Source organism: Hypanus sabinus, chromosome 15, assembly GCF_030144855.1.
Source record: "Hypanus sabinus isolate sHypSab1 chromosome 15, sHypSab1.hap1, whole genome shotgun sequence".
Lineage (NCBI taxonomy): Eukaryota > Metazoa > Chordata > Chondrichthyes > Myliobatiformes > Dasyatidae > Hypanus > Hypanus sabinus.
This window is the reverse complement of record NC_082720.1, coordinates 65,860,111-65,932,199: the sequence shown is the minus strand read 5'-3', so window position 1 is coordinate 65,932,199 and position 72,089 is coordinate 65,860,111. Positions and strand designations below refer to the sequence as shown.

General features: G+C 41.8%; 1 protein-coding gene across 1 annotated transcript; it reads left to right on the top strand.

The window, feature by feature from the left end:
* The first annotated feature begins 27,818 nt into the window (after window positions 1-27,818).
* Window positions 27,819-71,279, top strand: LOC132405565 (uncharacterized). The gene is made up of 17 exons (XM_059990472.1): window positions 27,819-27,884; window positions 29,840-29,939; window positions 35,451-35,792; window positions 39,438-39,707; window positions 40,704-41,045; window positions 41,124-41,384; window positions 45,659-46,003; window positions 48,101-48,367; window positions 50,010-50,351; window positions 52,106-52,375; window positions 58,603-58,710; window positions 59,018-59,116; window positions 61,046-61,123; window positions 63,274-63,327; window positions 65,563-65,606; window positions 67,040-67,156; window positions 68,970-71,279. The coding sequence occupies exons 2-16, from the start codon at window positions 29,852-29,854 to the stop codon at window positions 67,109-67,111; spliced, it is 2,982 nt and encodes a 993-aa protein (XP_059846455.1). The 5' UTR covers window positions 27,819-27,884; window positions 29,840-29,851; the 3' UTR covers window positions 67,112-67,156; window positions 68,970-71,279.
* The last annotated feature ends 810 nt before the right edge of the window (window positions 71,280-72,089 follow it).

The window sequence follows — 72,089 nt, the reverse complement described above, 5'->3', positions numbered from 1 at the left end:
AAGTTCATTCCCTGGTGTCAAATTTGCTTTCCTCTTCAAGTCCCTCAACATGATGCTGTCTCAAAATCCATCCCATTATTCGTAGAGCTCCATCTCTGAGCTTCTCCCAACAGGACTCTTCCCTTCTGCACCAACACTGTTCCTATCACAGTCAGAAATAACATTCTGTGAGTATGTCATAGAGGAAAATACACCCTCCTTACCCTGGCCAGTTGTGACGAGATCTGAAGGATTAAGCAAAGTGGACTGTTCCTTTAAAAAAGAGAGAGAGGTATCAAACAGCATGTGTGCTATTTCAGCAATGGAGAGAGAGGACGTCTGTGAGTTGCCTTGGAAACTAAAAGGCGGAATTATATGATGGACAGCTAGTGTTCAACACTTGTGGAATATATACAAGGTCAGTTGGCTTTGTAATCAGACACACCAGACACCAAGGAAGACACTGGTTGAGCTTTGTGTGCCCACGACAAAGGTGGGGTTTTTGCTCACAGTGTGGACAAAGGGGTTACCGGTGGAAAGCTATCGGTGTGTTTAACCCTTGCTTGGGTTAATAGCGGTACCATGTGAAAATGGCATTCTCTTTTTGTGGTCATAGTCGGTGACTTTAAGTTTTGGGAGCAGGAGAACAACATGGAAGATTCGACAACATCAGCACTAAGAAGACAAAAAAACTCTCTCTTTATCTCTCTCTCTCTCTCTCTCTCTCTCTCTCTCTCTCTCTCTCTCTCTCTCTCTCTCTCTCTCTCTCTCTCTCTCTCTCTCTCTCTCTCTCTCTCTCTCTTTCCAACTGTGCTAAATTCAAATTGCAGAACTGAACTGACAACTTAGCATACCACTGTAAGACGCTATCATCTAATCACCTGAGCTGGGAGAAGCTTGGGAACTTTATTTTCTCACTTATATATGCACATACTCTGCTAACCTGTTTTGGCTTATCTTGTTTTATATTACTTTATCACGTAGCTACTAATAAAATACTGTTTATAAGAGAAGACTCAGTCTCCAGGTGTGTCCATTTCTGTTGGTGCTTTTTAACACGTTATGGGGTACGTACCAAAATTGGGGGCTTGTCCGGGATATGAACGAATTGGTGGGAGCCATTCTAAAACTTGTTGGTGGTTGCATTGAATAGTTGATATGATTGGGGAAATTCACTTTCACATTGAGTGCATGGATTATCAGCAGAAATGGAGATTGAGGTTAATAAGTTTGTGACAGAATCAACCCCTGAGGCAATGAATGATGCAAAGAGGGATGTGCTGTTGGGAATTTCTCATAAGTTAAAAGTTAAGGTGACCACTCGAATGGAGAAGGCTCATATACAGCTGTTAATAGCACAGCATATATAGCCGAGGGGAAATTCGAAGTGGAGGTATTGGAAATGTTTGCTGAAGGTAAAGTATTTACCAAGGCTGAGGTACAGCTTCAGGCAGCAAAACTGAAGTATGAGCATGAGCTGCAGTTAAAACAGCTCGAGGTTGACGAAGCAGTAAAGCAGAGCATACAGGAGTCTAAGCAGACAGACAAGCAGAGGGACGAAGCAGAGCGGCAGAGGCAGTTTGAGCTGAATAGGATAGAGAGGATACAGCAAGGAGGTCCAGTGCCAGATCATAATAATGAGTTGGTGGTGCCATTTAATATCAACCAAGAAATTAAGCTTGTTCTGCCATTTGATGAAGCTGAGGTAGACCAGTATTTCCTACTCTTTGAAATGTAGCCCATACTCAGAAATGGCCAAAGGATGAATGGGCTGTCATGATACAAAGTGTGTTGAAGTGGAAGACACAGTAGGCATAATCTGCCCTGAGCCTTGAACAGTCCAATAATTATAATGCAGTGAATGATGCAATGCTTAAACTTCATGAGTTGGTTCTGGAGCATATAGACAAAAGTTCAGAGATTTGAGGAAGTCCTGGAACTAAACTTATGTGGAGTTTGCCTATGAAAAATCGGTGTACTTTGATCATTGATGTACCTCAAAAGGGGCGGATGTGGACAGTTTAAGACAGTTGATGCTGATTGAAGAATTTATAAACTGTGTCCCTGACATCATTAAGATGTACTTGAATGAAAAAGAGGCTGCGACCCTGTCAGTTAGCAGACGAGTATGCTTTAACCCGCAAGGTAAAGTTTGTCCCGAGTAAAACCTAACGAAGGAGTAGCAAGGTTTACGAAGATACGCCACAGGTTAAACCAGAGAGTAAGTTGGCAACTAGTGACAAGAGTAACGAGGAAGGAAATCTGTCAAAAGGGAAATTTTCCAGTTTTACCTGTCACTATTGTAAGAAGCCTGGTCTGTGATGGTGTATTGTTTTGCTATGAAAAGGGGAAGGAGAAAGTAAAAGGAGACAACCCCAACTGGTTGTGTTCAGTCAGTTGAGACGCTGTGGGGAAGGAAAAGGTCTCTCCGATTGCAAGAGGGATTTGTGCGGTTTATCTCAGAGGAGTTTGTGTCTGTAAAAGAGTGGTCAACCCAGTTCCAGTGAGAATCTGGAGAGACACTGGGGTTTTTCAGTCACTAAATTAGATAGTGTTTTGGACTTTGGTGATAAGACAAAAACAGATGAAGTCAATATTATTAAGGGTATTGGAAAGGAGACTGACTCTATGCCTTTGCATAAGGTAATTTTGAAATGCTAATTGGTATCAGGACCTATTAAGATCCGGGTATGATCTGAGTTGCCAATAGACAATGTTGATGTCTTCCTGGGTAATGACCTTGCAGGTCGGGATGTTTGTTCAGCAGCACAGCTAACAAGCAAGCCTGTAGCGGACGATCTCACGCACAGATACTGGTGTGTACCCTGTATGCACAGTGACCGAAAGCATGTTTAAAACGGCTGCTGACATGGATAGCAAAGACAGGGGTTCAACTTATGAGAATTTGTCAGAGACTATTCTTCCTACCATGTTACATCAGGTTTTGGGTAGTGAGGGGGATGAGAAAGGTTTGTCCTTGTGCAGTGATGAATTTTTAGCTGAACCAAGTTGAAATTCTGAAATTGCTGCATTAAAGGATAAAGCTCTCACAGAAGAGGAGGTTCAGAGAGAGTCAGTAGGATATTATCTTAATGATGGGATGTTAATGAGGAAGTGGAGACCTGCTGTGCCTGCAAGTGAGGATTGGGCCATTGAACATCAAGTTGTGGTCCCAAAAGTTAACAGGGCTGAGATTTTAAACATCGCTCATAATATGCCTTTTTTGATGGGCACTTTAGAGTGAGAAAGACAATGAGCAGGATTATGAGGGAATTCTGCTGGCCTAATATAAGAAAGGATGTTGTGAATTTTTGCAAGACTTGCCATACTTCTCAGGTTGTGGGAAAAACTTAACTAGCTGATTCAAGTAGCATCACTTAGAGCAATACCTATTTTGGTGCACCTTTTTCCAGGGTCACAGTGGATTGTGTTGGATAATTGCTAAAGACTACAGCTGGCTATGAGTATCTGTTAAGAATCATGTGTGCTGTGTCTAGGTTCCCTGAAGTGGTGCCTCTCAGAAACATCAGGGTCAAGACTGTGGTAAAAGCACTTATTAAATTTTTCACACTGGTAGGTCTACATAAAGAAATCCAATCTGACCAAGGTGCTAACTTTACTTCGAGAACATTCCATGGGATATTTAAAGAGTTGGGAGCTAAGCACATTGTATAATCTGCATATCACCCAGAGTACCAGGGGGCTTTGGAGTGGTTTCACTCCACTCTTAAGACATTGATTAAAATGTACTGTGTGGAAAATAGAAGAAACTGGGATGAAGGGGTTCCCCTACTCCTATTTATTGTTAGAGATTCGATTCAAGAATCTCTGGGGTTCAGCCCATTTGAACTTCTTTTTGGTCACAAAGCTAAGGGACCTTTGACCCTACTCAGAGAACAGTGTTCAGATCAGAAAGTGTGTATGATTGTGCTTAGTTACATTTTGGAATTCAGAGACAGACTTAAGAGGGCTTGTGACCTTGTGATGCAGTATTTCCAGAACTCTCAGATAAACATGAAGCAATGATATGACAGAAAAGTGAGGGAGAAGAGATATGGTGTTGGAGATAAAGTTTTGGTGCTGTTCCCCCTCCTTACCAACCCCCTTCGAGTGAGATTTAGTGGACCATGTGAAATAATTAAGAAAATTGATTCTTTGAATTATGTTATAAGAGCTCCTGACTGAAGGAAGGCTACACGGGTCGTACACGTAAATATGATCAAGCATTATCATGACCCCGAACCAGCACCTGTAAGTACTGTTATGACAACTGAGGAAATTTTGGCACCTGGTGCTGGGATACCAGATAAATTCAACAAGCTCAGTGTAGTTTCCATAGGACTCGGAAATGCTGGTGTTTTGACAAATATTGACAGAAAGATCCTTCATTTGGAGCTAAGGCAGCAAAAACAACTGAAGAGCTTAATTAACAAGTATACAGATTTATTCCCTGATATTACAAGACCGTGCACATTAGCGGTGCATGACGTAATTGTAGATAGAGTCGATCCCATTAAGTAGCACCATTACAGACTGAATCAAGACAAAAATAAAATTGTCGAACAAAAAATTGAATACATGCTAACAGCCAGCATAATTAGGCCATCTACCTCAAACCAGGCGTCACCTTGCATGATTGGACCTAAACTGGATGGGAGCATGAGATTCTGTACTGACTACAGGAAAGTTAATGCAATAGTGAAGACAGATGCTTATCCTATCCTAAGAGTGGATGACTGTATTGATAACGTGGGGAAGGGGAAGGCTAAATACCTTACAAAGATTGACCTGTTGAAAGGTTACTGGTGTGTTCCTTTAACAGAAAGGGCTAAAGAAATATCTGCATTTGTGACACCATCTGGACTGTATGAGTACAATATTTTACCTTTTGGGATGCAAAATGCTCCAGGGACATTCCAAAGGATGATGAATTCAGTGATTCAAGGTATAGAAAATACAGGGGCTTATATTGATGATTCGCTTGTATGGAATGAAACCTGTGAAGAACATATGTCAGCAGTAGAGAAACTGTTTGAAAGGCTGTCCAAGGCAAATCTCATTGTAAACCTTGCTAAAAGTGAATTTGGCAATGCCACTGTCACATATTTTGGCTATATAGTAGGCCAGGGCCATCTGGCTCCTCTGCAAACCATGGTTCAGGCTATTGCTGAGGTTCCTGTTCCGAGAGGCAAGAAAACGTTAAGAAGTTTTTTAGGAATGGTTGGGTATTACTTTAAGTTTTGTAAGATCTTCGCTGTCCCCCTGATGAACTGCTAGGGAAGAGTGAAAGATTTGTGTGGACTGACCTTCGCCAGCCTGAAAACCATCTTGTGTTATCATCCTGTGCTCAAAGCACCAGATTTCAATAAACCATTTTCAATTGGGATAGATGTTAGTGATGAAGCTGCTGGGGCAGTATTGTTGCATAAGGATGATGATGAAATTGAACATCCAGTAGCTTATTTCTCAAAGAAATTTAATGTGCAAAGAGAAAAATTACTCAACTGTTGAAAAAGTTGCTAGCACTCACTTTAACATTGCAACATTTTGATGTATACATATGTCCTGAGCAGAAACCACTTGTGGTTTACATGGACAATAATCCATTAGTGTTTCTGAGTAAACTGAAGGACAAGAATAGAAGGTTACTTAACTAGAGTCTGATCTTGCAAGAGCATGACTTGGAAATAAAGCATCATAACATCTAGACAAACAGTCTGCTATAATATTGTCAGTAACTTTCACATGTTTTATTTCCAGTCAGAGTGTGTATTGCTTTGTTATTTTACCTGATAATTACACATGTATTGCTTTAAATTGTATAACTGATAGTTAAGACAAGAATTTTGCTGCTTCATCAAAATTTTTCTTAAAAGGAGGGAGGTGTGCTGAGATCTGAAGGATTAACCAAAGTGGACTCTTCCTTTAAAAACAAAAGTGAGGGAGCAAACAGTGTGTGTGCTATTTCAGCAACAGAGAGAGAGAAAGTTTGTGAGTTGCTTTGGAATCTGAAAGGCGGAACTATATGATGGACAGCTAGTGTTCAGCACTTGTGGAATATATACAAGGTCAGTTGGCTTTGTAATCAGACACGCCAGACACCAAGGAAGACACTGGTTGTGCTTTGTGTGCCCACGACAAAGGTGGGGTTTTTGCTGGCAGTGCGGACAAAGGGTTGACTGGTGGAAAGCTATCGGTGTGTTTAACCCTTGCCTGGGTTAATAGCGGTGCCATGGGAAAATGGCATCCACTTTTTGTCGTCACAGTCGGTGACTTTACGTTTCGGGAGCAGGAGGACGACATGGAAGATTCGACGACATCAACACTAGGAAGACAAAACAACTCTCTCTCTCTCTCTCTCTCTCTCTCTCTCTCTCTCTCTCTCTCTCCCTCCCTCCCTCCCTCCCTCCCTCCCTCCAACTCTACTCAATTCAAATTGCAGAACTGAACTGCCTACTTACCATTACTAGAGTAAGACTCTAATCACCTGAGCTGGGAGAAGCTTGGGAACGTTATTTACTCACTTGTATATGTACACATACTCTGCTGGTGTGTCCATTTCTGCTGGCCCTTTTTAACCCATTACGGGGTACGTAACACAGTCTATCTGCAGCCTGTTATATGATTGTCCACAACACCTCTGACAGCAGCTCCCCACTACAGTGCAACTGGGTTGAACTACTCTCACCTTGGTGATCTATTTGCAGCTTGTGACTCAACCATAAATTCATCACTCTGCCTCCCAGTTTCCCCTGGTTCGCTCTGACAACATATCCTGGGACGCTTCTATTTCTCATCCTCATGCCACCTTTTGATGACACCAACTAAAAACTGATTCTTACTTCCACTAGTCAACTATTCACACCACCTTGAGGTCATCGACCCCTGTCACAAACCCTTCATGTCTCCATATTTTCAGATTGCGTTGAATACTGAATAGATAATGAGCAAATATTAAACACACACACACACACACACAGGATGAATGGTCTCTTGCTGTGCTCTATGACACATTTGTGCAAAATTTCTTTTAATTTTGTTCAGCTCAAGGTTGAAAATAAGTCATTTTGAGTGAATTCCACATGAAAATAGATTAGACCTTTGTAAAAGTAAACTCTTCTTCATTTAAAAGTAGCTTTTTTTTTACTTTATTTTATACCACACCATTGGAATTGTCACCTGGGCGGCCTTGGGATCTCCCAGAATGAAACAAACTCCTGAAAGAGGGCTATAAGGTGAATCTCTTTGTTCACCTGAAGTTGGTGTGGCAGATTCAGGCTGCAGACAGAACAACCCAGAGTTCACCTGTGCATTGACTAAACTAGACTGGTTGATAAATCGAATTGGTCGGACCAGCCCGATGCAGCAGTACTGTTGGGGGTCTTAGGGCTGATAATTTCCCACTGCCTGCCTGGCCCAGTGGTAGGAAGGAGAGGGAGATGGTTGCGGGCTCTTCCTCAGATGAGAGGCTTTGTCCAGTGGTGTGCTGTCAGGATGTGTGCTGGCAATATCAGGAAAAAAATAATCCAACGTACAATAACTGAACCCAAGTGCAGAAGAAAGATAGACTCCAATGCAGAGATAGTGACAAAACTTTATTCATAGTAATTCCAAAAGGACATTGGTGATTCAGCCGGGCAACACCGCGAGAAGTAACATTCTCAAAACTAGAATATTATGATTTGCACTAATTGAGAATCCACTTAAATAATACAGGTAACACAGAATCATAGAAACATAGAAAAACTAAAGCACAATACAGGCCATTTGGCCCACAATACTGTACCGAACATGTACTTACTTTAGAAATTACCTAGAGTTACCCATAGCCCTCTATTTTTCTAAGTTCCATGTACCTATCCAGGAGTCTCTTAAAGAAACTATCATATCTGTCTCCAGCACTATCGCACTACAGCATTCCATGCACTCACCTACTCTCTGCATAAAAAACTTACCTCTGACATCTGCTCTGTACCTGCTTCCAAACTCCTTAAACCTGTGTTCTCTTGTGATAGTCGTTTCAGCCCTGGGAACAAAAGCCTCTGACAATCCACACGATCAATGCCTGTCATCACTTTGTACACCTCTATCAGGTCACCTCTCATCCTCTGTCGCTCCAGGGAGGAAAGACTTGAGTTCACTCAACCTATTCTCATAAGGCATGCTCCCCATCCAGAGAACATCCTTGTAAATCACCTCTGCACCATTTCTATGGTTTCCACATCCTTCCTGCAGTGAGATGATCAGAATTGAGCACAGTACTCCAAGTGGGGTCTGACCAGGGCCTTATATAGCTGCAACATTACCTCTCAGATCTTAAACTCAATCCCACAATTGATGAAGGTCAATGCACCATATGCCTTCTTAACCACAGAGTCAACCTGTGCAGCAGCTTTGAGTGTCCTATGGACTCGGACCCCAAGATCCCTCTGATCCTCCACACTGCCAAGAGAGAGAGAGAGTTTATTGAACAGAAGACAGGTCCTGACTGAGGTCTTCACATCACAGTCTGAGGTGAAATAAACCACATATCCTGGTACAAACTGTCAAACATATAAAAGTTGTTTCTCTACCAGATCAGTTTCACCAAATTGTTCCTCACATAATCATTAGTAAAAGGACTGAAAAATTCAGGACATATATCAGGAACACTTCATACACAGTGTCTCCAGCATTGTCAAAAACCCTTCACATCCTTCGCACAATCTGTTTGACCATCAGGTAGAAAATAATGCAGAATAAGAGGTGCAGATAAGCAGGCAGCTTTTAGAATGGTCTAGGAAATACAGGGTAGTAGTTATGGGTGAGTTCAACTTCCCTCATATTGACTGGCATATCCTGAGCTCAAGGAGGATAGATGGGGCTAAATTTGTCAGGTGTGTTCAAGAAGGATTCCTGACACAGTATGTGGACTGGCTGACGAGAGGAGAGGCTATACTGGATCTAGTTCTGGGTAATGAACCTGGTCAGGTGACAGAGCTCTTGGTGGAGGAGCATTTTGGTCAGAGTGACCACAACTCCCTTAGCTTCAGCATAGCTATGGAAAGGGATAAAATCAGACAAAATGGTAAAGTGCTTAACTGGAGAAGGGCTAACTTTGAAGGGATGAGGCAGGAACTAGTGAGAGTAAATTGGAAACAGATGTTCAAAATGGAAAGCACAGAAGTAATGTGGGAGAAGGTTGGGGACCACTTGAGCTGGGTTCAGGATAGGTTTGTCCCACTGAGGCAAGGGAAAAATGGTAGGAAAAGGGAACTGTGGCTGACGAAACATGTGAGGCAACTTGTCAAAAGGAAAAAGGAAGCATATGTTAGATATAAGAAGCAGGAAGAAGGAAGGGCTTATGAGAAACATAGGGTAGTCAGGAAGGAGCTAAAGAAAGGACTTAGGAGAGCTCGAAGGGGGCATGAGAAGGCCTTGGCATGTAGGATTAAGGAGAACCCCAAGGCGTTCTATGTGTATGTGAAGAATAGAAGGATGATGAGAATGAAGGTGGGACCACTAAAGGATAAAGAGGGCAACATGTGCCTGGAAGCGGAGGAGGTTGGGGAGGTTCTAAGTGAATTCTTTGCTTCAGTATTCACAAGTGAAAAGGATCTTGATCAGGATAAGGTCAAAGTAGAGCAGGCCTGTGTGCTGGACAATGTGGAGATTAGGAAAGAAGAAGTGCTGGATCTTCTTAAAAACATTAAGATTAATAAATCCCCAGGGCCAGATATGATACAGCCCAGGTTGTTGTGGGAATTGAGAGAAGAGATAGCAGGAGCACTTGCTATGATCTTTAAATCCTCTTTGGCTGCAGGGGAAGTGCCGGAGGACTGGAGAATGGCAAGTGCAGTTCCTTTGTTTAAAAAAGTTAATAGGGAGAAAGCTGGGAACAATAGATTGGTGAGTTTTACGTAGGTGGTTTGCAAACTACTGGAAAGGATTCATAAGGATAGGTTCTACGAGCATTTGGAGAAGGACAGTCTACTTATAAATAGTCAACATGGCTTTGTGAAGGGAAGATCATGCCTCACGAGCCCGATTGAGTTTTTTGAAGAGGTAAAAAAATAAATTGATGAGGGTAGGACAGTGGATGTAGCCTACATGTATTTTAGCAAAGCATTTGACAAGGTCCCTCATGAGAGATTCATCCAGAAAGTCATGAGGCATGGGATAAGTGGAACTTTGGCTGTTTGGATAAGAAATTGGCTTAAAGGAAGAAAGCAGAGGGTAGTTGTGGAAGGAAACATTCTGCCTGGAGGTCGGTGAATAGTGGAGTGCAGCAGGGATCTGCCCTGGGACCTCTGCTATTTGTGATTTTTATAAATGACCTGGATGTAGAGGTGATAGGATGGGTGAGTAAGTTTGCAGATCACATGAACACTGGAGGAGTTGTGGATGGAGCTGTAGGTTGTAGAAGGTTACAAGAGGATATAGACAGGCTGCAAAGTTGGGCAGAAAAATGGCAGATGGAGTTCAATCCAGACAAGTGTGAGGTGATGCATTTTGGAAGGACAAAGCAGAAGACTGAGTACAGGATTAATGGTCAGTTACTTAAGAGTGTGTATGAACAAAGGGAGCTTGGGATTCAAATCCATACATCCCTCAAGATCACTGCACAGATTGATAGGGTAGTTAAGAAGGCCTATGGGATGCTAGGCCTCATTAATGGGGGATTGAGTTCAAGAATAGAGAGGTCATGGTGCAACTCTACAAATCTCTGGTGAGACTGCACTTAGAGTATTGTGTTCAATTCTGGTCACCTCATTATAGGAAGGATGTGGAAGCTATGGAGAGGGTGCAGAGGAGATTTACCAGGATGTTGCCTGGTTTGGAGAACAAGTCATATGAAGCAAGGTTAGCAGAGCTGGGACTTTTCTCTTTGGAACATAGAAGAATGAGAGGGGACTTAATAGATGTCTACAAGATTATGATAGAGTGGATAGTCAGTACCTGTTTCCCAGGACACCAATAGCAAACACCAGAGGGCATACGTACAAAATTAAGGGAGGGAAGTTTAGGGGAGACATCAGGGGTAAGTTTTTTACATAGAGGGTTGTGAGTGCCTGGAATGACTTGCCAGGGATGGTGGTGGAGGCTAAAACATTAAGGGTATTTAAGAGCCTCTTGGACAGGCAAATGGATGAAAGAAAAATGGAGGGTTATGGGGTAGTGTGGGTTTAGTACATTTTTTAAGGATTATATGGGTCGGCACATCATGGAGGGCTGAAGGGCCTGCACTGTGCTGTAGTGTTCTATGGTACTACGGTTCTAAGAACCAGAAGTGACAGGCTGGGTAACAGCTTCTTCCCCCAGGCTCTTAAACATCATACCGCACTGCTGCCATCCAGCACACATGTACACCCTGTCTGAATGCCCTTCTGCCCCACCCATCACAACACCCCCCACTCCCCCCTCTCCCCAACACACAGACACACTCTCATCCTTCTTTGCTCACTTTTAACCTTTTATCACTGCTGGTTCACATATTTATACTACTGCTTGTTTGATTAGAATAGTGCTGATAACATTATACTGTCTCACATGGACATGCACCTCACATTTTATGTAGACCTGTCAATCTTCAGGCCAATCGCAAACAAGAGAAAATCTGCAAATACTGCAAATACAAGCAACACACACAAAATGCTGAAGGAACTCAGCAGGTCAGGCAGCATCTATGGAAAAGAGTACAGTTGACATTTTGGGCCAAGACCCTTCATCAAGGTCTCAGCTTGAAACGTCAATGTACTTTTTTCTATGTAAGAAAGGAGGAAGGTAACAGAAAGGTAATTATAGACCATTTAGCCTAACCTCAATGGTTGGGAGGCTGTTGATGTCAATTTTTAAAGATGAGGTAATGGAGTACTTGCTGACACAGGACAAGATAGGACATAGACAGCATAGTTCCCTACAGGGAACATATTGCCTGACAAATGTGTTCACTGGTAAACCTTGGAACTGGGGTAGAACTTAGAAAACTTATCTTGTCATGATGAGACTGTGTTTCACAGGAAAATCTTGGTACTGAAGCTAAACTTTGAACACACAGTCCTAAGTGGCAAGGAAACGTTAATTACCACACAGGCAAAACCAACGATCTGGCAACTAGTGGGTGCAAAGCCAGGTTTCTCATGCTGCCGGTCTTGATGAAAACCAGGCGTGCCGTCATCAAAGGAAAATAGGCAAAAATTAGGAATTAACGGTCAGAACTATGGGGAAATCAAAGGGAATTAGGAGAAAATGGGGAATTAACAGTCATTACTGTAACAGAAGACATTTGACAAGGTACCACCCATGAGGCTACTTAAAAAGCCCATGGTATTACAGGAAAAGTACTGTCATGTTTAGAGCATTGGCTGATTTGTAGGAGTGAGTGGGAATTAATGAATCCTTTTCTGGTTGGCTGTCAATGTTTGCAAGTGTCGGGGTTGGGACCACTTCTTTTTATGCTGTATATCAATGATTTAGCTGATGGAATAGATGGCATTGTTGCCAAGTTTGCAGATGATAGGAAGATGGGTGAAGGGACAGGTAATGTTGATGAGAAACAGGAAGGCTGCATAAGGACTGAGACAGATTAGGAGAATGGTCAGGAAAGTGGCAAATGAAATTCAATTTTGGAAAATGCATGGTCATGCACTTTAAAAGTAGAAATAAATGTATAGACTACTTTCTGAATGGGTAGAAAATCCAAAAATCTAAGATGCAAAGGGACTTGCAACTCCATGTGCAGAACAACCTAAAGGTTAACCTGCAGGTAGGTGGTGAGGAAGGTAAATGTCATGTTAGCATTCATTTCAAGAGGTTTAGAACACAAAAACAGGGCTATGATGCTGAGGCTTTATAAGGCACTGGTGAGGCATCACCTTGAGTATTGTGAACAGCTCCTCATCTAAGAAATGATGAGCTGGTATTGGAAAGGGTTCAGAGAAGGTTCACAAGTATGATTCCGGGAATGAAAGGATTTTCATATAAGAAACGTTTGATAGCTCTGGGTCTGTACTTGCTGGAATTTAGAATAATAAGGGGGGATCTCATTAAAACCTTTTGAATTTTGAAAGGGCCAGACAGAGGAGATTAGGAATGGATGTTTCCCATGGTGGGAGAGTCTAGAAAAAGAGGGCACACACTCAGGATAAAGGGGCATCCTTTTAAAATAGAAAAGCAGAAAAAATTCCTTAGCCAAAGCATGGTAATTTTGTGGAATTTATTACCCCAGGCAGTTGTGGAGGCCAGGTCATTGGATGTATATGGCAGAACTTGTTACGTTTTTGATTCGACATGGCATCAAAAGTTACGGGGAAAGGACAGGGGAGTGGAGTGAAGGACGGGAAAAAAAAATCAGCCATGATTGAATGGCAAAGCAGACTCAATGGACCAAATGGCCTAATTCTGCTGCTATGTCTTATGGCCTTTTGGTCCCAAAGGAAAGGTTTGAACCTTGGTCCCAAAGCAAAGATATTTCCATTTAGCTGTATACATGTGTGTTGCTGAATGAAAGTAAACCTGAAATTGAACTTGATATAAACTGCAGAATTGTGAAGGACAATGTAAGTTCAACCAGGACGAGCAATTCACTCGGGAAAGCATAGAACCAAATCCAGAGAAAAAGCAAAAGAAACACTTCTTCTCGCATCTTAGAACCCATGAGAAAAAGGCCACCAAACACCCAATGTGCAGCAAAAAAAATTTGTGCAAACAATAAAAGTAAGCAAACCACATTCGGAACTGAAGGTCACAATAGTGAGTTCACAGCCACAAAGCCAGTCACAGTCGATCCAAGAGCCCATTAGATTCAGGTGACAGTCTCAGTTCAGCACAGCTATGAGTAAATACCACGAGCAGCGAGCTGAACTCTGGTCCATCCTTCACCCCTGGTCCCAAGACCCTGAACTTTTCAATCTAGCATGATGTTTAAATTGGCCAAAAGGTGTGTTGTTCGTCCCTCTCAGACCTGGGCCCTGCCACTTTGATATGCTCGCAGGCCCGGGACTTACTGCCCCTATTCAGCCAGTAGCCAATCTTTCCAATCAGGCCCAGCACTTAAATCAGACAATTATCAGCTTGTTCTATGATCTCAGGCCTAAGCCCTGCTGCTTCAAATCACCTCTAAATCTGCTCCACCAATGGCCAGACATTGGCTTGTTCGCACTCTCAGGCTCAGCCCTGCCACCTCAACTTACACGTCATGCTACAACCGTCCTACATCGTTGAGACCTCCATTCACCTGGCAAAAATGCCGCATCGTACAGATGGGTAAAAAGCTCAAGTCTGGAAAAAAATGAAAGGCTATTGACTGCAGCGATTTTTTACAAGAAAAAGTGTCATTATTAAAGTAGTTAGTAGCTAGTAAAGTAGTTACTTGCTGCCAGCAAGTCGTCGCTGCGTTTCACCAGCATCAACCATCTTCCGTTCCAGGTCAGGGATCAGGGTTTCAGGCATGACAGGTGTTAGGCACGTTGAGCAAAGGGTAAAAAACATTCAATCTTGCCCAAATGCTGACCGCAGTAAAGTGATTTTGTTGCAAAGGAAATTATAATCAGTCTGATATACTGTTTCAGCAATCAATCACCACAATATGTCCTTTGAGTTGGATTTGTCTGACTGAGAAGGAAATGGTGTGGAGATTTCCTGACTTGCAGACTCTAGTCAGACCCTGGTCAGACCCCACTTGGAGTACTGTGCTCAGTTCTGGTCGTCTCACTACAGGAAGGAAGTGGAAACCATAGAAAGGGTGCAGAAGAGATTTACAAGGATGTTGCCTGGATTAGGGAGCACACCTTATGAGCATAGGTTGAGTGAACTCAGCCTTTTCTCCTTGGAGCAACGGAGGATAATAGGTGACCTGATGGTGCAGTGTAAGATGATGAGAGGCATCGATTGCTTTTTCCCAGGACTGAAATGGCTAGCACAAGAGGGCACAATTTTAAGGTGCTTGGAAGTAGGTACAGAGGAGATGTCAGGGGTAAATTTTTTATGCAGAGAGTGGTGAGGGCATGGAATGGGCTGCCGATGACGGTGTTGAAGGCGGGTACAATAAGATCTTTTAAGAGACTCCTGGATAGGTACATGGAGTTTAGAAAAAGAGAGGACTATGTGTAACCCAAGGTAATTTCTGAAGTAAGGACATGTTCAGCACAGCTTTGTGGGCCAAAGTGCCTATATTGTGCAGTAGGCTTTCTATGTTTCTATGTTTTTAACATATGCTCATAAACTCTATGATCAATCTCTGACAATCAGTTGACAGTAGTGGTGACTGAAGTTGTCCACTCCAGTATAGAAGCCTGTTGTTTGCAAAGTAATGATTGATCCTGGACCTGGTGGTATGGGACCTAAGGCGGTGTGATCCGGAGGTGACATGTGATCTAAGGTAGGTTGCACTAATCACTCCTGGCTCAGTCAGGAGTAGAGTATGCGAATGTTCTTCAGGTGAATGAATGAGAAAATACGGATGCTCAAACTGTTTTGAGTCTTATTTGTACTAAAGTATGGGAGAGGTGTAAAAGGTACAGTGGCCACTTATCACTGCTGACAATTTGTCTATTTGCAGAAGTTTCCTGTCCAACATGGAGAAAATTCTTCCGAGATTGTTCCAAAGTTGATTTTCCCAGTTACCTTGAATTTGTTCAGACTGGCATTTGATTTCCTCAGGTGCTCACTTCCAACAGCAGATTTTTACTGAGCCCATGCCTTCCTTGCACTGAGCTGTGAATTCTATCCCTGTACTTCTATTAAAAGAATATTGTATGTAATATATCTAGCATTGTCATTAACACAAAACTCACAACCAGTTGTCCAGAGCCACATTTATTAGCTGTCATTCTTTACCAAAGGAAGGCTGTGAACAGTGTCCTTGAGGGAACTACACATTCAGAGAGCAGTCATACATAACCATATTGTGTGGACCAGATACCCATTTAATCCTCTTTGCCTGGACACTTGATTTCACCCATGTTTGGTTCACCGAACATGTGTTGTATTGTGCACTGATTACAAAATGGATTTTCTGCTAAAACTTGTCAAATGAAGTGAATTTCCATTAAAAGCAGCATTCTGAGATTTTAGACATAAAGTCACACAGTAAACAGAACCCTGTGTTGTTCCCATCAGGAGCTGCACCAGAACTGTGCAACTGTCATGTTATTGCCACAGTGATCAATGGATGCCTCTCTGACCGGAAGCCAAAGTCTAGTGATATGACACAGTGATCAGTATGGGATCCATTATTCTTTGTCATCTGCAGTATAATAATGATTTAGAGGTTAATGAAAAAATTGATCTGCAAATTTGTGGATAATGCCACGTTTGGGCATACTTGCAAGTGAGGAAGCCTATCAAAGCCTGCAATACGATATGGAACAACTGGAAACATGGGCGGAACACTGGCAGATTGACATTAATGCAGCTGAATGTCAGTTGTTGCATTTTGCAGACCATGGTGCTGTCTGCTAGTCAGAAGCATCGGAGTTGATGCAGTATAATGGTGGGAGATTATCTCAGATATTTATTTCACTTACGATTACAAGATTCTGTTGGGCAACAGTAATATGAAATGTGCCATCCTACTACACAGCAGTTATGTAGAAACATTATTTCATAAAGGTGCTCCTTCTGCATTTTCAACTGCAGAAAGAAATTTACACTTCTTTGTCTTTGTGCATAGATGACAATTGAATCATTTTCCTTTGAAGGAGCTGGGGACTGAAAGAAGAAAGAAAATAACTGTCGTATTTAAACAATTTCTTATTTGTATCTTCTGACATCAGAAAAGAGATGAAAGTTTGCAGAAGCTTCCAGAAACTTTTGTTGTAGGACAAGAAATGAATGTACTCACTGTATCTGACACTTGATTTGTCAATAGTAAGCTATCACTCTGCCCTGAGATAATTATAAACATCTCAATTAAAGGATAATATGGTTAATCACACTGACAAAGAAAGCAACAAATGGAACAGAAATGTCAGAAATTTACTGCATTTCACATTTCCTGTCAAACGATCAGCGGAACAATGATTCCCAGACAACTCGATTGTAATCTGTATGACTAAGGTGCACACAGACCACTGCATTTACACAGTGAGCTACTGGGATGCTTGTAAATGAACCTTTAAGATAGTTGATAGTTCAAAGTAAATTTATTATCAGGTACGATTTCACATATTACCTTGAGATTCATTTTCTTGCAGGATTTACAGGGACAAGGAAATGCAATAGAATTTATGCAAAACCTGTACAGAAACAGACAGAGGTTAACAAACAACCAATGTCTAAAAGAAGACAGGCTACAAATGAAACCAAATGATCTGTAAAGAGTCCTTTAAAGTAGGCTTTCAGTTTATAGAATCAGGGGACAATAGTGCTGATTGAAGTTATCCACTCCGGTCCAGAGTACTGATACTTTTAGAGTAATGATTGTTCCTGAACCTGTTGGAGTGGGACCTAAGTGGTGTGGGCCGAAGGTGACATATGATCCAGGTAGGTTGCACTAATAACTCCTGGCTCTGTCAGGAGTAGAGTATGTGAGTGCTCTTCAGATAAATAAATAGGGAAATAAGAAAACCACAAACTGTTCCCAATCTTATTTGTACTGACATGTGGGAGAGGTGTGAATAGATCAGTAGCCACCTATCACTGCTCACTATTCATCTGTTATTTGTCAAAGATTCCTAACTACTACTGTGAAAATTCTTTGCAGCCTGTTCCAAAGCTGACTTTTCTAGATGACTTCATTACGTTTAGACTGACAGTTGTTTTCCACGCGTGCTCACTTTCGACAGCAGATTTCACTTGAGCCCATGCCTTCCTTTTCCAGAACTGAGAGTTCTACCCCTGTACTTCTATTAAATGGAAATTGTCAGTAACATATCCAGTGTTACAATTAACACAAAGCTCATAGCCAATTGCCTCGAGCCACTTTTATCAGCTGTCATTCTTTACCTAAAGAAGCAGTGAATATTGTCCTTGAGGGAACTGTGCATTCAGAGAGCAGTCAGACATTGTGTGGATCAGAGCCATGTTTAATATTGTTGAGCATATACTAGATTTCACCCTCTGTTGTTCAATGAATACGTGTTCAATGCGCACAGATTCCAAAATTGATTTTCTGCTAAGAACTGTAAAATTAAATTACAATAAAAGATAGTTCCGTAAGGTTGGTTTAACCAGGGGTTGTAATGGGACAGGCTCGCATTACATGTTAAATGCACCCAATGGAGCACCTTAAATTGCTTCTGACAACCAAATCCAGTTCCTGGTCTTCACATGTGGCTTATTTGCCAAGCTCGGCAGAACCATTTCTATTGATAGGGGAAGGAGTAAAGGTGGGTTACTGGCACCCTAAAACCCAGTTGCTTCATGCCGATGGGGCTCATCAGCTGTGGTTGGCTGCCCATCTAGGAGGAAAACTCTGATCTCAAACCTCCCTTGCTGTGTGACTATACCCACTCATGGGGAACGCTTCAGGAGTAAACCCGATGGAAAAATCCAGAACTGGAATCCGTAAGGCAGCTGTTTATTGAGCTCAGCATTGACTGGCAACCCCTGTGATGTTGCTGGTACCGAACTGTATCATTCTCTGCTATTCCTTTGGGTTTATCAGATATGTGAAGACAGGGAGGTTGCTTTGCGAGCAATAGCTTGCTCACCATATCATACATCCCAGACTTGTGTATCTGGACAGCTGGACGCAATGTCCATGCTCAACTTTGACAGACAGAGGCCTTCATCATATGTGAAAATACATTAAAAACATTCTGAGATATTCAACACGAAGTCACACAGTACACAGAAACCTATGCTGTTTCCATCAGGGGCTGCACCAGAATTGTGCAAATGTTATGTCATTGCCATAGTGATCACTGTCTGCCTCTCTGAAGTCAACTGGAAGAAGGTTCTATGGTCTGATGAGACCAAAATTGAGCTTTTTGCCCATCAGACAAAATACTAGGAATTGTATAAATTAAACGGAGCACATAATTAAAAACACACCATTCCTACCATGAAGCATGGTGGTGGCTGCATCATGCTGTGGGGTACTTCACTGCAGCAGGCCCTGGAAGGATTGTGAATGTAGAGGGTAAAATTAATGCAGCAAAGTACAGGGAAATCCTAGAGGAAAACCTGATGCAGTCTGCAAGAGAACTGTGAAGAGGGAGAAGATTTGTTTCCCAGCAAGGCAATGACCCCAGGTATAAATCCAAAGCTACGCAAGATTGGCTTAAAAAGGTAATGTCCTGGAGTGGCCACGTCAGAGTCCAGACCTCAGTCAAATTGAGGATTTGTGGCTGGATTTGAAAAGGGCTGTTCACTCATGATCTTCATGTAATCTGACAGAGCTTGAGCAGTTTTGTCAAAAAGAATGGGGAAAAAGTGTGGTGTCCAGATGTGCAAAGCTGATAAAGAGTTATCTGCACAGACTCAAAGCTGAAATTGCTGCCAAATGAGCATCTAATAAATACTGACTTGAAGGGAGTGAATATTATGCAATCAGTTATTTTGTCTCTATATTGGTAATTAATTTTGAACACTTTGTAGAGATCTGTTTTCACTTTGACGTGAAGGAATCTTTTTCTGCTGGTCAGTGTCAAAAAAAGGAAATCACATCCATTGTGAAATAATAAGCTTCCAAGACTGGGTAAATACTTGTTATAGGCACTGTGTGTGTATATATATATTTACTGTAAATCACAGTTTTATATATATATATAGCAATGTACTGTTGCTGCAAAGTTCAAAAATGTCATTACATATGCTGATGATATCAAAACTGATTTTGATCTGTTTTGGGGTCAGTGAACTACAGAGGGAAATTTGTGTCAAAAGCAGTTTACACTCCTTGTGCACTTTTTGTTCCAGCACAGCCAATTTCACTCAAGCTTGAAACTTCCTGACACACTGTTTATAATTAACTGCATCTCTGATGCATCTTCCATTGCTCTTCACCTCTAACATCACAGAATGCACCACAAATATCAGGTTTTGAACAGGACTGATGTGACCTTCTATTTATGGCAGTATCATTTCATCAGCCACAGATTTATTGGTTCTTCCCTGAAAGCTATTCATAGTACAGCCCCACTGAAAAGTCCTCACTTGTAAAATTGATTCCATTTCATTCTGAAAAAGCTTATTACAGTTATTTAGTTTTTGAGCCCACAATGTGGGAACTGATAGACAGCATGAATTTATTGCCCATCCCCAAATAACTTCAAACAGAGTGGAGGGTTGTGACATTTCATGGGGCTCATAACATCCAATCACATTGCTCTAGGTATGCTGTCACATATAGACCAGACCAGGTATGGTATGAGCCCTGTGATCTCTGTCGCGAGCCACGGAGTGTTGAGCCGCAAGTTTTCTTGAGCACCTGTATTAACTAATTGTCATATAAACTAGAGATGTTAAACCCTTGTGTTTTCTGTTAAATCTTACCAAGTTAATTGTGACTGGCACGAGATTTTGACATTCTTTGATTATTTTACGTGCATCCTCATTGAGTGCACATCGTGGTGCCATTATTGGTGAATGATTTGTCTTATGGTGCTGCTCAGTTGTGCCTCTTCAGTTCTGTTGAAACCGCTATGTACGACTTTTTGTTTGTGTCTCTACATGGGAGTCTGCTGTTCCTCCACACCTGGGTTCAGTGATTGCCAATTCTCACCATGACAAGGTGAGATTTGCTCACCTGAAATATTGGAATGAACCAGGTAGGGTTTACAAAACACTGATAGGCTCCATGTTACCGTCACCACCGTGTGACTATATCTCTGACACTGAGTCTCTCTGTGTGGCTCAGAATGGAAGGAGGAAGGAGAGGAATGCAGTAATAATGGGAGATTCAATAGTTAGAGCAGCAGATTGAAGATTCTGTGGATGTGGAAGAGGCACCCAGATGACATGTTGCCTCCCAGGTGCTACATCTTGGATCAGGTCTATAGTATTCTAAAGGGGGAGGTGAACAGACAGAAGTTGAGCGATGTACTGTATTGTCACCAGTGTCATAGATAGGGAAAGAGATGAAGTTCCTAAGAAAGAATATAGGAAGCTGGCTAGAAAGTTGCAAATCAGGAGCTCAAGTGCGGTAATCTTTGGATTGGTGCCTGTGCCACACCCCAATGAATATAGAAATAGGATAATTTGACCAATGAATACATGGGTGAGGAATTGGTGCAGGGGGCTTGGTTACAAATTTTTTGCAGGGACCATTAGGATCTCTTCTGGGGAAGGCATGACCTAAAGAAAAGGGATGAGTTAAATACTATATTTGCCAAGTGTTCAAATATGCTTGTGGGTATGTTTGCTAGTGATGGTGGGGGGAGGGTTTTACAGTAATTTGGCGGGGGGGGGTGGGAACAAGAGTGACATGACAGAGGATGGGGCAATGGTATACAAGCAGATACAGTGTTCAGTGAGATAGACATGTGATAGGACTGAATTTGAAGTCAGTGGGATTGGTTGCAGTATGCCTCTGCCTTTAAGTTCAATGGTAGGTGCACCAGTTCAACAGTTGGACATGTGAGAATATAGTAATAGGGGAGGAAATTGCAGGAGAGGTTTCAAAAGTCTGCAGAACAAAAAAAAACAGAGATAGAAAAAATAAGAGTTCAACTTCTGATGCATAGAGACAAAATTCAAAAGGGTAATGCGTACAGGACTGAAATATATTATATTTGAATGCACACATTATCCGGAATAAGGTAGGTATCTTGTAGCATGGTTTGATTGGCAGGTATGATGTGTGGAAACCACTGTGACATGGATGAAAGATCTTAGTTGGGTGCTTAACATCCATGGATTCACATTGTTTCAAAGGGACAGTTAGGTAGGCAGAGGAGACATAGGATTGGAAGATGTAGCATTTTTGTGGGTAGTGCTAAGTAACTGCAAGGCTAAAAGGATCCTGTAAAGAGACCTCAGAACAGTAGCCATGAAGTGGGATACAAATTACAATGGTAGACAGAGAGACGTGTAAAAAGGGCAATGTTATGATAGTCATGGGGGATTTCAATATGCAGTTAGATTGGGAACATCTGGTTGATTCTAGATCCCAAGAGTAGGAATACATGGAGTGCCAACAATTTGGATTTTAGAGCAGCTTCTGGCTGAGCCCATAAGGGAAAGGAAATTTTGCATTAGTGGTCGTATAATGAAACAAATGTGATTGGAGAGCTGAAGGAGCTCCATCAGTAGGCAATGATCAGAATATAATAGAATGCAACTTGCAGTTTAAGAGCGAGAAGCGAACATAACATGTAACAGTATTATAGTGGAATATATAGAATTATAGAGAGGAGCTGGTCAAAGTTGATTGAATGGGGCCACTAGCAAGGATGAAGGCAAGTCAGCAATGGCTTGAGATTCTGGTTGGAGCTTCTAAAGGGAGGATGAGTCAACCAAAGCTGAAGAGGGAAGTAAAAGACAGGAAAAAAAACAGAAGAGTGGGCATATAGTATGGCAAATAAAAGTGGGAACATGGAAGATTGGGAAGCTTTTACTAACAGAAAGCAAATAAACAAACAATGAGAAAAAAGATGAAATATGAAGGTAAGCTGGCCAATAGTATAAAAGACGATACCAAAAAGTTGTTCAATATATAAAGAGTAAAAGATATGTGAGTGTGGTTATCAAACCACTGGAAAATGACCACTGGAGAGCTGGTAATGGAGGATGAAGCTATTTCATACCTACCAAGTATTTTGCATCAATCTGCACTATGGAAGATGCCAGCAGTATGCCAGAAATTTGTGAGTGTCAGGGAACAAAAGTGAGTGTATTTGCAGAGTGTATTTGTATAAGCAGAAGGTACATTGAGAAGCTGAAAGGTCTGAAGGTAGATACGTTATGTGGACCAGATGGACTACACCCTTGGGTTCTGAAAGAGGTTGCTGAAAAGCAAATGAAGGCATTAGTAATGATCTTTCAATAATCACTGGATTCTGAACTGGTTCTGGAAGATGGGGAAATTGCAAATGTAAAGTATGGAGGGAGAAAAAAAAAACAGTAATTTTCAGATGAGGTAACCTGACTTCATGTGGTTGGTAAGAAATGGGAGTTCATTATTAAGAAAAATGTTTCATTAGACCAAAAGACGTTAAAACATTTGGAGCAAAGTTAGACTTTTTGTCCCATTAAATCTGCTCTGCCATTTCACCATGACTGAACTATTTCCCTCTCAGAGACATTCTCTTGCCTTCTGCCTGTAACCTTCTATGCCCTAACTCATCAAGAATCTATCAACCTCCACCTTAAGCACACCCAGTGACCTAGCCTCCATAGCTGTATGTGGCAGCAAACTTTATAGATTCACCACCCTTTGGCTAAAGATGTTCCACCTCATCACTGTTCTAAATGTACGTCCCTCTATTCTGAGGCTGTACCCTCTGGTCCAAGTCTCACCAACATAGGAAACACCCTGTACACATCTACACTATATTTGCCTTTCAACATTCAACAGGTGACCCTTTCTTATATGTCTAAATTACAGTGAGCAAAAGCCCAGAGCAATCTATCCTCCTCATAGAATAAGCTCTTAATACCTGGAATAATTCTTGTGAACTTCCATTCAACCATCTCCAATATCACCGCGTCATTTCTTCAATAAAGGGAGCAAACAGGAGAAAATCTGCAGATTCTGGAAATCCAAAGCAACACACACAAAATGATGAAGGAACTTAGCAGGCCAAGCAGCATCTATGGAAAAGAGTAAACAGTCAATATACATGCCTACACTGGAGAGGGGCAAGAACAGGGTTTAATGGTTGGGGTCTATGGGAACCCCTGTTCTAGAGGAAATTCACGAAAATCATCCTGGGAATTGAAGTGTTACATATGTAGAACATTTTATGGTTCAAGGCCTGTATTTCCTTCTCATTGAACCTACTGAATATTGAAAGGCCTATTTGGAGTGGTTCTGGAGAGGGTGTTTCCCATAGTGGAGGAGCCTAGGATGGAGGGGGTGCAAAATGCTTTTTAAGATCCAGCCTCCTGAAGAATGCTTTCATGTCATTCGCAGAGACTGAAATCATTGGACCATCGGGGGGTTTGGGAGTTTGTGATGGTTCCTCCATGTTTTGTAGGTCAAAGTGAGCATGGAAAGCATTGAGCTCACCTGGAAGTGAAGCCCTGCTGTTGCCTAAGTCATTTGATTTAACATTATAAGAGGGGACAGTTTCCAAACCCAGACACAACTGTAAAGCATCCTTCACTAACTTAAGTTTAGTCCAGGAGATGGCTTTGAGGAGATCATATTTAGATGTCTTGTAAGTTTCTGGGGAAAGCTCTGAATAATTTTGTGGGAATACACTCATCTACAGCTGTTCTAATAAAATCCATGACAATCATGGTGTATTCATTCAGATCCACAGATGAGTCCTTGAACATGACCCAGTCTACTGACTCAAACCAATCCTAGAGCAACTCTTCTGCCTCACACAAACATCTCTTTGTTGTCCTAATCTCAGGATTCTTGCTCTTTTGCCAAACTGATAGAAAATGCAGAAGAAAAGTGTCTGGGAAAAAACTATAACTTAAGTGAATATTTTGCACATTTGGATACCTGCATCTGTTGGGCAATTGCAACAGCACAAAATAAGGAACAATTTCCCAGCCCATTTCCTCATTTTGTTAACTGGCAATGTCAATTAAGATGGCGAATTAACCATTCACATTGTCAAAGATAAACTCGGGTGGATCAGTCAGACATAGACTTGGCTGTAGTGATCAATACGGGATCAAGTGTTTTTGGAAAACGTGGAAATTGAATAACAACAGTTCAGCAGGGCCTGGTTTTACTGTGGCTGGAGCCTTTGATGCTGTGGCTAATGACTCCCATGATTTTCAGTGGGCTGAAGGTTTATCCTTTTACCACCCACTGGATCACTTGGTCTTGCGCGTAATGTCAGGATTGGTCTCCTTTCGGATTAACAGGGTCACGGCATGAACGTTTCTGACTCGACCCCACAGAGATCAGTCCTGGCACCTCTACTATTCAATGTTTACACAATCAACCAACCAACCTTTCCTAATACACGCAGGTTTATCTATGCAGACAACCTATGCATATCAACACAAGCTAACTCCTTCCAAGAAGTTGAAGTACAACTTACAACAGCCCTCAAAGCAATGAAGCAGTGTTATGAAAAGTGGTCTCTGAATCCAAATCCATCAAAAACTAAAGTGTGTACATTCCCATCTGAGGGAATGAGAAGCAGCTCGGAAATTCAAGATCTTCTGGTGTGGGAAGGAGCTCAAACACCATCTGACTCCAACTTACCTGGGCATGACACTGGATAGGATGCTTTCATTTGCCATTCACATCCAAAAACTCTGAGGAAAGTTGTCTCTCGCAACTCTCTCTTGGAAAAAAAAATTAGCATGCACGAAAAGGGGAGCCAATACTCACACACTTAGATCAACTGCCCTAGTACTCTGCTATGCACCCATTGAATACTGTGCACCTGTGTGGGGCACATCAGCCCATGCAAAGAAAATAGACCTGTTGCTTAACGAAGCCTGCCTGAATAATCACAGGCACACTGTACCCCACACCCACTAACATCATTTACAGACTTGCAGGCATTGCTCCCCCAGAGAACCAAAGACACACTGCAACAAAAGTTTAAAAAATAAACAGAACTCAGATTCATGGCACCCACTACATCACCATGTGCCAGTTTCCAAATGCCTAAAATTGAGGAAAAGCTTTGCTACAGTGGAGGAACTACCTCACGGATCATGCCCCCAAACATACAGGATTGACCTCTGGCAAAAAACAGAAGGCAGAACCCCACCAAACAATACAGTGCAAGACCCCACTTGCCAGACCCTGGGGGCACTGCTTGACAGAGGGAAGTGGTGCACTCTCAACAGAGTGAGAGCGGGAGTTTATGGGACAAGAGACAATATGGTGAAGTGGGGTTTAAAGACCAGTAAATCTTGTGAATGTGGAGAAAAGATGCAAAACATTGAACACGTTCTGTGCAACTACCCACTCTTACTCGATGTAGCTGTCACTGACCTGCTCAACGTCAACCAAATACCACGAGAGTGGCAGGCTGTCTGGTGCAACAAGCTATGATGATGAGCAGGGCCTGGAATATCACTCGACTGTGGAGGCCAAGTGTACTTAAAGTGAAGCTGGGTAGGTTCTTGATGAATAAGGGTGTCAAAGGTTACAGGGAGATGACTGGAGAACAGAACTGAGAGAGACCGTAAGTCAGCTGTGATGGAATGGCGCAGCAGACATGATGGATCAAATGGTCTAAATCTTCTCCTATGTCTTATGGCTTTATGGATAGGCAGAAATGTTTCATAACTGCAGGTTTTCAGTTGAACAAGTCCTCAGAATAGATTTCAAACTTTGGTTAATCAACACCCTTTATCAGAGCTAGCAGAAACACCTTTAAACTTCCATATTTAAGAGTATTATTTATGCATTCAAGAGTATTTCTTGATTTATTTTGAAAAAGAACTATGCAGTTCAGTTAACACTGTTTAAAAAGAAAATTGGCTTCAGACAATTAATAAACATTCTTTAATATGATTTAGTTTACTTGAGAGTAATCAGACCTTCTAAAAGTGAAAATTACTTAACAAATTACTTAAAATTACTTAACAAATTGGAATTGGAGCAAAGAAGATCACAATTTATTCCCAAATACGTTTACAGTCTTGGGGGACTCTGTGAAGTTCTATATGGGAAATACTGAAAGGCACAGGAGAAATTTGGATCATTGTGAAGCTGGTTCCTGGAACTTCTACGTTGCGTAAAATGGTAAACTCACACTGAATATTGGTCTAACTTTGAAAATCTTTTGTTATTGTAAATAACAAATCAAACTCATGTGTGTTCACTTCAACCTAAAATCAACCATGAATGATGTATCTGGAAACAGTATAAAATTACCAGGCCACCACAATTCATTAATGAAGATGGAACCCAAAAAGATTGATATGTTCCTTTCATTATTTTATATACTGTCACTTACCATTACCTTGCACATTAGATACCCTCCCAGGGCATTTAAAATAATGAGGTGACAAGTCTAAACTATTCCAAGGAAGGGCTTAGCTAGCCTGGCGCCAACTATGGAAAAGAGTAAACAGTCAAAGTTTCAGGCTGAGACCCTTCATTGGGACATTCCTTGATGAAGGCTCTCGGCCAACGTTCCCGCTAAGGTGTGCACATGTGCATACACATACTTCTTTTGTTACCAGTGCTCAAAGGAATTTAAACTGCACACAAAAGGTTGTCACCCTCTACCTTGTTGACAAGTGAAAAGATTGGTATTACCAGATGCTGTCGTATCGTACAATATATGGGAAATAAGGCTCATTGATGTGTATTATTTTATTTTCTTTAAACAATGAAGCTTATTTTCCTTAAAATAGCTTCATGTTTATATCCACTTAAAAATTCAGTTCACGCATTTTGTTATCACTGAGCAAAAGATTGCACAACACAAGATTTTTGCACATACTAGTCATTACAAATTAGAGGGAACATTCCTCTCAGCTCAAAATATTGACTGTTTACTCTTTTTCATGGATGCTGCCTGGCCTGCTGAGTTCCTCCAGCATCTTGTGTGTTTTGCTTGGATTTCCAACATTTGCAGATTTTCTCTTGTTTGTGATTCAACTAAACTCTTCCAAACACATTTTTGAGTTCAGTAATTTCCCATTTTCAGATTGTCCAAATTTGCTATTTCAAGCTGATTTTTCGCTGGCTCAAACACACTTAACATGAGTGATGCCTGAACCCTGAGCAGAAGAGGAAGAGGAAGCTCGCCTGCCCTGTGGTTTCATGAAAGACACTGTCACTTACAGTGCAGAGCCTGGGGGAACTCAGACTGTTGTATGTCACTGTGATCGGAGCTTCTATACACAATCTCTGGACTCTTTCACCAGTATCTTCCCAAAAGGTAGGCAACTTCACTGCAATATCACCTCAAGGAGAGTAGAGGTGTAAATGGGGTCAAACAACTAAACTCAATTTTAATTATCTTACACTGTTTGATACTTCATTCTTTCAGGTGCGCAGACTTGAGGTTGGTAGATTGACAGGAAACTGATGTGTTGTGCGAGTACATGGAAGATCAAAAGCAGCAAGCTGGCTGCTGGCTTTGTGCTCAGAGAACCGATTTCTTCGGGCACAGAGCTCGGAAAAGGCGATGCAATGGTCTTTTAACATCATAAATCGGCGAGTTGTTTGTTATGTCTCCTCTCTCGCCGTGAAATAGGGACACCTCTTTTTCCCTTATTAGGATGAGAGAGAGCCTGTGGTATGTCGAATTACTGAGAGAATGAGTAGTCTTTGGGGTACTGCTAGTCTGTGTCTTTCTTGATGCTTTACTGCAAGTTTGATGCTTGTTGGAAGGTGCTGATGCTTTTTTTTGCTGGTGGGGGAGGGGGGATCATTTTCTTGCTGCTGCTCATGCATGGGAGGGGGAGCTGGGGGGCTCTTGGGTTCTAACAATTAAATGTCATTCATTCTTTGGGGCGCACATCTGTTTTCGTGGATGGTTGTGAAGAAGAATTTCAGGATGTGTATTGTATACATTTCTCTGACATTAAATGTATATTTGAAACCTTTGAGATTGGCGGCTGTAATTCCAGAATTTCTTCAGTCAGGTTGTGCAAGTGTGGAGAAAGCTGCTAGCAAAAATGGGAGTGGGCAACAAGGAAGACCATCAAAGCATACAGTAGGACAGAAGCCAGCTGGAAAAATAGGATGAAAGATGGCAGATGGGATTTAATGGGGTGTGTGAAGTGTTGCACTTTGGCAGGACAAATCAGGGTAGGTCTAAACAGTGAACCGTAGGGCACTGAGGAATGTGATAAAATAAAGGGATCTAGGCTGTCAAATTGATAATCCTAGAAAGTGTCTTCACAGGTAGACAGGGTCCAAAAGAGAGCTGTTCGGACATTGGCCTTTGAAAATCAGAGTACTGGGTAGATAAATTGAGATGTTTTGTTGAAATTGTATAAGATGTAAGTGAGGACAACTTTGGAGTATTGGGTGCGTTTTTGTCACCTACGGACTGGAAAGATCGAAAGATTTACAAGATTGAAAAGAATGCAGAGAAAATTTACAATAATGTTGCTGGGACATGAGGAATTGAGATATTTAAACATTCTAAATAGATCTATGGTTCAAAATTTGGTATAGAAACTTGTTATGAGGGGATTCTTAGGCTGGGTCAAAATTGACCCGGACCATATCATGAAGGTATATGAACAGCTTGCCTGGGTTAAGAGAAGTTTGGAGAAGTATGGACGGCTATGGTCTGAGTGCAGATAGATGGGAGTCTGCAGAAGATCAGGCTGGCTCAGACAAAATGGGCCCAAGGTCCTGTTTCCACGTTGTAGTGCCCGAAGACTCTATTACAACAAAGCCCACAAAAGAGAATGGTTTTCTAATGTAATTGTGCTGAATCGATTCTAAAGTGCTCCGGGGTTAAGATTTTCAAAGTGTTATACACAATAAAATATCGGTCAATGACCAAAGTAGTAGATCTTTCTTTTTGCCAAATAATTCCAAGCCCCAGTTCCAGCCTCAAGCTTTCTGTCCTCAGGTGAAAATGACAAAAAAAATTGAGACCCCAAAGCCAGTCTGGTTAATGGTGACTGTGAAACAGTTTTACTCGATGAGCTACTGCCACATGATTGGCAGATTAGATATTTGCATTAATAAACAAGTGTACAGGTGTACCTAATAAAGTGGCCACTGAATGCATTAAACATGAAGAACAATTTGCCAAACTGTGTATCTCACTTGATGGTCTCGACAGTGAAACTCAGGGGGCTGACTCATGCTGTCTGTGGGTTTGGGTGGGTTCCTGCTGCTCAGTCTAAAGCTCCATTTCATTTCTTGCAGGAAATCCGAAAAATGAAGCTGAGTTTTCACTGCAGAACTTTGCCACCTGGTTTGAAGTTTTATTTCTTTGTTTTACTTCTTCATCCTGTTTCCACACAAAGTAAGTGTTTTTTCTTCACTGATCACAACAACATTGTTTTATTATTGTCCACTGAAAATTGCATCCAGTGTCAAACTCACATCCTTCTCCAAGTCACTGAACATGCTGCTGTTTCACAATCCATCCTGTTATTTACAGAGCTCCATCTCTGAGCTCCTCCCACCAGGACTCTTCCCTTCTGAACCAACACAGTTCCTATCACAGTCAGAAATGACATCCCATGAGCGCATTGTAGGGGGAACTCTCCCTCTTTATCCTGCCCAGCCTGTCTGCAGACTTTGATATAGTTGTCCATAATATCTCCTCTAACAACTCCCCACCACAGTCCAGCCGGGTGGAACTGCTCTCCCCTTGCCAATCCATTTGTAGCTTGAGGCTCACCGGCAATTTCTTCACCTCCCACACAGTTTCCCCGGGCTCCCTCTGACAACATATCCTGGGACCCTCCTATTTCTCATCCTCATGCCACTCTTTGATGACCCCAAACAAAAACTGATTCTTACTTCCACTAGTCAACTGTTGATACCACTTCAAGCTTGTCAACACCTGCCTCAAATCAGCCACTGTCTCCAAATAGGATGTGCGGTGTCCAATGCTGGATGAGTAAACAACACACACACACACACACACACACACACACACACACACACACACGCACACACACGCACACGCACGCGCACGCACACGCACACGCACACACACACACACACACACACACACACACACACACACACACACACACACACACACACACACACACACACACACACCTATCCAAAACAATGATAACTGTAACCATTGTTTTCAGTTCCCATCAAAAAGGGTAGGGAGTGTGGTGATGAGGGAAGCTTGGGGGGCATTTAGGGAACAGCAAGCACAACTCTATGAATATTCAGATAGCTATAGGTATGGAGAGGATTGAATTTGGGGTAAGTTGCTAATCAAAGAAAGGTTAATTCGAACAGAATTAGGCAGGAGCTCGGGTAAGTTGCTTGGGAGCAGCAGTTATTAGGTAAATCCAAATCAGACAGTGGTTAATGGCCGCTGGTTTAATGTTCCTCCGAGAGAAAAAAAAATTGAGAATGGGAATTTTAGGAAACATGAGGTGACAAGAGATATTTCAGATTTTGGCATAAAGGGAAAGGAAAAACTATGTGAGCTTTAGGAAGTTGGAACTGGACTGGGCATCTGAGGAATATAAATTAAACAGGAGAGTACTTCCACAGGAAATCAAAAGGGGGATAAGACTCCATGAAATATATCTAGTGAATGGAATTAAAGAGAATATCAAAGAATTTCACACAAACAGTAAAAACAACAGAGTAACAAGAACGAAGGTAACACCACTTACTGACAAAGGAGGAAACTTTTGCCTGGAGCTGATGAAAGTGTACTTAGTGTAACAAAACAGAACCTGGTTTGTACCAGAGTGCTTTGCTAATAGTGTTTGTGCAACATTCAGCAAACGGACATTGACTATATTACAAATTACAGAAAGGCAAGCAGATGCATTACTGGAAGTAGGCCAAGTACACTGATTAAGCAGAAGTAGAGAATTGCACCCTGTCCTTGAACAAATGCACAGTAGCTCACACATATGTATAAGGGAGTGAATATGCTGATGTTTCCTTCGAAGATATCACTGGCTCTTGTACAGTCCTACTCCTCCCTTTCTGCAAGTAAAATAAATGGGCTTATGATTGATCCATTCTGAATTACTGTGTTATAAGATGCAGCAAAAAGGTGATTGACAGGCCAGAGGAAATCTGCATCAGTCTTCACTGAGGAGAGAGACATAAAAGAAACTCAATCAGGGACAATTTTGCTGATGTTCCCAGGCCTGATGATGCTCCAGGAACTGCTGGGCTCTTTCCCAGATTATTGAAGGAGTCAAGGGGGTTTCTGGGTCCTTGACTGAAATCTCTTTATCCATTTCAGCCATGCAAAGTCATAAAGGGCTTGAGAAAGGACAATGTCACTCTCTGCTTATTAAGGTTAATAGAGACAAAGCAGGAAGTTATAAGGCAGTGAACTTTACATCAGTGGTAAGGAAAATATTGGAGAATTTTTGTTATGGAATGGGATCTCCACATATCTGGACCAGCACAGACTTATTAATAATAGTCAGTGTGGCTTTGCACTGGGGAGGTTCATAACTTAAAAACTATACAGTTATTTTCTGAGGAAGCAAACTGATTAATTAGAGTAAAGCAGTAGATGTTGCATATGTGGACTTCAGTAAACCTTTTAACAAAGATCCTCATGGTAGGTTGGTCTAGAAGTTTAAGGCATGTGAGATCTGTGGAGCCTGGTAGATTGGATCTAAAACTGGTTTGTCCATGTAATACATAGGGCAGCTGAGGATAAACAGTAGTCAGAAGTGTTCCACAAGGATCAGTGCTGCGACCTCAAATGGTGATACTAAGTGGCAAATGTTTGCATGCACCTCAAATGGGAATCATGAAATAATCCTGTTTAGGAATACTAAAGCTGAAATCAACAGTGCAGCCATGGGTACTTCAAGAAGCAGCATTGTTTTAAGAAATTTTAAATGTCTATTTGTATTCAAAATCAAGGAACCTCAAACAACAGGGCTGAGAGTGCATTTCCCCTTTAAGAAGATGGAAGCAGGGGCACCACGCCGGTCTCCAAGTCCAATTGAAATGCAAAAGCTATAGACTTGCACTGCTCACTATCCTGCTTGTGAATGGTTAGTCACTGGAAAATAAAATTGATCTCACAACATTATTGCAGGATCAGAGGGACATCAGGGACTGCTATGTTATTTACTTTATGTAAATGTGGTTATACCAGTGCATTTTGCATTGCAGTACTGCAGCCCAATGGCTTCACCATTCACTGCAAAGACAGGACAGCTCAGTCTTCTAAAGGCAAAGGAGGTGGAGTATGCATTATGATTAGCTCAACGTGGTGGACAAACATGGCAGTCTGCCTCAGATTCTACTCACCCGATCTGGAACATCTAGTAGACAAGTGGCAGTCATTTTACCTGTTGAGGGATTTTCACCCCATCACCCTGGTGGTCGCGTACCTCAGGCCAATGTCAGGCAGGCATGAGAGGAGCTGAGCTACATAGTCAAAAGGCACCAGAGTCCCAGTGGTGAGGACCAAGAAAGTATGGTCAGGGAGATGAAGTAGTGCTTACAGAACTGTTTTGGGTCAGTGGACTGGGCCATACTCAGGGCTTCATTTGTCAGTCTGAATGAAAATACCACAGATGTCACTGACTTCATCGAAACCTGTTTGGATGACTGTGTGCCTACAAGAACTTACTAAACATACCCAAACCAAAAGCTGTGGATGAACCAGGAGATTCAGTTCTGCTGAGAGCGATATCTATGTCATTCAAGAATGGTGATCTAGACCTGTACAAGAAGTCCAGGTAGGACCTGGACAAGGCTATTTTAAGAGGGAGTAAACAATTCTGCCTGAGGCTAGCGATGGAATCGGATACACGTCAGCTCTGACAGGGTTTTCAGGCCTGTCCTACAAAGCAAAACCTAACTTCATGAATGTCTGTGATATGTCAGTCCCAGATGAGCGCAATGTTTTTTATGCATGCTTTGAAAAGAGAAAAAATTAAATCTGTGTGAATCTCTGAAAGCAACCAGTGACCAGTAATCGCTGCCTAAGAGGCCATCATCAAGACATCTTTTAAGAGGATGAATTCTCACAAGACCTTAGACCCTGACAGTGTACCCGGAAATGCTCTGAAAACGTATGACAACCAACAGATGGGAGTATTCAAGCACATCTTGAATCTCTCACTGCCGCAATCCGGCAGTTCCAATCTACTTCAAAAGGGAGACAGTCATACCGGTGCCCAAGAAGAACAGAGTGCTCTGCCTCAATGGCTATCACCCCATTGCACTCACATCTGCCGTTTTGAGGGACTAGTCGTGGCCAAAATCACATTGGCAGAATTTCATTTGAGAAGAGAAGGCATACAGGAGCAAGATAGATTGGCGGGTTGAGTTGTACTGCAGCAGCAACCTAGTACCTCATCAATAAAACCAAGGATTAAATTTGGCATTGTGGAATTGTGGGAGGGGAAGTCGAGGGAGACAAAATAGTCCTCGTAGAGGGATCTGCCAACAATGGTCCTAACATTGGCAAGTTTAGAGATGGCATTTGAGCTGTGACTAACCGTACAATCGTGGATGTAGAGAGAGTAGAGCATAGGGCTAAGCATTTATCCTTGCGGTGCACCAGTGCTGATTATCAGCAAGGAAGATATGTTATTTTCAATCCACACAGACTGTGGTCCCCCAGTGAGGAAGTGAAGGATACAGTTTAAAGTGTGAACTATTTCAAGTTCCAGGGTGTCAGCATCTCTGTGGATCTATCCTGGGCCCTCCATATTGATCAACTACAAAGAAGGATTTCAGTGGGATAAATCATTAGGAATTTAAGAAGAATTGGTTCTTCAACAAAGACACACAAGTTTATACAAATGTACTGTGGAAAGCATTTTAAGTGGTTGTATCATCTTCTGATATGGAGGGAGCCACTGCAAAAGATCAAAAAAATCTACAGAAAGTGTAAACCTGGCCTGCTCCATCATTGACACTAGCCTCTCCAACATCCGGGACACCCACCAAAAGCAATTTCTCAAGAAGGCAGCACCCTCATCATCCAGGACATGCCCCCTTCTTATTGCTACCATCAAGGAGGAGGTACAGGAGCTGAAAGAAACACACTTAATGTTTCAGGAACAGATTCTTCCCCATGCCATCAGATTTCTGAATGGACAATGAACCCACAAACACTACCTCAGTATTTTCCCCTCTATATTTGCACTACTTACTTATTTTTATACATATACATATTGTATTTTTTATTATTATTTTGCATTACAAGTTACTGCTGCCACTCTAAATTTCATGACATGTTGCAGAGATATTAAATGTATATGAGAATTTATACGCTAAATGCCATTCTACTCTTTGGTGTACTGATTTACAGAAGGACGCAAGTCCATATCCCCTTTGAGATAGCAGCACATATAGATAGGGTTGTAATGAAGGCAGACAACATGCTTGTCTTCATCACTCGGACGTTCAGTGTAAAAGTTGGCAGGTCAGCTGCTTAAATCTTTGGTTGGGGAATTTTGGTGACCATATTTCAGGAAGGGTAAAGGAGCAGATTTCTTCTGTCTCAGGTCTTCCTTGACAAGGGTTATGGGTACAGTGTGTACAGGATCCACCTGATCCCTACACATCTCAAGATACCTGGCACAGCTAGAGCAGGTGGAGACCCAGCACAACCATCTCCCACCTCAGTCTGTCTTCCACTCACTCTTCTCATGTCATGAAATATCTCTAGGTATACCAGACAGGCATTTTCACAGGCTGTGCCTGCCTCACTGAAGTTTCCGTAGAAGATCAAAGAAGAATGGAAAGAAATGAACTTTAACATTAATAACCTGCATGGGATGAAGGAAATATGTCTTAAATATTCATTAATTGGTTGTCCTTCCTTTTTCAACAGGAAACATAAATCAGATTTATTTCTTGGATATAAAAGATAACATTGAGTTAAAAGGACTAGACAGTCCTGGGAATGGCCAATTTGTCTGGGAATGGAAACCACACTCAGGGCAGCACACCCACCTGTTGGGGCAATTCCACAGAGGCAATTCAGGAAGGTGGAATAGCCGCTGGAACAATAAATGGAGAAGCAGTGACTTCCAACAGGAACTGAGTTTGGATAATCGTAATGTTGGTCTGATAATTAAAATACCCAAATTTAAATTTGCGGGATTGTTCACTTTGACTCAAACACAGCCGACAAATCAAATCCTGAGACAATATGAATTATTTGGAATCAAAGGTGAGTGGTTCAGATAAGTATCTCTGTTTCTCTGCAAATATTTTCCCGTATAATGATGAGCACTCATGAGATTTCCTTTGACAAGTGAAGAGTGAAACAACCATTAAAACAAAGGTTCTTGATCTCTGTTTGTGAAATTTTTGAGAGGAGCAAATATCATTTGCTTATTTCATCAGGAATATAAGGAAAGAAAGCAACAAACACAAAATGCTGGGTAGAGGGAGGAACAACAGCTGGTGGGTGATAAATTAATCCACGTGAGGGAGGAGAGTGGGTACGTGGGGAAGAGAGGGAATGATGTGAGAAGCTGGGCTGTGATGGGTGGAAGAGGCAAAGGGCTGAAGCAGAAAGAAGTGATAGAAGAAAATCGTGGGTCATGGAATAGGGTGGAGGAGGTGAGAAATGAGGGAGAAAGGTGAGGAAAAAGAAACTGAGAAGGACCCTGTTGTCTGGGAATGGAAACCACTCGCATGTCAGGACACCTGGAAACTAAGCCCTTTCCAAAGAACATACAGGGCCCGGTGGAACAGGGGGTCATACTGGAGAAGCAGGCAGGTGTACCACAGATGGATCTGGATTCTGGCACCATTAATCTGAGAATAAGAAAATACAAATTTGAATTTGCAGGATTATCCACTTTGATTCAAACGCAACCAACGAAAAACATTCAGGAATAATATGAAAGTTTTGCCATTAATGATTTCCATGCAAACGTGTTTTCATGGTTTCCATGAAATCATGTTTCCATGCAAATAATTAGAGTAAATCTCCCACGGAAGCGACTAAGAGAAAAATCATTTGTTCACTGCTTCTAACATAAAAATGGTTTGTCAATTTGATGCAAGAACAGGAAGCCAAGGAATTTCTCCCAGAGTGAGTAAATTATGGTCTGTTCACTGCCATGCTGAAATATGGACTGAAATGTGTGATGAAATATGTTGATGACTTGTTATAAATCTCAGCACAGTGGGTCTGGGGTGAGACTGGACACTGAAATTGCTGATCAGTGTTACCCAGAGAACCACGTCAATTAGATCAATGAAGAAGTCTACTGTCCATGGAACTTAGACCCTGTCACACAGTTCACTCCATGAGGGCAGTGGAAGGAGAAATATCAAAGACAAAGGGATAGATATATTAATTCATTTGTATCCAAAACTCATTCGACTTCCTAAATCAAAATTGCCATGCTGAGTCTGTAAGGTTACACCAGAAGTGACACAGCAAAGAGTGAGAATTTCCCTGCGGGAAATGTGAAGAAGTTAAGGACTTCCACCCCAACCCTCTGTTTTTAAACAAGAAACTCCGGGACTTGCTTACATTTCCTGGAGGTGAACACAAAGTACACTGCAGATGTACTGACGAAGGTTACAGGACATCCAGTCCTGATGAAGAGTCTTGGCCTGAAATGTTGACTGCTCATTTCAACGGATGCTGTCCGACCTGCTGAGTTCATCCAACTTGTTTGTATGTCCTGGAGGTGAATGCACTATGACTCCCCATCACTGCACTCCACACTGACACTCAGGGTGTAGCAGGAATACGCTGATTCTCCCCGGCACTGACAGTGGGAAAACTGCTGACGATCATGGTGCCTGGTTGGAGCTGGTGCAGGATCCGTGAGGTCACTCATTTCACTGGGGTATTTACAGAGGTGAGGAGGAAAGGGAGGGCAGAAGGAAATTACTTGATTCTGTGAGTTTTTGTTCAGACACATTTGTTAATTTTAGATGCATTTTCAAATGATATTTTATGTTAAATACTAAGTAAATGAAAATATATGTTCATTTATTATTAATATACATAGTTGCTACCATTCAGCAACATTCCAACAGTTGGCAGTTTCAGCAGAGGACAAACCTGGGAGTGTGACTCCACCTCCTGTGGATAATTCTCCACAGTTGTGCAGGTGGGTTTAGTCTGACACTGTGTGCATACATCTTCTGATGCTTCTGGACACATCATCAGTGATGGTCCGGGAATCATCGGGTGTTTCGGGTCTTTCAACATCATACACCCTTCTCCAGGTGACCCAGCCGGGGCTGATCAGACCCCAGCTTGTGTCCAGATGGCTGGCTACTTATGACTCCATGGCTCCCCTCTCTTGAGCCACAGCCACCTTGAGGCTCTCCCTGCCGCATCAGTGGTACTGCAGATGGCTCTCCTCTTCCTCTCTCCCTCAATGCCCAAATTGCTGTTGGCTCTGGCTAAGGAATGGGCTGCGAATCCCCTACAACCAACTTCCACTGGGAGACACCTCGCTCTCCATCCAGCCTGCTGGCAGTTGCTGACCAGTCCTGCATACTTAGATACTTCCTTTCAAAGGCCTCTTCCAAGTGACTTTCCCATGGGAGTGTCAGCTCCAGCATCACCACCTGCTTTGTAGACTCAGACACAAGGACAATGTCTGGTCGCAGGGTAGTGGCTGTGATATGGTCGGGGAACCTCAGCTGCCTTTTGAGGTCCACAAACAGCTGCCAGTCTCTTGCAGAGGTCAGGATACTTTATGATGTTCTTTTGGCGGGTATTGGCTGCTCCCCAGTTCTTACAAAGTCAATGGTCTGCTTGAAGGGTTGGGACCGGATCGCCCACTCCACTCCTGCGCTGATGGCTTCAGCGACGGTCTTCAGGACCTGGTCATGCCTCTATCGGTACCGTCTCTCACCAAGTGCCCTTGTTCAGCTGCTGAGGATGTGCTCCAGGGTTCCTCGCTTGGAACACAGTGGGCATGCTGATGATCCTGCTTTGCCCCATGTGTGCAGGTTTGATGGTTTGATGGGCTTGGAAGTACATCATACACTGCCTGGATGAGAAATCAGATGCGGTGTGGCTCAGCTTTCCACAGCTCAGCCCAGGTCACTTTCTTCTCCACCGCATGCTCCCATCTTGTCCAAGCTCCCTGTTGCTTCATTCCCACTGCCTTGCACAAGATTATTCAATTAGACCATGCAGCACATATGACATAGCCAATTGGCTCTAGCATGCTTCAGTCAACCTTTGTCCTCATAGATCTAACCCCGGTGAGTGTAGGACCCTGGGGAATCAGAGCAGTGAGTGTGAGCTGCCAACTCCCTCAGCAGAACCCAGACTAATCCAGTCTGAGGACCAGCGATGAGACCGGTACATTTTCCTTGTAATATGGTAATCCTGGTAAAACAGTCGCTACATTTCCAGTGCACCCTCCTCTGGTGAGATTCCATCACCTGCCCACTGGGCTGTTGACAGCCACAAACCCCCTCAAACGGTGTGTCCCTGAGCTAAACTCTGACACTCCAGTGGGTTTGGGGAAAGGGCCCTGGCTCTGCTCTGCCTCACTAACGCAGGTTGAGCTGGGCTGAGTTACAATGGCCCTGCTGTGCTATTCCATGACTTGGATGGACACATACTGCAGGACTGCTGATAACTGAAACATCCTGATGATAAAACAAAAAATGCTGGAAAACTCAGCTGATCAGGTAGTAGTTGTTGAAAGGGGAACAACTAAAGACACCAGTCAAACACAAATCATCAGAATAGTTTATATTTCAGATTTTTAACATCTGCAGTTTTTCCTTGATGGGTCACATCCTGAGTTCAAATTAAGCCTGATCATTGGACTGTACACATCACCACTTACTCTGAATCTCATTGGTCTGTTTCTCACAGTTAAGGTGAGTCCACAGAGACCTGTGGAGGGCAGTGACGTCACCCTCAGCTGTACCATCTCCAGACTCCCGGATACCGTCAGTCTCCACTGGAAACCAGTCAGCTCATCCCAGCAGAACAGGAGAAACACTGATCAGATCCGGCTGAATAACACCGTCTATCTGATGGTCCGACACGTTACAGTGGAGGATGAGAGGTTGTATCAGTGTGAAGTGCGGGAAAACGGAAACGTTGTTCTCACAAGCAAAGCAGATTTTACTGTAGACATGTGTAAGTATTGTTACAAAATGTTGGATACTAAAATTGCACATGTATTGTGTGGTTAATGTAAAGTTGGGAGCGAACCCCTTAAAATCAGAGGAAGAGGGAGAGCAAAGGATTGCTGAGTGCGAATGGCAGAGTGATGGACGGGAAGTATGAGAATAAAGGGAAATTTGTTAGAGGATGCAATGAGAGAGGAGGAAGGCAGCGCTGGTGATCAGAGAGAAGTGACAGAGTCTGAGTGTGGGGCCTCCCTCCCCATTCATTCTCCTCACTAATCTCCCCCCTGACAATTATCCAGAAGAAGCAGAAGAAGTGCTACAACTACCCACTACCTCCTCTCTCACCTCCATCCATGCCCCCAAACTCTCCTTCCTGGTGAGGCAACACTTCACCTGCAAACTTGTTGGTGTCGACCACTGTAGCTCTCAATGTGACCTCCTTTGACTTGCTGGGACCGCTTTGCCTTTGCTCCATCTGCAACCAATAGTATTTCCTTTTCGCCAAATTTCAATGACAATCGATACTGTCATTGTCCATGGTCTGTTGGTGTTTTGGTCCATGGCCTCCTCTACAGCCACGATGAAAGTACTCTCAGGGTGGAGGAGCAATACCTCATATTCCATCCAGGTAGCACCAGTCTGATGGCATGAACAGCAATTTTCCTAACATCTGGTAATTTCCCCTGCCATTCCCTCTTTTTATCATTTCCCACTCTAAACCGCTCTTACCTCTTATCTTATCTGCACATGCCACTCACCTCCCCTTGCTGTCCATCTTCCTTCCATTTCTCCCATGGTCCAAACCCCTCTCCCATCGCATTTCATCCTTTTGACTTTTTCTCCTATCACCTCCCAGCTTCTTAATCCAATTCCATTTGAACCTTGAACAGCTGAACAAAATGCAAATACATTTCATAAAATTGTTGCTGAGAATTTTTCCTCATTGTGTCTGAAAACAGGCTGTTATAAATTCAATTGTGTTCCCACTGTCTCTCTAATACAGATTTATATCAGGAGCATTACACCCTTTATCGTCCCAGCACAGATTACAGTGAATTCCACCTGGTTTGCTATTCTCGTTATGTTAAGTACTTTACTGCTGTGTGGAACTGGAAGTCACATCAGCGACAGGACCACCAGAAACAAATAGCATCTGTAAAATATTCTGAGCCCATCAACGTCAGTCGCACCGACCTTGGGAATCGACTGGTGGCCTTAGTGGAACAATTCAATGGCAAGAATTTCAGTGTGAGGATTGCCCCGGTTTTGTTTGGAGATGCTGGAGTTTACACATGTTCTCTGGAATTAACAGCATTTCTGACCATTGAGTTAATCACAGTGAAAGGTAGGAGGCAGAATGTTGGAGTTGCTTTTACCAATTAAGTCATCGTTTAAAATGTATATAACCTGCTTGTTTCCACAGTCACTGCTGAACCGTCTGATACAGTGACTGAGGGAGACACCGTTACCCTGAGCTGCTCTGTGTCTGATGTTACTGCATCAACGAGACTGGTTTGGATCAATGGAGACGGTGAAACTGTTGGAGAAAAAACACTGAAAGGAGAAGAGGGTTCACCAAGTCTGATCATACAGAAAGCTGAGAGAGGCAGAGGGAAATGGACGTGTGGTGTGTTTGATCAAGACAGGCTCCTGATTATCATCCCATATTATCAGGAGCTCAGTGGTGAGTTACTGTGGTTTTGCTCCTCATATTGAGAAACATGATCACAGTTTGTGTCATTAATTGTTCTATTTGCAGTGACCCCCCCCCCCACTCCCCACTTTAAATCCCGTATGGGATGCTTTCCTGTGGGGCTATTTGATCCTAATACATTTGTGATCCAAATATTGTTTGGAAGTGAAGACAGAGGCATAAATCTTGTTGCTTTTGATCATTTTATTAAACATTACAAGAACAAAGGAAACAAGTGGAGACGTGTGGTGAGAGATGGAGGAAAAGCAAAGAGCAGGGAAAGAGAAACTAAGGAAAAAGGAGAGCAAACAAAGGAGATCTGTTCAATATCTCCTTTCTTCTAGGAATAAGGCTATTACATTGGCAATTCTCCATTCCCTCAGTACATCTGCAGAATCTAATGATGTTTGCTCGACGTGATCTATCCAGTACATTGCATAATATGAATCCCTCGATCCATACTGATGACCAAGGGCATTGACAGAACTAATGTTGACATAAAGATTACCAAAGAGGTTTATCAAGATGGAGCCTGGATTAGATAGCATGAGCTTTAAGGAGAGGTTGGGTTAGGGTTATAACTATCTTTGAAAACAAAATGTTTCCAGAAAAATACAGAGAAAACTTTAACCACTGAATCATCTTTAAAGAACCCCACCACCCAGGACTTGTAACCTTCACGCTGTTACCATCAGGAAGGAAGTACAGAAGTCTAAACACACACATTCTGATTCAGGAACAGCTTCTTCCCCTCTGCCATCCAACTTCTAAATTCACTTGAAACCTTCAGGTTCTGTCAGCTGCGGAAGTCTAGGGAAGACCCCACCAAACGTGTGAGATTGAGGTGTAAGCTCAGCTGAGAACCCCTGTTTGGGTGGATGCTGTGTGATGTGTTCCCCTGTTACAAATCAGGACCACGAAATAACAGACAGTACACCATATACAATTAAACAATTTAGCTTCATAATTGTTAATTTGATTAAAGGGTTAGTAAAGAAAAACCAAAAAGGACCCATTTTAATGAAACAGTCTAATGTGCACAAGTTAGAGCTCAGATTCCCCTTTGCCAATCCTCCATCAAATTCCCCACACTTCATTGAATCCTGGCCCCAGTCCAAGTCCACTCCTACGATCTGTCCTCTCCTGAGTCTTCTCTCTCCATCTCCTGCTGAACAAAAGCCCCAGATCAGCTCAGTGTCAGGCATACAGCACAAACACACACTTCCTTCATTGGAAGGCTCACATTCCAAAGCACCCGTATCTCTAACCATAACCCAAACTCTGCTTCTACAGAAAGACCATTACATTAGCAGTGAAACCTTTCCTAGGGTATTACCTGACTACTATTTTATCTCTCTTTTCCACTACTTATTTTAATTTCATCTATTTAATAGAAATATATATATTTCATGTAACTCAGTATCTTTCTCTATATTTATTCATCATGTATTTCATGGTACTGCTGCCACAAAGTAAATGAATTTCATTAATGTGCTTGTGTTATTAAATCTGATTTTGATTCTGAAAAACTCACCTAACAATTACGTTTATGTTGATAATTATATAAAAATCAAATGAACATAACAAAGTTACACTACAAGAAAAATAACAATTCCACAGCTCAATTCAACAGGATTGTAATACAGATCCTGGGATAATTCTGTGTCCCTAAAATCAATCTTGAAACATCTTTTTCCCTGCATCACTGATTCTCTTGGGAGGCTCACAGAGTCAGGACAATATTGGGTAATGGCAGGTAAATAGGGTCTTTCCATTGGATTCCTGGACCAGGCCCACTGCCACGATCACCACACACCTCATCGAGCCCATGCTGACTAATGCTGATCACATGCCAGACATTAACAGTAAGGTCCTAAAGGTGACAGGTGACTGGACAACAGGCAACATGGTGTAGAGCCTCCACCCCAAACAATGTAAGGCAGTTAAAAGCTCTTAAATTTAAATGACAATTATTTTAAAAAGAATCAAAAGTTAGATTAGAGAGTGATACTTTGGTTTAATGTTGGAAATTCCAGCAATTAGTGTTGTGACTCAGAATGAGACTGGAGTGTCAATGTAAAATAGCTTTGTTCAGCATGACAAGAGGCATTTTGAGAAATTGTCAAAGGAATCTGACTGAACTCAGTGTACATTGGTATCTTCCACTCCTTAAGCACCAAAATAATAGCATGTGATTAACCGTAGTTTTAATGGCTATAATTATGTAGTTTCATTCAACAAAAGAGATGAAAGGGTTAACATATCAGGAGCAATCGATGGCTCTGAGTCTGTACTCGGTGGAGTTCGGCAGAAAGAGGAGAGATCTTCCGAATATTCAAAGTCTGAAACAGATTGGTCAGTTAGAGGATGTTTGCACTCGTGGGGCAGTCTCAGACCAGAGGGAACAGTTTCACAATAGGACACCCCCTTATATCAGGGATGAGGAAGAGTTTCTTTAGCCAGAGTGTAATGAATCTGTGGAATTCATTGCCACATCAAGCTATGCAGACCAATTCATTGGGATATTTAAATCCAAAGTTGATTAAGACCATAAAATGTTACAGGAAAAGTCATGAGAATGGGGTTAATATGGAAAGTAGGTCCACCATTATATGGAGAAGATTTGGTGGGTCAAATTCTGTACCAATATCTTAAGCTGTTATTATGGTCATATTTGTGTGTATGCAAGCTTTGTATGGGAATGCATGTGTACAATGGATGAAAATCTCCACTGACAATGTACTTTGAATATTCTGACCTGTGAACAATGTGATGCTTCTGAGGACAAAGTGCCAGACATTCAAAGCATAGTTTTTTTTTCATCATTGCATTGAAGGATGGCTCTCTCTGCAGACAGCAGTGTGTAATCAAATGACAATCGTTGTGCTGGATGGACCATTGGTTCTTATTTGTATTAACTAGTCCACATTACAGTGGACGAGATGCTGAGCAGCTTTAAACATATGAAGGTAGATAAGTCTCCAGGGCCTGATCCAGTATATCCAAAGACACTAATGGAAGCTAGACAGGGAATTGCAGAGCCACTATTGAGGTAAATGCTTCAGTGTTAGTGATGGGTGAAATGCCAGACGATTGGATGGTGGGTTATATTGCCCTTTATTTCTGATGGGCTGCAAAGCAAAAGCTGGGAAATGTAGAGCAGTAAGCTTAACATCTCCCTTATACAAGTTACTGGAGAGGCTCTGAGTGACAAGGTTTAAGTGTAATTGAAAAGACAGGGACTGATTAGGGAGTGTCAATATACCACTACATTTGATAGATCATGTCTCAAAAATCTGAGTAAAATTTGAATTAATAATCAAAAAAGATGGATGAGAGTATGTTGATGTGGTCTATAATGAACTGCATGAAAGCTATGTTCAACTGTGGTACAGCACTTAAAACCGACCTCTGGATAGTATATGCTTAGGTACTACTATCCTCTGCATCCTGTTATCCTGACAATTATTTTTCCAACTTTTCAAAGCATCTCAAATCACTTCTGAACTTGCCTGTCATGTGGGACATTGTGAAAGCCTTATCAAAATCTGTGTGATCCTCTCCTTCATTGCAGCCCTAGTCAATTTTCTTAGTCATCTCCTTTTAATTACCTTACTTTATTGCTTGTTTTGAAGCATTATTCTGTTTAAAAAGTACTGGATAAACCAGAAAGGTTTATATGAATTTCAGGAACTGTAATCAGTCTATCGGCTCTTGGCAAAGAGTATGGTGCTCCAATGTTTGTAGAGCAGTTGAATTGGTTTATTATTGTTTAATGAGAGTTATTAATCATTTGGATTTCTTCATGTTTTTCTCCCATGACTGGCTCTTGGTAATGTGGTGTCCTTGTTCTTTCTGTTTAAGCATGTAAAGTTTATTTTGATAGGCTCAGGGATTCTGTTTTACTTGTACTATTTAAGTGGATGCCTGATTAATGCTAATTGCTGGGTCTGGTTTTGAGACTGTTACTTCTCGCAGCGTCGCTCAGCCGAGCCACCGGTATACTTTTGGAAATATTATGAATAAACTCTCAACACCATCTCCACATCAGAGTCCGTCATTCCTCTGCGGGTGGGCTCCGATATTGCCAGCACACATTGTGGCAGGGGCTGAAAGGATGTTTCAAAATCCCAAATAATTTTAATCAGAAATTATGAATGGAATCAGAACTCAACTTATTGAAAATAAATTCTCCATAATGTTCCTCGTGACACAGATCACATTGAGAAGTTGTCATCTGATCATGTTTATCTTTCCATTTTCAGGAATTGGGAATTCTATTTACTTTTTCCATCAGGAAGGGAACTTTGTATTGAAGGGACCAGACAATCCTGGAAGTGACTCCATTGATTTGGAGTGGAGTCCACACTCAGGGCAACAAACTACAAAGCGATTGGCCACTTTTCACAGAGAAGGTCAGCGGTGGACCGTACAATGGAGTGATGAGTTCAGTCAAATACCAGACATTTCCCAGAGGTTGCATGTGGACTGGGGAACCCTTAATCTGAAAATCAGGAAACCTACTTTTGAATTTGCAGGACTGTTCACCTGGAATCAGACACAGACCACTGGGAAAATCCTGAGGCAGTGGGAAGTATTTGGGATCAAAGGTAAGTCAGTTAATGAGTAGAATGGGTTCAAGAACATGATCACAGTTTCTTCAAATTCAAAATATAACGTTGGAATTGAGTCTATGTTCAGGTATTTCCTGTAACTGCCTGCAGGAAAACATATATCAAGTCGGTATTGGTGTCATATAAATCTTTTGATAATAAATTTACTTTGAACTTTGATTCCCTAGGCCTGGAATCCAGCATAAAGTGAATTATTCATTGCAATCAGCCTGGTGGGTAACAATATTTGAGTCATTCATTTGGTCAGTTTTGTATAACCATCACAGCAGAGTTATAGAAAAATGGAATTATAGAAAACCTACAGCTCAATACAGGCCCTTTGGCCCACAATGTTGTGTGAACATGTCCCTACCTTAGAAATTACTAGGATTACCCATAGTCCTCTATTTTTCTAAGCTCCATGTACCTATCCAAAAGTCTCTTAAAAGACCCTGTCGTATCCGCCTCCATCACCGATGCCGGCAGCTCATTCCACACACTCACCACTTTCTGCGTAGAAAACTTACCCCTGACATCTAATCTGTACATACTCCCCAGCACCTTAAACCTGTGTCCTCTTGTGGCAGCCATTTCAGCCCCCGGTAAAAGCCTCTGACAGTCCACATGATCAATGCCTCTCATCATCTTATACACGTCTGTCAGGTCACCTCTCATCCTTCGTCACTCCAAGGAGAAAAGACCGAGTTCACTCAACCTGTCTTCATAAGACATGCTCCCCAATCCAGGCAGCATCCTTGTAAATTCCTCTGTAATCTTTCTATGGCTTCCACATCCTTCCTGTAGTGAGGCAACCAGAACTAAGCACAGTCCTCCAAGTGGAGTCTGAATTGGGTCCTATATAGCTGCAACAATACTTCTCGGCTCCTGAATTCAATTACATGATTAATGAAGGCCAATACACCATATGCCTTCTTAAGCACAGAGTCAACCTGCGCAGCTGCTTTGAGTGTCCTATGGACCCGGACCACAAGATCCCCCTGATCCTCCACACTGCTGAGAGTCTTACCATTAATACTATATTCTGGCATCATATTTGACCTATCAAAATGAACCACCTGACACTTATCTGGGTTGAACTCCATCTGCCAATTCTCAACCCAATTTTGCACACTATCAATGTCCCACTGTAACCTCTGACAGCCCTCCACACCATCCACAACACCTCCAACCTTTCAGTCTTTAGTCTGCTGCAAGTCACCACTACAATCACCAAGATCTTTTCCATAGTGAATACTGAAGTAAAGTATTTATTAAGTACCTCTACTATTTCCTTCATTTCCATACACACCTTCCCACTGTCACACTTGATAGGTCCTATTCTTTCATGTCTTATCCTCTTGCTCTTCACATACTTGTACAATGCCTTGGGGTTTTCCTCAATCCTGCCCACCAAGGCCTTCTCATGGCCCCTTCTGGCTCTCCTAATTTCCATTTTAAGCTCCTTCCTGTTAGCCTTATAATCTTCTAGATCTCCAAAATTACCTAGCTCTCTGAACCTTTTGTAAGCTTTTCTTTTCTGGAGATGATAGGATTGAACCTGTGTGACAGCTGAGGAAAATGGCTCTGGTCTCCAAAATATCTAAACTACAGCTCATCTGTGACAAAGTCATGGATTTTGAAATTGGAATGGCAGCAGAGGTTCTCATGTTCAGTAAAGTTACTCAGTAAAGTTGAAGGAAACATTGAGATTTCCACACATGCACAGCCACAGCTTTATGTGGAAGTTGGAAGCTGTTGTCAATAATTCCCAGCTCTCTCATCGGCTGACCTGTTTTCAGCCTTTCCCAGTGGAATAATGGGAAATTAATGAATTTATGAAAATATGAATGTTACAAACTGCTCTAAGATTTAAGACGTAATTTCTTATTCATATGCTAAGATATATGTAGATCATCAAACTCCAAAACACCAAATTGATTTTAAGCTACTGGAATATAATTCCCTCAGGTAAACTGAGCTCAGCTAGCCAGTATTTGGTTTTCTATCGGTTTGTAGGGCAATGAAAATTCTGCCTGGAGCATTTTGGAGAGCCTGCGGGGAACTGAACCACACATCATGTGTCTGTTTCCACAGTTGAGGCCGACTCACAAAGACCTGTAATCGGCAGTGACGTCACCCTCAGCTGTACCATCTCCAGACTCCCAGATACCGTCAGTCTCCACTGGAAACCAAGAGGCTCATCTCAGAGGAACAACAACACTGATCAGATCCACCTGAATAACACCGTCTATCTGATGGTCCGACACATTGGAACAAGAGATCCCAGTCTCTACACATGGGAAGTGCAGGAAAATGGCTCCATTGTTCTCACTGGAGACACCAATGTTGCAGTGGATGAGGGTGAGTCCAAAGCTTCCTAGGAGCAGGAATGAAATAGTTCGACAGATTGTTCAGTCAGCACACACTAACCATGGGATTTCACTGCAGGGTGTGGTCATTGATTTTACACTGGGACTCAGTGTAAGTATACAGCCATAGTCCACTTTATTAGGCAAACCTGTACCCTGGCTCATTATTGCAAATATCTATTCAGCCAATAACGTGGCAGCAACTCAAAACACATGGTCAAAAAGGTAACTTAGCCAACCATGCATTATAATAGGGGTGTGCAGAAGAGCACTGAATGCCTAACATATTGAAACTTGATGGCCTACAGCAGAAAAAGACCATGATCATTTGCACAAATGGCCACTTTATTAGTTACAGGAGGTATCAATTGAAGTAACCTTTGAGTGTAAACTGAAACTGATGGAGACTCCAATCAATCATTTCAATTCACCTGCAGGAATCAAAGGTTCATTTTGGTAGGTCAAATATGGTGCCAGAATATAGTATTAATGGTAAGACTCTTGGCAGTGTGGAGGATCAGAGGGATCTTGTGGTTGAGTCCATAGGATGCTCAAAGCCGCTGTGCAGGTTAAAGCTGTGGTTAAGAAGGCATATGGTGCATTGGCTTTCATTAATCATGGATTTGAATTTAGGAGCCAAGAGGTAATGTTGGAAATATATAGGACCCTGATCAGACCCCACTTGGAGTACTGTGCTCAGTTCTGGTTGCCTCACTACAGGAAGGATGTGGAAGCCATAGAAAGGGTGCAGAGTTTTACAAGGATGTTGCCTGGATTGGGGAGCTTGTGTTATGAGACAGGTTGAGTGAACTCGGCCTTTTCTCCTTGGAGCGATGGAGGATGGGTGGTGACCTAATAGATGTGTATTTGATGATGAGAGGTATTGATCATGTAGATTGTCAGAGGCTTTTTCCCTGGCTGAAATGGTTGCCACAAGAAGACACAGGTTTAAGGTGCTGGGGAGTAGGTACAGTGGAGATGATGGGGTAAGTTTTTTACTCAGAGAGTGGTGAGTGTGTTGAATGAGCAGCCAGCAACGGTGGTGGAGGCGGAGACGATAAGGTCTTTTTAGAGACTTTTGGACAGGTACATGAAGCTTAGAAAATTAGAGGGCTATTGGCAATTTTGGTCATTTCTAAGGTAAGGACATGTTCAGCACGAATTTGTGGGCCAGTATTGTGCTGTTTCTCTGTTTCTACAAATAAAATCCATCCATGGATGTAAACAAATCATCTTCCAGTCTGTAATGAAATGGAGACCTACAAACTAATTAAAAGTATAGATAAAGGAGTAACATGATTAAGCTGTTGGCTGTAACATTCCCCTGGTTTCTCTAGCATGAGTCACTTATGGATGTACTCTAAATGTTTCTCATTTATGGAGAGTTCTCATTGCCTGGTAATGTTGAGATTCTCTCAGCTCATTTATTATCTCCAGTTCAACAGTTTCTCTTAGCAGGGTCTGTGTTTGGGGAAGATGACATCTCAATTAGCACCCGAGGTATTCCAACTCCCCATCCACTTCCCTGTCTCAGCCATCCTAGGAGCGGGTACTTATCCCAGTGAAAACCTCAAACATCCATATCCCAGCATCTGTGATAATCTGTTTCTTTGTTTCCTGTCCCTGTCTTGCAGATCTACACAATAAGACGTACACAATTTATCGGGCAGGTATAGACCACAGTGAGCTCACACTGATTTGTGAAAGTTATTCCGAGTTACATAAAACCAAATGGATTTGGAAATCACACCTTTTCCAGAATCGGGTGATGGAAGTAGCTACCAGCTACAAATCTCAGCTTATCTACATCAGTGGGAGGAGCTACTTCAAGAACCGACTGAGAACTACAGAGGAAAATCTGAATGTCAGTAATTTCAACGTGAGGATTGTTCCTGTGCAGTTTGAAGATGCTGGAGTTTACACATGTTCTCAGGGATCACATCAATATGTGGCCATTGAATTAATCACAGTTCGAGGTAGGGGACAGAATGTTGCTGTTGTTTTCACTGACATATCACTGGGAGTGTGCAGTTTTTTGTACATGCTTCAATTTCAGCATGAGCTTCTCCAGTTACTTCCCTCATCTGAAAACTTGATTTTTTCTCCAAAACTTCTGCTAAAACTTATTTGCATCTTATTGAATACAAACTGCTCTAAACCAACAGAATATGGCAACAATTTGAAATATTCTTTTCACTTAAATTTGCTTTCAAACACTTTTTTTTTCTTTATTCCTGACAGTTAATGTGATGAATTTTTCCCACAGCTATGAGTGAGGCAGTTGCAAAAATCAATATTTCTTTGTTACTTTGAAAAAAAATCATTCTAATCCTCAGAATTTCTGTCCCCCTGCCAAATATTATAGATTGATGTTTGAAACTTCGTTCAAGTGAACTCCGTTCCTTTTTGGGCATCTCAGGAATCGACTCATTAACCCTCAACGGCAGTCTCCAAACTCAGCACTGAAAGATCCACTATTCTCAGGCCACATACGCCCAGAGAAGACACACTCCACAAAATCCATGAGATTGCAATGTCTCATCCTTGAGATCGGGATCCCTGGTTTGTGTGAATGCTGTTTGATTTGCTATCCTGTTACAACTCATTGGCAGAAAATAACAAACTGCACACTGCATATAATTAAAGGAAGTATATTTTTGAATATTAACTTAACTAAAAGATCAGTAAAGAAATGAAAGGAAAATAAAACAGAAAGTGTCCATTATAATTAAGCAGTCAAATAAGCACAGGTTGGATGTCAACTCTTCCAAAAGTCATAATCACCGATCCTCAGTAGAGTCCTGTAACATGCTCCATTATATCACAGTCCTCAACAGATTGAATCCTACGACTGGTTCTGTCCAGCACCTTCCCTCTTCATCTGCCGTTGAACAAATGCAAAAGTTCTCACCAGCGTCAGGCACAAGAAAAATCCGCTCCCCAAGCCTTCTCTCTTGATTGGATGGCTCACATTCAGATGCACACATTATCTCTAACCATAACCCAAACATGGCTTCTACAAAAAGACCATTACATGAACTAACCTACAACGTTATCAGTGAAACCTTTAATCAGACATTAAACTAGGTTTTAAGGTGAATATAGATGAAGATGAATCAGAATCAGGCTGTATTGTTGTTAATTTGTGTCAGAATTTTGCAATATGTAGTAATAAAAACAACAAAATATGTTGGTGTGTATATATATATATATATATATATACACATACACATACATAAGAAGAAGGTATGTCCTGGCTGATGGACTGGCCCAGTGATACATGTTGCCCTTCTGAAGCATCATCCCTTGAAGATGTTCAAGTGGCTATGATAGACCTGACTGTGTTTGCATCTTCCAGCAGCTTTTTACGATCCTGTGCAGGGATCCCCCTCAACCCCCTCCGCATACCAGATGGTGATGCAGCTATTAAATTCAGGAATTTTACTATTAAGATTCATTAAACTCTTGTAGAGTGGAAGTGTTGTGCCCAGGGTCATTGTGTTCAGGGACTGATCATTATACAATTTGTTGAAAACTGACATAAAATACTGTGGAAACTCAAGTTGTACAATAACATGTTGCACACTTATGGTGCCAGTGATTGTTTGGGTTAATTTTAAAGTCAACAGTGATGATTTGGGTTAGTTTTACAGTCAACAGAAAAAAACAGTACAGTTGAGTTGAAACTTTGGCCATTGTTTAAAATCTCAGTGATTTGTTGTTTCCACAGTCACAGCTGAACCACCCAATGCCGTGACTGAGGGAGACTCTGTTTCCCTGACCTGCTCGGTGTCTGAGGTCAGTGAATCAATGAGACTGGTTTGGATCAACAGTGCTGGTGAAACTGTAGATGAGAAAATATTCATGGAACAGAAGAATGAAGGTGAATCTTTGCAGCTGATTATTCCAACAGACGATAAAGTCCAAAGAAAATGGATGTGTGCTTTGTTTCATCAAGACAGACCCAAGATTTTTATTCTGCATCATCTTCAGGTGAACAGTAAGTGACTTAGTTTTGAATCTTTGAGATCTCTTTTTTCAAATTGTAGACATTCATATTATATTGCAGGGCCCATCTTATGCTTGTAATGTTACTTCCCTTTTAAGCAGGCCAAGTCTCAGAAGGGATTACTGTTGGGTGGTTGACTAAAGAGCAAAAGTACCCTGGTACATAGAAAGCAATCATGTATTTAATCATCAATGTCTGACCTTTCTGACAGGTGATCTCTGAGATATAGCAATTGATCCGTCTTTTCCAGGGTATCACTGTGAACCTTTATAATTAGTGGACAGTGTAATACAGTGAAGTAGGTAATGGAGGATCATTGTCTTGTTGTTGAAGAGGACCATCCTTTCAAAAGATAACACAAAGGCAGATTCAGCAAAATCCTCCTCAAAGAATAGCTTTCTTAGTTACATCTATACTGAAAAATGCAGTGCAATGTGTTGTTTGCCTCAATGATCAACAATACAAGAATGTGCTGGGAGCAGGCCACATGTGTTGCCAAAATAGCATGCTCACAAGTCACTATCCATTACTAGCCCTTATATCTTTGGAATGTAGAAGGAATCTGGTGCACCTGAAGGAAACACGTACCACGGGGAGAACATACAGATTCCTTCTGGATTGTCTTGGGAATTGAACCCTGTTCACTGGTGCTGTAAAGCACTATGATAGCCACTATATTAACATGCCAACCGCTGGAACTCACTAGAAGGATCAGTGAGCCAATGGTAGTGCCCTCTCTCAGGTCAGCATCACCACCCGAGCCCTGAGTTACACTTTGTTAGCTCGGTTGGGCTGCCCACATTGCATCTGGCATCAGAGCCTGGAACAGACCCTGTCTGGTGAGCCCTGTGGGGGAAGAGAGCACCCAGTGGACAGAAGGAGTGATACAAGTTAGTGAGTAAATGCTCCTTGAGAAGCAGCAACATCCCCATTACATCACGGCCCTTTACAGGTAAAGCCCTCCTCACCATTGAGCACATTCAGAAGGAGCATTGCCATGAAATAGCATTATCATCAAGGTCTACCACCATCTGGGCCATACTCCCTTCCCAAAGCTGCCATCAGGCAGGTGGTACTGGAGCCTTAGGTCTCACACAATCTGGTTCAGGAACAATTGTCGCCCTTCAAACATCAAGATCCTGAACCAGTGTGGATAACTTCACTCACGTCAACTCTGAGTTGATTCCAAAACATATGAACTCACTTTAAGAAGACTGCAACTCATGTCTCAGTCTAATTTGCAGTTTTTTTCTTATTTATATCCTTTATTATTTGCACAGTTTACCCTCTTTTGCACATTAGTTGTTTGTCAGTGTCTGTGTGAAGTTTTTTTATTGATTCCTTTGTATTTCTCTGTTCTACTGTGAAATCATGCAAAGAAAGAAATTTTAAGGTTGAATATTGTGACATACATGTAATTTGATAATTTATTTACTTTGAACATACAATTTTGAACTCTTGGGATTTTCTGGCCAATGGGCACTCAAGGCAGTGAACGTCGACAGACTCGGGTCCCTGTGGTGACAGCAGACAGAAGCACGGCATAAACAACAGAAGCACTGCAACTCCACACAAACTACTCACTGACAACCACATCAGGTAGCTTCTACCCAATCAGTGGAAGATCTGTAGTTCCCACATTGGCCTCAAAGCAGAGAGGAGATCCCAACGGACTGGTGAGGTCTGGTCATTACAACCAATTAGTAAGCATAGCATGCTATGACAGATGGACATGAAAGGTGAGAAATGTTTGCCCCTAATTGAATTTTATCCATGAATATTTTAGTTCAAAAATTAACATCTTAAAACTTCAATTTTCATTCACAGTCAAACAAGGAGCAAAACATGCGGGAAGTTGATATGGAGTTCAGTTCTAGTCACAATATTTAGGAAAGATGTGAAGGTTTCATGACTGTGCTGAAATCTGCATTGCACATGTAGCTTTGTGTATTGAGGAAATGCCTCTTGTTCAAAAATGAATTGAATCAGAAATGTCAAGTCCAGTTTCCTGCAGCAACAAACAAAAGAGATGGAGGAACTCAGTGGATCAGGGACCATCTATGGTAGGAAATGAATACTCAATGTTTTGGGTCAAGAACCTTCATTGAAATTAGAAAGAAAGAGGGTAGAAGGCCAATGAGACATTGAGCAAGAGGTGGTGGGTGATCAGCAGATGTGAGAGGATGGAGAGTGGGAATGATGTAAGAAGTTGGGAGGTGATAGGTGGAAGTGACAAAAAGTTGAAGAAGATAGAATCTGAATAGGAGAAGACTGTTGATCATGGATAAAGAGAAGAGTGGTGAGGAGGAGATCTGGAAGAAGTAATGTGTAGGTAACATGCAGATGGAGAGAGCGGGGGTAAGAAAAGATGGTGTGATAGGGGTCAGTGGGATGAGAACATAATGTAAAAGGAGAGAAGTAAGTGTTTACCAGAAGTTAGAGAAATTGACATTCATGCCATGAGAATGGAAACTCCCAAGGTGGAATATGAGGTTCTGTTCATATTCAGCAATTAGCCTCAACATGGCAGGAAAAGAGGTCTTGGACAGACATGTCAGTGTGGGAATTGGAAGAAGAGTTAAAATGGGGTGTTTCCAGGAGATCTGCCTGGTATTGCAGACAGAACCAATGTTCTCAATGAAGCAATAAGACAATCTACATTGGGTCTCAATGATGTAGAGCAGACAAATTTTCTGCTGAGTGAGATTTTCAGGAAGAAAATAATTAAGCAATTTAAAACTAGCACAAAAATATTCATAAATGGAGGTACATCCAATTTCTAGGCAATTCTGTCACTCTTATGGTGCCATTTATTTGGATAGGACTAAGCATTGACCAATGTAATTCCTGATATCAACATTCCAATGAAAGTACACTAGGTCAACATGTTAACTGTTTCTCCATCTATAGATGCAGCCCAATTTGCTGCATGTTTCCAAAATTTTCAGAATCAGAATCAGAATCAGGTTTATTATAACTGGTATGTGATGTGAAGTTTGTTAACTCAACAACAACAGTTCAATACAATTCATAATCTCACAGAGGAAAAAATAATTATAACAATTTTAAAAAATAATAATAAAAATAAAAAAGTAAATCAATTGCATATATTGAATAGATTTTTTTAAATGCGCGAAACCTGAAATACCGTATGTAAAAAAAAAACTGAGGTAGTGTCCCAAGATTCAATGTCCTTTTAGGAATCGGATAGCAGAGAAGAAGCTGTTCCTGAATCACTGAGTGTGTGCCTTCAGGTTTCTGTATCTCCTACCTGATGGTAGCAGTAAGAAAAGGGCATGTCCTGGGTGCTGGAGGTACTTAATGATGGACGTTGCCTTTCTGAGTCACCCTAAACCTTTAGACATCCCTAAAGATGTCCTGGGTACTTTGTAGGCTTGTACACAAGATGGGACTGACTCAATTCACAACCTTCTGCAGCTTCTTTCAGTCTTGTGCAGTAGCCCCTCCATACCAGACAGTGATGCAGCCTGTCAGAATGCTTCCCACAGTACTATAGATGTATTTCAGTGTATCTGTTGACATGCCAAATCTCCTCAAACTCCTAATAAAGTATAGCCGCTGTCTTGCCTTCTTTATAACTACATCAATAATATTGCGATCGGGTTAGATCCTCAGAGATCTTGATACCCAGGAACTTAAAATTGCTCACTCTCTCCACTTCTGATCCTTCTATGAGGATTTGTTTGTGTTTCCTCATCTTGTGCTTCTGGAAGTCCAGAATCTGCACTTTGGTCTTACCAACATTGAGTGCAAGGTGGTTGCTGCGACACCACTCAACTAGCTGGTATATCTTGCTCCTGTACACCCTCTTGTCTCCATCTGAGGTTCTACCAACAATGGTTGTATCAGCAACTCTATGGATGCCATTTGAGGTATACCTAACCACACAGCTATGGTTATAGAGGGGATTATAGCAGAGGGGAAAGCACACACCCCTGAGGTGCATCCATGTTGTCAGTGAGGAGGAGATATTATTACCAATCTGTACAAATTATGTCCTTTCATTTAGGAAGTTGCGGGTCCAATTTCAGAGGGAGGTACAGAGTTGCAGGTTCTGTAGCTTATTGATCAGGACTGTGCAGATAATGGTGTTAAACACTGAGCTATTGTCAACAAACAGCATCCTGACATAGAGGTGCTATTTTCCAGATGATCTCAGGCTGTGCGAAAAGCCATTGAGATTGCATCTGCCATAGACCTATTGTAGCGATAGGCAAATTGCAGTGGGTCTAACTTTTTGCAGAGGCAGGAATTCATTCCAGCCATGGTCAACCTCTCAAAACATTTCAAAGCAGACTGTTGGATGTACATTTTCTCTGATAAGATGTATTCTCAACCTCATTATAAACTTGCACTTTGTTTTTTACCTCCACTGCACTTTCTCAGTAGCTTTTACACTTTATTCTGCATTGTTTTTGTTTTACATTGTTCTTCCTCAGTGCAGTGTGTCATGATTTAATCTGCATCAAGCTTTTCAGTATATCTTGGTACATTTTTTTATTAAGTGCAATCTTGAACAATAGCCGGATCAGAAATGCTGATCAAGTCATCTAGTTCCCAAAGAGAACTCTGATAGGTCAATCACACTGCTGCTCAGTGTTAAAACACAAAAAAGTCATACGTACAATTAAGCAACATTAAAAAATAGTAGAAATACTGGAGTTGTGATGAATTCTGCTGGAGAGAGACAAATGCTGTCTTCCATAGTTCCAAGAGATTGAACGATAAGGTTGCATGGTGACAAAACTTGGTAGGAGCACTTGGAACTAAAAACTAATCCCTACCAGGAGAAAATAGCACCTGATCTTTCCGCATTGTTCTCTCAGCAGTTTAAGGAATAAGTCCAGCTGGAACATAACTCACAAGTGCTCTTGAAAGTCAGGTATTAACCCTAATACCAACAGGCAAGCATTGCCATTCTGGTCCCCTTCATGATAGCTTATGAAGAAGCATGTGACTTCCCTCCCAGAGATGATAGGTGTTTGTACAGTCGACTCTTGAAGGCTGGGACCCCGTTGTCGCAGACGTTTTCAACCATAGGATCTGGAAGGCTGTTCCAAATTCTGATAACACAGTGAAGGAGACTTATATCCAGTGTGTAAGCTCTCGCATCAGGCATAGAAACAGTATGAGCAGGCACAGATAAACTTGATCGTGTGATGTGGCCGTCTCTTGCAAAATGAAGGCAGCATGGCGCAAAGGTTTGCAGGGTTGTGGCATATGACAATAACAAACCAATATCCAATACCAGCTCCAGTCAGTCTGGCACACAAAGCTCCTCATCCTTTAGCCTAACTACAGCCTGATTCTGTCAGGTGCTAAGATGTCCTTCAAAGACAGGAGACTTGATGACAGTCACAGTGTGAACAGATCAGTGATGGGTGTGTGCTGAAAATACACAAATACATTTTCACTAGCACTGCAATGGAATAGTGAATTTCAGCTGCACGGTTATCGGTAGGTTCAATGCACAGCAGAGTTCTGGTACTTGGAAATCAGGAAGTTCTAGACGCAGGAATTCTGAAGGAAAAACAGAAATACCGGAAACACTAAGCAGGTCTGAGAATATCTATGGAAACCGAAAAGTGTTAAATTTTCAGGTCAAATACCCTTTCTTGGAATCTGATTAAGATTTTACCAGATGCATTCTTGGAATCTGACTGTTTTTTTTTCCCCAAAGAGCCTGCCTTGAAATCTGATGCAGGATTTTTGACCTGAAACATTAATTCTCTCATTTCTTTTACGGAAGAAGCTGCCTTACCTGCTGACTGTATATTGTATTTACAGCTTGCTCCACTTTAGAGGGATTAGAATTTCTGGGCCAAAAGCCACCCCACTGTGGCAATTCCTATCCCAGTAGAAACACAGACTATGATGGGCATTCCCCTGTTCAACAGTGGGAGGCCTCACACATGAACTGGATCCCTTGCAGCCGCATATCCACACACATCTCCTGCCAGAAAGAGATACCTGATTGAAATCGGGACCTAGATCCCACTGCGATTCATTTCTTGTCTCTCTCTGCTGGTTACTGAGAATGGATGAAGTTCTTCAACATTCAGGTCAGTTAACCTTGATCAGAAATTAAACCCAAAACCTGTGATCTAAATTAGTCAATGTTATTTCTCAATCATTTAGATAGCTTTTGAATGATGTCAGCATAGTAAATGAGAAATTTGTGCTTATTGTTTTGACAGAGGATCGCAGTTTTAAACACACCACTGTTGTAATTACTGGTGGACTGGCCCTTCTCCTCATCATTATTCTGGTGATGGTCTTGTGTCTAAGAAAGTACAAGGATACAGGTAAGATACTTGAAGAAATGGGGAACATAATTCCAAAAACAAACAATAGCAATTTTATCCTTTCTACACAGAGAAATAATATTAAAAAAGAGTTTGAGTTGAACTGAGAGACCTTTGAAATTAAAAAAAATCAAATATTAATGCATCACTGAGCCTGAATCTGATGACTGTAGAAACATAAATTACATATTGTTGCATTTTATTAACTTGTAAAGATTTGAGCTTATGGGCAGTTGAATCGCATTTTGCTAAATGTGTGAAGTTGGAGAAAAAAGCTGAAAGCATTTTAAGAGCTCTCTCTGTACAGGTTTGGGAAATCAAAGCCAAAAATCACAACAGCCAAAGAGGAATATAGAAGATGACTCTAACCTGTATGCAAATCCAAACGAAATGCATCCAATACAAGGTAACAGCAAGATTGAAGCAGCAGAGCAATTTACTTTTATGTCCCATTTGCTCACAGCAGTTTTGTCTTGACTTTGTAACTTAAAAATAATCTTCGAACATGGAAATGGTGTGCGTGTGTGCGTGTGCGCGTGTGCGTGCGTGCATGTGTGTACTGAGAAGCTGGGTCCTGAATCACTATAGGTTCAGTCAGTGAGGTGTCAGAGAATCACAGTATCATAAATGGATACACCATCAAAACAGGCTATTTGTGTCATAACAGGCTCTATTTCACACAAATTCAATGAGATGAACAGTCCACATCTCAGTGCCCTGAGATTGTCTCATAGTCTTATAGAACAAATCAGCCATGATTGAATGGTGCAGACTCAATGGCCTTACAGTATTTCAGACATATGCAGTATTCAAAAGTAAGAGAATGGTCCTTGGCCTGGACATAATTAGACAAATACCCTCGCTCTATATCACCACCCTCTGACAATAACATTCACAATGAGAGCCTGATAGTTTTGGAAGACGGCCTCATTGTCTGGATGCCTGACGCGAATGTCCAGAGACGCTGATCTTCTGCAGATGCTGGAAATCTTGAGCGACACACACAAAGTGCAGGAGGAACTTTGCAGGTCAGGCTGCATCTATGGAAAAGAATGAACAGTTAATGTTTTGGGCTGAGACCCTTCATCAGGACTGGAGAGGAAGGGGAGAAGTCAGAGTAAGAAGTTGGGGCTGGAAGTGAGGAAGGAATACAAGGTGCTTGGTGATATGTGAAACCGGGAAGGGGGTGTGATTGCAGTAAAGATCTGGAAAGCAGATTAGTGAAAGAACTCAAGGGCTGGAGAAGGGGGAATCGGACAGGAGAGGACAGAAGACGAGGGATGAAAGGGAAGAGAGAGGAGCACCAGAGGGAGGTGATGGGCAGGGGAAGAGATGAGGTGAGAGAGGGAAATAGGAATGGGGAATGGTGAAGTGGGGGGATGGGGCCATTATCGGAAGTTTAACTAATCAACGTTCATGCCATCTGGAAGGAGGCTACCTAGGCGTAATATATATGGTGTTGTTCATCCAACCTGAATGTAGTATTATTGTGTCAGTAGAGGCCTCAGACTGACATATTGGAATGAGAATCAGCAGGAGAATTTAAATCAGGAAATCCAGCATTTTTTTGAGTTGGATGGAGCAAAGATGCTCTGTGAAGTGGCCTTCCAATCTACGAAGGGTCTCACTGACATATAGGAGGCCACATCAGGGGCACCAGATATAGTAAGTGACCCCAGCAGACTCGCAAATGAAGTGTCTCCTTACTTGGAATGAATGCTTGGGGCTGTGAGGGAGGAGTGGCAGGGGCAGGTGTGCCACTTGTTTCACTTGCAAGGATAGTACAAGGAGGGAGATCAATAGGGAGGGATGAGTGACAAGGCAGTTGTGTAGGGAGCGATCCCAGAAAAAGTGGGGTTGGTGTGGAAGATGTGGTTGGTGGTAGGATCCTGTTGGCGATGGCGGAAGTTATGGAGAATTATGTGCAGGACGTGAAGGTGAGTAGGTTGGTTGGTGAGGACAAGAAGTTATCACTCTCCACTGATAACTATGACTCAATCTACTGCTGTTAACATATGTCACATTTACCCAATAAAAAACCTGTTGAAGTTAATTTATTCTGTGTTACTGGAATTCAAAACTGGGAATTGACCTGGACCTTCCACAATATATTAATGTGTAGTGTGGTACAACATGTTTCCATTAACTTTCTGAATCAATCCCCATATTATCATTGTAACATTGAATGCCTTTAGCACACATTATTAATACTGCGATCACACAGTATTTCTCCTCATGCTGGTGGCTGTCATTATTGATAGGGCACTTTTTTCTCAAGATACCCAATGTTACTTCTTGAAAATCAAGCCAAGTAAATGAAATGTTTATTCTTCAGGAACGAATGCGATGCCAGAGCCTGAGACCAGCCATATTGCTGAATATATGTCTGTGAGCAGGAAGGCAGTACAAAAAGGTAAATAGATCAATCTCTCATTCAATGAATTTCTCTGCTTGTACTTTTGTGAAATTATTAACACAATAGTTTTCAGGTTTGCAATCAAAATCTATATATAGAGGAATTGAATCTCAATCACAAAACTGACTGATCAATCCAAAACCCCATCTAGTGCCTACTACCCTTCACTCCTTCCCAGTCTCTTTCAAACAACACAGGCCTCACTCTGCATTCTACAAGGGTCTAATTTTCACTGGATCATTATGGTTAAGACCTAAAAGTAGATAAACCACAACATAGTGTAGTAGTTAGCACAATGTTTTACTGTATGGATGATCTGGGTTCAAATTATGCCACTGCCTGTAAAGAGTTTGTATGTTCTCCCCGTGACCCCGTGTGTTTTCTCCGGGTGTTCTGGTTTACTCCCACAGTCCAAAGACATATTGGTAGGCTAACTGGTCATTGTAAATTGTCCCATGATTAGGCTCGGATTAAATCGGGAGGCTGCTGGGCGGCATGGCTCAAAAGGCTAGAAGGGCCAATTCCATGCTGTATCTCAATCAATAAATAAATACACACATTGGGATCACACTTCTGGAAAATGGATAACATGGTCGGTGGCTACAGGGTCGGCACAACATTGTGGGCCGAAGGGCCTGTAATATGCTGTACTATACTATGTTCTATGTTCTAGAATGAGTCCACGGTCCTTGTGCTCTAAATGTGACCATCCACTTCATGAGATCTCTTCCACTATTGAATACCTCCACCACATTTCAGCAGTACTTCAATGTGTCTGGAATCACTGAATATTATCTGTCAACATGTCAGTGTAGTTTGAACATGTCATATTAGACACCATTGCTTTCTCAAGAAATTAGGTGGTATTTCTGAATATACATGAATGATAGAGCCATGTTTCTTGAAAAATCTGAAATATTTTTTAATAAATCAGACCACACTGATTTTTTTTCACGTGAAGAATCTTTTTTCCAAATTCCAGCCTTCTCCACAAATTATTTAATCCATCTTGTCTAAGCCTAACTCCATGATTATATTTAATTATTTGGCATCAACCAGTGGAGAACTCACCTGGATCATTGTTGTCTGGGAATTCTTCATTTCAGTCCTGAATGACTACTGTCTTGGACTGTCCACTGTAGGAAACATCCTTACTGCATCCACTTCGTTGGAATTCTGTTGGTTTCCATCTGTACTCCTCTTATTCTTCTAAATTCCAGAGAATACAATTTGAATTAACCCAAATTCTCCATGAGACCATGTGACCATACAGATTCGCAACATCTAATATCCAGGGTCACACAGAGATGACCTCCTCATCTCTGTTCTGAATGGCTGTCTCTCTATTCTGAATCTGTGCCCTCCAGGTTGCTATGTTGCAATGTCAATGGAACACAACAGTAGTGTACTGATTAGCACAGTGCTTTATAGCATGAGCAGTAAGATTAGTGTTTGATTCCCACCACTGACTGTACGGAGTTTGTACATTTTTTCTGTGACCACATGGGTTTCCTCGGGTGCTCCAATCTCCTCCCACATTCTAAAGATGTACAGGTTAGGGTTAGTAAATTGCAGGATTAGGAAGAATGCTATGTTGGCACCAGAAGCGTGATGACACTTGCACACTGCTCAGCACAATCCTCACTGATTGGATTTGACACAAACGGCATATTTCACTCTTTTTTTGTACATGTGACAAATAAAGCTAACCTTTACTTTTCTCTGATAAACTAATTTCCTCAGAAATAGAAAGTTCTGGATTCAAGTCCCTGAATGTGTAATCTAGACTGATTCTTCACAGATACTCTTCACTGACTGGCATTTGCTTTGTTTCGGCCTCCTGATACAGATGCAAATTCCAAACTGCGGGAGGAACTCAGCAGATTGAACAAACTCAAATCAATTGGGACAGCAAAGTAGCGTAGTGATTAATGTAACTCTTTACAGCACCAGTGACTGGGCTCAGTTCTGACACTGTCTGTAAGGAGTTTGTATATTCTTCCCATGACTGTGTGGGTTTCCTCTGGGCCCTCTGGTCTCCTCCGACATTCCAAAGACTATGGTCAGGGTTGGCACGTTTCGATGTTCATGTACAGATAAAGCTAATCTTTATCTTTATCATCTTTGTTTCTATTTTGTCCCTGCAGACACAGAGGAAAATATTCATTATGGATCCATCTGCTTCAAGGAAAATGCTCCAGGTGATAAAATTGTTTTAAATGTTTTCATTTTTTGTCTGGATGAGGATTGTTGGTGATGAATCTGAAACTCTTTGGGCCCCTGATATGGCCATCCTGGGGTAAAGGTCCTCACTCACCCTTTAACACACTGTGGGACAGTCAGCTGAGGCTCAGTCCATAACCCAGCCTTCTGCTCCCCCCACAGATACGAGCATAAACTTTTGTGCTGATATTGCAACACAACTTTCCTGGTCAGGTGCGAACCCAAGGCACATTAGTGTCCTCAGAGGACATATAAAGTCAGTCAGCAGAATTCTGAATTAGTAAATGTGACTTACGTCTGATCTCCTGTCCATATCATCAGCATCATTAAAAATTCGAACTGGTTTGACTTGATTTGATTCGATGCAAATGATACATATTGCTGTGGCAAATCAACCTAGTGCATGACAGCAACCGTTTTGTTTCAAATCAAGTCTACCAAAAGTGTAACTTCCCGGTGACCAAACATTTTAATCCTGATTCCGATTCCTGTTCCATCATGTTGGTCCATGATCTCCTCTTATGTCAAGATGATGTCACCTTCAGGGTGGAGGAGAAACTTCTTGCATTCTGTCTGGCCAGCCTCCAACCTGATGGCATGAATATCAATATCTTCCCCCTCCCCTCTTCTTCTAATTCCCACTCTGGTCACATTCTTCTTCTCACCTGACTATCCCCTCCTCATTTCCTTTCTCCTATGGTCCACTCTCCTCTCCAATTAGATTCCTTCTTCTCCATCCCTTTATCTTTCCAACCCAGCTGGCTCCACCTATCACCTTCTAGCTATGCTAACTCCCCTTCCCCCATCTTTTTATTTTGACATCTTCCTCTTTCCTGAAGAAGGGTCTCAGCTCAAAGTAGTGACTGTTTATTCACTTCTATAGATGCTGCCTGATCTACTGAGTTCCTCCAGCACTTTGTGTGTGTGTAAATTTCCAACATTTGTTGACTTTCTCCTGATGACATTTCACTGAATCATTTGACAAGTCTCTGATCTCTCACTCTTCCATTTATCCTCAAAACCATCAGATAGAGGAGCAGCAATAGGTCATTTGACCCATCAAGTTTGTTCCATCATTCAAACAATGGCTGATTCTTTTCACAAATGCATTCACCCTCTAATCATTGAACCACTGAACAATCAAAAACCTATTAATCTCTTCCTTAAATACACCTGATTTGGCCACCACTGGCCACTGTGAAAATGAATTCCACAGATTTACGACCATATGACTGAAGAAGTTCCTCCTCATCTCTCTTATTAATGAAAGCACCTCCCCATAACCAATCTTGCCTGGCCTATTGGTGTCCAATTGAGTTCAATGACATCTCTCAACATTTTCCTGAACACCATTGACTTCAATACAAATGAAATGGGAGAGAGTTCTGGATTCCTGCTTCCTTATTTCCCAGTGTATTTATCTGAAAAACTCTCACATTCACAACTCCTCACTGACCCAGATTCATCCAAGAATCATGAAAAGTTTGGTGCATTTATAACCATCCCTATAGCTCACTGAGGTTTGTGTATATTTTACCCAGATAGATGGAAAGAAGTTTTCTGAAAATTCAAAGTTTGAAATACATTTATTATCAAAGTATGTATACTATATACAACCTTGGGATTCGTCTCCTTACTGTCAACCACAAATTGAAGTAACCATTTTAAAAAAAGACTTTCTAACATCCAATGAGTAGAACAAAAAATGTACAAGCAGACAGATTAAGCAAATAACTTTCAGAACTGAAGTTCACAAAAGTGAGTCCACAGCCACAAAGCCAGTCATCATTGCAGCCAATTCAGGAGCCCATTAGTTGCAGCCTGCAGCCTCAGTTCAGCGCAGAGACAAGTAAATTTCACATGGCACCAAGCTGAACCAAACCATCCCTTACCTCTGATACCGAAACCCTGAGCATTTCAATCTGGCCTGGCTCTTAAATCAGCCAAACCTCAGGTTGTTCCTCATTCTCAGACTGGGGCCCTGCCACTTTGATACGTTCTCGGCTGATTCGCCCCATACCCAACCTTTCCAATTTGGCCTGGCACTTCAATCAATCAAACTGATTAAATGAGCAATTAAAATTTTTGCTTATGTTATGTCAGGAAGAGAACGATGCAATCAGTTTAGGGCATTGGTACTCTATTTGTCACTTCCTTTGTCAGTGTGAGCCACTACTGTCATCTTTTGATTGTGATGTTTGTAATTATCACAGGGGAGAGACATGCCACACTATCCTCCAATCAAGTGTCAGATACTGTAAGTACATTGATTCTGTTGTTGAAGTACCAAGTTCAACAAATATTAATTTCCAGATCAAATTTGTGAAGTTGTTTACTGATTTAAACAGATGAAATGTCAACTGGCTTAAATATATGCTCATTGTCCACTTTATTAGGTACTTCCTGCACCTAATAAAGTGTCTACTGAGTGTATGATCATGGCCGTCTGCTGTTGCAGCCTATCTACTTCAAGGTTCTGCACACCGCCTTGGTGATGGCCTCCACTGGTCAAGGTCGACCATGGATGTTGCAACCTAGCTGTTTGATGCTGATATGGAAGCTAAAGCAGTACGCAATGGAGATCAAGCTGTTGCCCCTACAGCTGGCTCTCCCTCTCCATGCCACTGATGAATCCAAAGGAATAGCAAAGACTGAACCTGTTTGGCACCAGCGGCTTTGGAGGGGTTGCCAGTCAAAAATGAATTCATTGTAGGGACTTTGGGAATGCAGTTCCTGATATTTCCTTGAGATTTATTCCAGAAGCCTTCCCTATGAGTGGGTATAGCCACAAGGCAGCAGAGGTATGGAATAAGAGTTTTCCTTATCCTAGGTTAGCTGCCAACCACAGCTGATGAGCCCCATTTGCCCAAAGTGACTGGTTTTAAGGTGCCGGTAACCTGCCTTTGCCCCTTCTCCTTTTAGTCCAAAATGGTTCCGCCAAGCTTAGTAGCTACGACACACGTGAAAGCCAGGAGCTGGACTTGTTGTCAAAGACTACATTATTTGATGTGCATATCATTCGGAGCATTTAGTAAGTACTGGGAGCTTATACCCACTATCCTCTCACCATCTCCTCACCGACTAGGACAACCTTAAAGAGCCAGCACCTCTGTAAAATGTAGTTATTTGAGTTTCTGTTGCATTCTTGTCAGCTTGAACCAGTCTGGCCATTCTCCTCTACTCTCTCTCCTTAACAATTCATTTTCAACCACAGAACTACAGCACAGTGACTTTTTTTTTGTTTTTCACACTATTCTCTAACCTCTAGATTCTGTTGTGTGATGATCGCAGGAGATCAGAATTTTCTGAGATACTTAAACCACTGGTCCAACACCAACATTCCATAGTCAAAGACACTTAGATCACATTTCTTCCCCAGTTTAATACTTGGTCTGAACAATAACTTAACCTCTTGATCATGTCTGCATGCTTTCATGCATTTGATGGGAATTAAGGGTTATGGGGAAAAGGCAGGTAGGGTGACATGTGTCCATAGCCAGATCAGTTATGATCTTATTGATTGGCTGAGCAGGTTCAAAGGGCAAGATGGCCTACTCCAACTACTACTGCTTATGTTCTTATTGAGTTGCTGCAACATGATTGGCTGATTAGATATTTACATTAATGAGCAGACATACTGTACCTAATAATGTGGTCACTGAGCATAATTGGTATTTCTTTCTCATTCAGAACCTGCCTTCTTCAAATGACAACATCTCATCTGTTGTCTATGCACAGATAACAAAAAACAGAAATGAATAATCTGCTGACAACAGATTGGAATGGCTTGGAGTCGATATGTGGAAAGTAGTATATTTTGAAATCGTTTTTTATATTTTAGATTTGTCATGTACTTTCACGAATGTATTTGCCCTGAGTTAACATAATTCAAAGATTCAATCATCTCATTTAATCCAGGACGGGTTAAAGAACCAGCAGAATGGAAAACACTTTGGAGTATGGTATTGCTATTAACTAATTGTGCTTATTAGTAACTATGCAATACAGCAATATAAATTCAGATTATTGCAAACAGGTTAGCAATGAGATATATATACACACATAAGTGTGGAAATAGGAACAAAACTATGCTCTGCCAAACCTAGGGATGAATGGATATAGTCTTACGATGATGAAGAGAGATCAGTTCAGTTTGAGACAGTTAGTTGAGTAACATTGGAGAGAGAGAGGTGAGAGGTGAGCTGATGCTGTCGCTCTTCCCGTTGTCTTCTGAAATCCCCATTGTCCTCCGAAATCCTGTTGAAGTCACCGACTGTGACCATAACACGTACGATCGTTCTTCTGTGATGGAATTATCACCCAGGCAAGGGTGGACACATAAATAATTCCCCACCGGTTGCCCCTTTTCACACTGCTAGAGACCCAGATTGATTTTCACAAATTGATCCTCCAAAAACCCCACCTGCTTGTGGGTGCAACCAAGTTCAGTCAATGTCTGAAACGGTATTTCTGTCTGTGTAACAGCCAAACTGGTCTTTATACCCACATGTTGGACACCAGCTGTCCATCAACCTGCTCTGCCCTCCTCTCTCTGTAAAAACTTTGCAAGCAGGCAAGTGTCCTTGTGGAAAGGTAAACAACTTGTAGAGAAACCATAACATCAATCTTTCGAGCAGTTTCTATCTCTCTCTCTCTCTCTCTCTCTCTCTCTCTCACTGCATTGGACGCCTCCCTCTCTCTCTTAATAGCAGCACAGTTCATAGAGTCAATTCTGGACCCCATCACAAACTAGGGTCATTTCTGATCTCCGTCATACATCATCACTTCTGCTTACAAATGAGAATCATTTCTTTAAAAACAATTTCAGCATTTTGTTTCAATTTCTATAATAGATACTTTGTGCAAAAAAAAGAACAGTGTCATTATGCAAGATAGATTAAATGGTGTGGGCACATTTATTACCAATACAACCAGTATGAATCGTAGGCATGTTATATTGGTGCTAGAAGGGTGGCAACGCTTGTGGGCTGCCCCCTGCACAATCCTTGGTCTGTGTCGTCATTTATGCAAAATCAAAAAAAAATCACTTCATGTTTCAATGTAAATATAACAAATAAAAGCTCGTCTTTAGTATTTCAGAACTCGTCATGATAAATAGTAGTGATTTCAATAAAGCACAACAGGGTTAGATGAAAGCACTATCAAGCGCTAATGGAGCTTGTGACTGTTCGATGCAGACCATTTAATTTACCACGGGAATCCACTACTGTCCTAATAGAACAGAATAATAATTGTAATAGAATCAATGAAAAAACATACCAGTTTACAGAAGACAAAAACTGTTCAAAAAGAAAGAAATAATAAATAAACAAACAAACAATCAAACAAACAATAAATATTGCGAACATGAGATGGAATGTCCTTGAAAGTGAGTCGATTGGTTGTAGAAGCTTCTCAACGATGGGGCAAGTGACGTTGAGTGAAGTTATCCTTTTTGCTTCAAGAGCCAAAGGCTGATTCTGAATTGAAAATATTCTCACAAATAAAGAGAGTAAATGATGGAAATCATTGGTAGGTAGTCTCAATGGAAGAAAGAGATACAGACATGTATCGCCAGAGCCACTGACTAACATGTTGAATATTCTCTTTATTTTTTCAGACTTTCATCATCTGTACTTCTTTATTTCTGGATGCTTGTTTCACTCACTATGAACTGTTGGAAGACTGCAGAATGACCAGCAGGGCCTGATCCACACAGGTGCAAACAACAATAGACTAATATCAACTGAAGATGTTTCTTGTCAAGAGAATAGATCTAGTTTGCATCTCTATGGGCTTGTTTGGCTAGAATGACCTATTATCATCTCTGTCTCTGGAGGGATGGATGGATGATAGATCAAACCTGTTCCTCAGAAGGCTTCAAAGCCAATAATTTATTTGATAAGGGCTGAAACTTGTTGATTATTGTGGACAATGTGATTGCTTTTTTGCCTACTGTACAATCCCATGCCCAACGTTTTGGTTTTGCTATCAAATGAAAGCAGATCTACGCATTTGAAACTATTAATTTTTCTGCACTCGCGGGCTGACAAGTTTGCACTTCTGGATGCGGCAGTTCAGAAGATACTGATAAATATTCAGTAGGAATTCTGTCTTTGCAGTCTGATGCTGGAAGCCTCCTGGTGACATGAAGCCTCCTGCAGCGGTTCTCCAACATTTAGGGTGGGAAACCACAAGCACAGCCAACACCAGGATTAGACAAAGAGACAAGAGACTGCAGGTGCTGGCTGCAGGGTTTTAACCTGAGACATTGACAATTCTAAAGTGGATACAACTCATGGATAATCATGATGATCTACCTAAGAAGAAGGAAGAACAGGAAATAATGTGAATTGTCATTTCTGAGAATCTCTTGCACTTTCTTTCAATGCCAATAAGGGAATACAGGACATCAGGTTCAATTATTTTGTGGCTCTGTATCACTTTTTTTTTAAATCTTGGCACCATGAAGTAAATTTTACCGCAGGATTTCCTCAGACTCATTCCACTCTCTCCAGGTCCTTCCCTTTACCCTTTGGTTTACTCTTGTGAGTGCTTCACCATCCAAAAATAACCCCCTTCAGAATAAGAATCAGATCCAATGTCACTAGCATACGTCAGGAAAGGGAAGTATGATATGGAGGGCAAGCTGTTGCCATGTTGTCTGTTCCCCCTCTCCACACAGCTGATGAATCCCAAGGAATGGCAGAGACAGATACTGTTTAGCACCAGCAGTATCACAGGAGTTTTCAGTCAGCATTGAACTCAACTTCGGAATACCTTAGGGACTTCCGCTCCAGATTTTTCCTTGGGGTTTACTTCCAAAGTTTTCCCCATGAATGGTGTAGCTGAAAAGGCAGTGGAGGTTTGAGATCAGTTTTCCTTCTCCTGGATGAGCCGCCAACCATGGCTGAAGCCCAATTTGTTCAAAATGACTGGCAGTGAGATCTTATCCCAGTGATAACAACCTTCAGGAACCTACATTGCAAGACAAAGTAATAAAAATTTTAACTTAAAATAAATATATATAAAATAAACTGAATAATTTGGGCAAATAGAGATGAAAAATACTGAGGAAGTGAGCCTGGGTTTATTGTCCATTCAGCAATCTGATGGTGGATGGAAAGAAGCTGTTCCTGAAATATTGAGTGTGTGCCTTCAGGATCTTCTATCTCCTCCTTAATAGTAGCAATGACAAAAGGACATGTCCTGGGTAGTGGGCTCTCTATACTGTTTTGCTTGTCTGATAGAAAAGTCTTTCTGGCTACTTACTCTGTGAGATAGGGCCTCTCAGTGGGTTAAAAAAAAAATACCTGCCGTTCTATCCTGTTCACATTTAATTTGTTTTCCCAACTCACCTGCCTCCCTGTGACTTCTATCACTGTTATTGATCACTGGCCCTACTGATCACCAGGGTCATTTTCCTTGTTTAGCTCATCATTCATTGTGAGAGGGAGAGATTAGTTTGATTTGTCACATGTGCAACAAGCATTAAAAATGCGGTGAAATGCGGTTTTTCGAGTAGTTTGCGATGCGCTGTGGCAGCATGTTAGTGTTGTCATGCTTTTGGAGCCAACACAGCATGCCCACAACTCACAAACCCGAACCCGTACATCCTCTGCACGTGTGAGGAAACAGGAGCAGTCAGAGCATCTCAACGCGGAATGTGCAGACAGCGGCGGGAATCGAATCGAATCAGGATCTCTGGCGTTGTAAATCGATATATTAACCGCTATGCTACCACGGGGACCGAGTTGTGCACCAGAGTGGAGCTGAGATCACACCCAATGTGGACAGATTTCTGCTGGGACGTGTTAAGCCCTCGCTCCCCGATTTCCTGATCGCAGTCACTGAGTACAGTATCCCTCTCCTGCACCTCTCGCCCGCTGCTCCTTCCAGCTGAACACGATTGGGAGACTTACACAAAGTATGAGATCACACAAACTGCAGAAGTTTGACGGCTGGTTCTCCACACAGAGGGGGATCTCTCTTCACCGGTCACAGTCACCGTGTTTCAGTTTATCGTCACCTCGGTCCTATATCGGTACCTGGGTCAGAAATAAACCGATTCCAATTGCAGATCGAGGCGTTTGAGAAATAAACCCAACGAGCAGAACACCGAGAGCTAAACTCTTGCTCCCAGCCAGCGTAGAGTCACTGCGGATAAAGCAGCCTCTGTGAGAAAGAGTTGGTTGAGCAGAGACTCGAGTCAATGGGAGACACTGTGGTTCACCACCGCTCTTCCCCTTCAGGATGTGGTGCGTACCGCACTGTTCAATGTGCCGAATATCAGCACTGGCAACGTTCTGGAGTGATAAACACTGCGGGAAGCTCCGAGCAACAAGCTGAGCAAAGCCGGAAGCCGAAAACCGCTCGATGAAGGTAGGAAAGTCCACAGACTCACTAAACCAGAGAGAGACAAATTCTCTCTGCGGATGAAACAGCAACACGGCTCCTCGCCATCCTTCATACAACCAAAACCGACAGTAGATTACCAGAGGCCTCTGCCCAAGCCTACCCCCTGCCCCTCTTTCAGGGCAAGTTCGTTCCCGAATAGCCTTAGAGAGGGAACATGCGGTTACTGTGGACACAGTAGGGGATTTCCGGGAACTGGCTGTTTTGTAGAAATTAGTAGATGTATTTTAATTTGAAATTGTATTTTCTGAGTGAAATACTGGTGTGGTTTTGTAAAAAGAATTACCTCGATGGCGTAGGAATCGTTTGAGAGCAGGTTAACCGA

Excerpts from the sequence above, each read along its gene's own strand:
- LOC132405565 (XM_059990472.1), top strand. The coding sequence starts at position 29,852 with ATGAAGCTGAGTTTTCACTGCAGAACTTTGCCACCTGGTTTGAAGTTT. Across the intron at positions 41,046-41,123 it reads TGAGTTAATCACAGTGAAAG|TCACTGCTGAACCGTCTGAT; the intron begins GTAGGAGGCAGA and ends TTGTTTCCACAG. Across the intron at positions 61,124-63,273 it reads CAGGAAGGCAGTACAAAAAG|ACACAGAGGAAAATATTCAT; the intron begins GTAAATAGATCA and ends TTGTCCCTGCAG.